Genomic DNA, 72089 nt, shown 5'->3' on the forward strand with positions numbered 1-72089 from the left:
ATCCCTGAATAATCCAAAGGATGAAGATAGTAAGGATGTGATAAATCAACCACTCCACTCATAACTGAAGTTGCATGCACATTAGGATTGTCTGTGGAAATGGATGACGCAAGTGAATCTAGGGTCTGAGCAGTGGTACCCATAACTTGAAGAAAGAAGAAAGCAAAAATAAAAATAAATGAAGCAAAAAGGATTGTGAAAAGGAAGAGCAAATTATTCATGCTCTAATACCATGAAGAGAATGAAAGAAATGATTTTGGAAAATTTTTTGTGTTTATTTCTCTGTACAGTGTAACGTATAAATACAATAGAATGAAATCTAGTCTAAACAAACTTTGTCAGCTGGCAGTATTTTACTTGTCTACTCCTAACATCTATTGTAACTAATTAAGGAATATTTACAAAAGAATAATTTTATTATCTTCTGGGTCCTTCTAGAATGGGTCAATAAAAATAGCTGAAGCTTTAAGGCCCAATTGTTGAAAGCTAAATCCAAAGTAAAACAAGCCCAATCACAGTGGAGTCCAATATGTCTTGACCCATTTTTGTAAGATATACACCTCTCTTCGGACACAAAGTAACATAAGTAAAACCTAGTCGCCTTTGTCTCTCTCCATACCACCACCAAAAGGTTCGAGAAGACGGCCATTTTTATTTCTAACACCAACAATAAACAACATGTTAATCCGTTAATTGATTTCAATTTAAAGAAACAATTGTATCAACTAACAAGCTATAGTGGCAAGTGATAACCACAATACAATCGATCCTAAATTTAAACTATTTAAGACCAGAAAATAGAAACTAAGAGGTATGGAAAAGATTGAGGCTCTACCATAAGTCGAGGCTCACGATTAATAGCTAAAAATCAGTTTGATCACTAACTGTCCAACAAACTACTAATCAATACAAACAAAGATAACTAATCAATATTGTACTAACTAAAAACTCTAATTAACAGTGCTTGATCAAACCAAAAAATAAAAATAAAAAATTAACCTACTGCTATTAAAAGCCAGAAGTTAAACAAAGGGATGATGGTAATACCTAACGAGCATGCTCGAAGAAAATTCAAGTAGCGAGAAGATGCCGGAAATATCGAGCAGGGGTTGTCCTACATTGAAGCGCACATTTTCTTTTAGCAGGCGCCAAAACAAACAAGTTTCGACTTCGTGATAGAAAGAAACACGTGCCTTTAGGTTGAGATAAGGCTAGAGCGGAGGAGCAGTGGTGGTAGTGGCGATGCTGAATTGACATTAGGGGTAGTTGGACGGCAGTGGTGGTGCCTTTCAGGGGTGAAACTAAAAGGGAAGTGTAGATGTCTAGGAGATCTACTGTTTATGTGAGGTTTGTGTGGTGGGGCGGTCGGATTCGAAGCGAATTTGAGAATGAAAGAAAGAAAATTCTGGCGGCTAGGGTCTCGGATTTGGCCGAATTTGTGGAGTTTGAGAGGGAGTTTGAGGATTCGGGTTGGAGATATAGAAAGGGGAAGGGGGGATAAGGAGATGGTGAAAATATGGGGCCGATTGGAGGCCGTTTATTGTTGGAGGGTGATTTCCGATGGCGGTGCACGGTGGGGAAATGTGGCAGCGCAGAGAGAGGGTGAGAGTGAGAAGAGAGGGAGAAGAAAGTGAGACTAATAGGGGAAATGAGGGGCAAAATTTTAGGATTTTGGGGATTAAATACCATGGGTGATGAGGGCCTCAGAACTATTGGATCAAAATATCTTAAACGACTAAGATTTGATCTATGGATCACTAGACGAACCGGCATAGTTTTGTCATAAAACTACGATGTTTAGATTGCAACACGGGCTAGCCTTGATCTAGATTGGGTCAATCGAATTGGGCCACTGATTTGGGCCAATATTTGGCCAAATTTCTTTAAAATTCAACTAGCACAATCACTACCCCATTTATCAAACTATTAATCAACTCTTTAAACCTACACATACACAAATAAGCATAAACACACACACACACACACACACACACACACACACACACACACACATACATACACACACACACACACACACACACACACACACACACTATATATATATATATATATATATATATATATATATATATATATATATATTGTAGAACAAAAAGAAAGAGCAAAAAATAGGTATTTACACTAATTGTTGGTTGAAAATTTGATGAATTCTTGTGTCTTCTTGCCTTAGTGGCTTCTCAAATCTTTCGTAGGTCAAACATTTCTTAAAAATTATATTTTTGATGTATTTATACCATATAGAAACGGCTCTGGACGGCTCTTTCCAAGCCAAAACGGGAAATCACTCTCACAAAAGTGCACATGCGCGACACATGGCACGGTTCCCCATGCGCATCGCGCCAGTGGAGAACTTAGGGCCGATTTTTACACTCTGCAGAAAAATTGTACTACCACCTTACGCCCCGCGGCGTGGTAGTGCATTTTTCTCAGGGTAATCTTTTATTCTCACTTTTTGACATCCAAACTTGGTCCTTGACTCCCGAACGTGATCCCGGCTTAATTTCTTGAGCTTTTACTCAGACTTCAAAGCTCCAACTTGTTCGATTTAACTCCAAATTATCTTAATAGCCCGGAATCATTTTGTACAAGGTATAAAACACGTAATAAGTGCAAATCACCATCATTTAAGATCAAACACAAGTAAAATGCACTGATTAGAGTGTAATATACGACTAAAATATGGGTTTCTAGCCTACTATCAATACCCGACACTTAAACCATTGCTCGTCCTCGAGCAATCAAACTACATTTCAAATAGAGACGACATTTTCAAGCAACTCTCCTAACTCATCCTGGCAAGAATAATTAAAGTTGTCCAAGCACCATACCGTAACATTCTAGTCTCAAGATTTAACTCATAAGCACCATGTATTTTTCAAAACCTACTCACTTACACTAATACAAAGGTCAATGAAGTTACCTTTCCATCACAAGTCATGTGCCCTCACACAAACAATAGAGAGTTGTTCCACACACAATAAGGTTCAAGAACAATTAGGAACTCAAGATAGAAAGAATTTACTCGCTCTCAGAATTAAGATTCCTATGCCACAGAAGACGTACCATAGGCTTGCCCGTAGTGTAATAATCTACTAATTTGAGCTCATTCAGTCAAAGATCAAGTAAGGCTTTAATTGGTTGTAATGTAGGTTGCGGGATGGGTAGGATATATTTGGATATAGTGACTACACCTCCCTAAGTACTTTAATATAAATACATTAACAATTCAAACCCCACATTTATGTTGAACCAAATCCCAACCTTCACAGCCTAATAACATGAAGCTCCTAATTTCTTTAAGCACAAACAATATGACAACTACCACTAGCAAGGAATCAAATTTATTTTCTCTAATATATACACAAACTTTTTTGCCCTCGTCTTTTTCTTTCTTTATTTCTAAGTTTTGATTATTTTTCCAATTCCCTACAAGTGGCTCTCATAAATTTTTCAAATAGTGCCCCTTCTTCTTTTCTATAGTTCTACTCAAAAACTCAACCATACATCCACTTAGCTTGTAACAAGATCATAAATATTTCAAATGCTCATGAGAGAAAAAATGTTCAAGCAAATGGTCAATTCAACAAAGGGGTCAGACTTGTAGTGTGGTTGTCAAAGAAATAGGATTACAAGATCAATGGGGCTAACAAAGATACACAATAATTAGGTGGGTAAAAGTATATATTTAGCTCAATAAAGAAATGCCTATATCACTTCCAAGATTAAACAAGACTTCTATTTTGCAATGCAAACATACAGGGCAAGTTCTAGATATCAACTAACATACACAAAATATCGACAAAATTCTCACACACACATTGGCACATAACTCACTTAGGATCGGATATATCCTGACTCTCTAGTCAAAGCAGTTAAGCAAAGATAAAATTACACAATTCAAGGCACTATAATACATAAGACAAGAATTGATCCTAGGCGTCACAACTAAGGCACCCACTACTCTCAAGGCACAACAAAGTCAAAAAATGCCAGCTCCATTTAACACCATAGCATAAGAATTCTCTATTCATGACAAAATAAAAACTAACTACACTCGTTTCAAGCAAAATCCTTGAAAAAGAACTGCGGCACAAAGAAAAACCAAGAGGGAATTATTACCCTACCTTAGGAAAAAAAACTTTTTTTTTCCGACTTTGATCCCTCAAAAATTGTGGCATGTCTATATGACACACAAATAAAAAGCAAGAGGTAAAGAAAAGTCCCCTTAATCATCTAATATGGGTTTGAATCGAAATCGGGATCCCATTTGCACGCCCGACCCAGTGCACACATCCATGATGAAAGTTTGTTTTCTGCTTTCTTTGGGTACACCCCACACTTGTCATGCTTACTCTCTCCAGCTCGCTCTTTTAGGCCCTTGTCTTGAATTCAGAATGTGCAGTTATCTCATCAATAGGTGCTCCCATTGCTTCCTCTATCTTGAAAATCACCCTTTGTTCCCCCGCTCTCAGCATGAGCTGCCTTTCTTGAATGTCCAGAATACATTTGCTAGTTGCCAAGAAGGGTCTACCTAAAATCAGAGGTACCTCCCTATTCTCTTCCATATTCACCATAATGGAGCCCACATGGAACAAAAATTTATCCATACGAACTATCACATCTTCCACTATTCCTTTAGATATGATTGTGGTCTGATCCGCCGGCTGCAAAGATACAAGTATAGATCTGATTTCTCAAATCTCTCCTTCCAATTTCCTGTAAATAGACAAAGGCATAAGATTAATAGAAGTACCTGAATCACACAAATATTTTTCAAACTTAGTACTTCCTAAAGATCAAGGTATAGTAAAACTTCCCGGATCTCCACACTTTTGAGAGAGCTTATTTTGCAAAATGGCACTACAATGCTCTGTGAGCTAGACAATCGATGCCCTTTTAACCTTACGCTTATTGGACAATATCTCCTTTCATGAACTTAGCATAGGCTGGCGCATCTGAGAGAGAACCTCTATGAAAGGTAGATTAACATGCACCTGCTTAAGCACTTATAGAAAAAACTCAAATTGTTTGTCCAACTTCTCTCTTCTTTGATTTTGGGAAAAGTTAAGGCAGGTATGTATTTGCTTTCCTCCTTCTCCTCATTCTTTGAATTCTCATCCTTCTTCTTTTTTATAGCTCTAGTTCTTCATTTCTTCTTCAGACCATCATATGGATCTACCCTCACTTCACCTTATTGATTGTTGCTCTTTTTCTGCTCATGTTTAATTTCTTCTTGTCTTTCAATCAACTCACCCTTTTGTTTTGCTATGGGGTCCTTTAATACTTGCCCACTTCTCAATGACACTGCATTTATTGTCTCTTTTGGATTTCTTTCAGTATCAGTAGGGAGAGTTCCTGGAACCCTCTCAGACAATATATTAGCAAGTTGACCCACCTGTTTTTCCAAGTTTCGAATAGTTGTTCCATGAGTTTCAAGCCTCTCATTTGTCTTAATAATAAAGGTCTTCATCAGATCTTTCATGCTAGACTAATTCGACTATGGAGGATGGTATTGATGTCTCTACTAATTGAGAAAACTAGGAGCTCCTTGTACCTGGGGTCTGGAGTTATTCTGTTGCCATGTATTTGTACTACCAACTGGTGAACTCCAAGAAAAACCTATGTGCCTCTGCCCCATGGAATTAAAATTACTGCCACTATGGTAGTTTCCTCTGTTAAATCCCCCCACAAGATTTACCACTTCATCTATTGTCGAGGATTGACACACATGCGTTGGATGACCCATTCCACAAAAGTCACAAGCTGATGATGACTGGCTATGGACCTTGGCAAAGGTCAACTTTCTTATCTCTCTGCCCATGGTGTCTAGTTGGGCTTGCACTGATGTGTTAGAGTCTACCTGGTGAACTCCAACTGATTTTCTTCTATCATTACTCTCAGTGGGTCATTGGTTATCAACTTCAGAGAGCTCATCAAGAATCGCAACAATCTCCTCAGGAGTTTTCTTCATTAAAGGGCCTCCAACTGCAGTACTCAGAGTTCGTCGTGAGGAAGGTGCCAGTCCATCCCAAAGGTCGGAGTTGCATCCACAATCTGATTCCATTATGCTGACACTTTCTCACTATCTCCTTGTATCTTTCCCAAGCTTCAAACACCGTTTCAATGTCCTTCTAGCATAAGTTGTGGATTTCCCTTCTGAATTTCACTATTTTTGCAGCTGAGAATTACTTGTCAAGGAATATTTTAGTCATATCTTCCATGTCCTGATCGACCCAGATGGTAAGCTTCAAAGCCAGTGCTTCGCGTCATCCTTCAATAAAAAGGGGAATTCCCTTAAGTAGACCGTAGTTTTTGATAATCCATTATACTAGAAGGTGTTCATGATTTCATCAAGTAAGTGTTAGGATCTTCATTGGCCTTCCCTCTAACTACATAGTTGTTCTTGATGGTTTGAAGCAAGCCTTGCTTCAACTCATAATAATTTGTTGCTATGGGTGGAGGTCACACACTTGACAGTCTTGATTGTATACTGGTCTAGCATAATTACCTAATGCTCTTCCAGGCATGAAAGCCATATTTTTGAACTGGTCTTCATCCAAGGGTCAATTTAGATTGAATCTTTGACTCCCATCATCTTTGATAGTCTCATCAGCAACTCAAAGGGCTACTTCAGTTGCCATTTGTGCAGCTTGATCTCTTTGTTGTGTTGCCTCTATTGTGGCTAAGTCTACCCCATCATCACTTTTATTATCCATGTGTACTTGGGTTGAAGGTTTTCACAAAAATTTTCTGGTGAGTTCTTTCTCTTTCCTCAACTATCGCAGATGCTTTTCCACCTCTGGATTGTATGGAATCACTTCTTTTGAAGAAGATCGAGTCATACACCAGAGAAGTTAAACATGTTGCTTGCACACAAGTGAGATTTGAACACTATTGATTGCCAATCCCCGGCAACGACGCCAAAATTTGAAGAGCGCAAAATACAACACTAAATTATTGCTCGCTAGTCTAAGATAGTATAGTTAATTTATCGTCTCCACAAGGATTTAATTTAAAGAGTGTTCGAATAATCTTTAGTTAATTACTATCTAGGAAAAGTATCTCTTGATTGAATGATTATCAACTACGATTAACAACTGATCGCGGAAGATAACATATGAGCAACAAAGAAATATCAATGAGAGAAATAAGGGCAATTGACTAGACATGTGCAAGACAATTGACTCGGGATCTAATTGAATTAGTTCACTCTATAATACTGTTGATTCTCACGAATTCAACAGATAATTATATTATATTTGAAGTTAATGCTCCTCTTTTGACTAAACGTTAATGTTAGTAATTAATCCAACTGAAGCACGGTGAATAATTGCAACGAATAAAATGATGGTTTTAGTCTAAAGGGTAACTTCTCACAAATATTTCTCTATTTTCTAGTTCGATTAATAATTCAAGAGACTCTTTCGATTACCTAGTTGAATCACGAATTTAAACTAGAGCGTATGATGTAAAGAAATTCAATATCAAGCCCATCTTTCGATTAATCAAAATAAAAAATAACTTCACAGTACGAATTAAAACTCCATCAATTAATTCAAACAATTGTTAAGAATCGAATTCCTAATCAAGTTATTAATACACCATATATGTCAACACCCTAAGGGGAATTACTCCATAATAATGGAAAAAGTCATCTCAATAATGCTTAAAACATTAAAAAAAACAAACATTAATGGTAATGATTCGATACAAACTCCTCTATTGCACTTATTGTTGGTTGAAATCTTGATGAATTCCTGTATCTTCTTGGCTTAGTTGCTTTTCAAATCTTTCGTAGATCAAAAGTTGCCTCATTGGCACAGTTTGGAATTGGAGGCATTATATCTCCGTAGACAATGGCACATCAGCTCCAATAAAATAAAGCATCATTGAAAAAATGTCAATGCCTTTTAGATCTTTGTAGTAGAGAGTCAACCCAAATGATGAGTTGTCAACCCACGGTTCTACTTCAATGGATTCTCTCACCAATATTTCAAGTTAGTTGTAGAATGGTGTAGGAAGGAAAGTATTAGTAATTTCTGAGTCAATCACAATATTCTCCTCTTGAAAAATAGTGGAGGATCAATAACAAAGTTCTAACTTTTGTTCACCAACTGATATTCCTAAGAGGATCAATAGTATACATTGAAAAGTTTAACAACAACTGAAGTGAAAATTGCCACGACCCAAAATTTCAAGTGTCGTGATGACACCTATCGTAATACTAGGCAAGCCGAAAACTCACACATACCATCATCTTGAAATTTAAATTATACGAAATAAACTCAAGTAAGTAAAAGTCTCATAAAACTAAATGAAAACATCACAGCTCAATACAAAATATCCCAAAACCCGTGTGTCATCACGGAGTACATGAGCATCTATACAAATACATAGTCTGATACATTATCTAAGAAAGTAGAACTGAATAAGTAAAACTGAGGGATATGGGAGGAGAGTCAAGGTCAGCGGACGCCAAGGCAGTTGCCTCGATAATCTCCGAACGGCAGAAAACTCTGAGATCAACAACCACCATACCCGAAAACACCTGGATCTGCACACAAAGTGCATGGTGTAGCGTGAGTACAACCAACTCAATAAGTAACAAGTCTAACCTTTGGGCTGAAGCAGTGACGAGTCTAAACAATACGGTCCAAACACATAATTAAACGGTACGGAATTTTAAAGAACATATGACAGTAATGTCTTAGATAAACTCATAATCTGCAGGTACCAGTACAAGAATGTATACATGCTTCCAAGTTTAACAATTAAACTCAGAACAGATAAAATATGTCAAGTCTGAATGATATGAGTAGTATGACATCTCTATATCTACATGCCAATATGCATATCGTATATGATGCAACATAATGAAAGCCTCGCTTACTCACACTCTGGGAGTACTCAACCTGACCGTCTCAATTCTCACTCATCACACTCAATCACTCAGCACTGTACATGGAAGATCCAGACCAGGCGAGAACCAGCCCAAATGCAAATAAATCTAGGGCAGATCCAACCCAAATGCAAATGAATCGATAACAATTGTGCTCATTGTGGGTGTGCAGACTCCGGAGGGGCAGATTCAGCCTAAACGCTATAATAAGCCAATCATGGCGTAAATCAATAAAGCATGTTGCGATGTGCAGCCCGATCCCATAAATATCACTCAGAAATAGGACCCTCGGCCTCACTCAGTCATAAATATTCCCAGTCTTTCGGGATCACAACACTCATGCTAAGTAGCCAAAATCAATAATGTGTGATGTGACAATGTATGATAATAGAGATTGCGATATGGTATGCAATGATGAATGCGACTGAGTACATAACTGAAATTAAGCAAATAATCACAGCAAAGAATGACTAATGTGGGTCCCAATAGCACCAACACATAGCCTAAACATGATTTCTAACATAAACCACAGCTCAAGTTCTCTAACACATAGGGTACAACAAAATTATTCAGATATGACAACTATACAGTTCTACGAATTTAACTGAATCACAATTACTACGGTGCACGCCCACACGCCCGTCATCTAGCATGTGCGTCACCTCAACACCAATCACATAGCACGTAATTTCAGGTATTCATACCCTCAGAACCAAGTTTAGAAGTATTACTTACCTCAAACATGCAAATCTATACTCCAACAAGCCCTTGCCTCGCGAACCGGGCTCTGAATACCTCGAATCTTGCCACAAACAATTCTATATGAACAACTCAAGCTATAGGAATCAATTCCATATGAAATTACTAAGTTCTTAATCAAAAGTCAAAAAGTTAACTAAAAATTTAACCGCGGGGTCTACGTCTCGGAATCCAATAAAAGTTACAAAATTCAAAAGCACATTCAACCATGAGTCCAACCATACCAAATTTACCAAATTCCGACACCAAATCGTCACTCAAATCCCCAAACTTAACTCTCCAATCCCTAGCCTAAAACTTCCAAAATTCCACCTCAAAAACACACAAATTGGGTGGGAAATTCAATGAGGAAATAATATTATTGAATAAAAATGATCACAAGTGACTTACCTCAAGAAACCCCTCGAAATTCCTCTCAGAAATCGCCTTATTCCGAGTTTGCAAAGTCCAAAATGATAAAAAAAAATAACAAAAACTCTTAAATATTTATTCTGCTCAGTGCTTTTCCACTTTTCTATGCTTCTGCGATATCGCTTCTGCGGTCAAGTCTCTGTATCTGCGGAACTTAATTAAACTCTGCTCCATCGATTTGCGGCCCCCAATCCCGCATATGCTAGCTCGCTCTTGCGCAACAAGGTTCGCTTTTGCGAACTACCATTTCCAGCTCACCCTCCGCTTCTGCGGAGCCACACACGCATTAGCGGGCTGGCAGATGCAGCATTACCCTCGCACCTGCCACCCATCAGCAGCCCGGTCAAACTCTCTTTTGCGACGCCATCCCCGCACCTACGACCATGACCCTCACATATGCGATCACACCAATCCTGCAACCATCAACATTTTCTCAAGTCCAAAATTCTTTCTGCTAACCCTCCGAAATCCACCTGATACCCCCGTAACCTCAACCAATTATACCAATAAGTCCTAAAACATGATACGAACTTAGGTGAGGCCTCGAATCACATAAAACAACATTAAAAATACAAATCACACCCCAATTCAAGCCTAATGAAAACTAAGAAATTCCAACTTCTACAATCGATGTCGAAACCTATCAAATCACGTCCGATTGACCTCAATGTTTTTCACACAAGTCATAAATGACACAACAGACCTACTCCAACTCCCGAAATCAAAATCCGAGTCCGGTAACCACAAAGTCAACTCTCCGTCAAGCTTCTTAATTTCCAAAACTTCTAATTTTCCAACTTTCGCCATTTCACGCCTAAATCAACTACAGACTTCCAAATCACTATCCGGACTCACTCCTAAGTCCAAAATCAACCAACGGAGCTGTCGGAACCATCAAAACTCCAATTCGGAACCATTTACACATAAGTCAACATCCGGTCAATCTTTTCAACTTAAGCTTCCAACCTTGAGACTAAGTGTCTCAACTCATTCTGAAACATCTCCGGAACCGAACCAACTACTCGGCCAAGTCACATAACGACAATTGAGCATAAAATAAGAAGTAAATGGGGTACAAGGCTACAACACTCAAAACAACCGGCCAAGTCGTTATATCTTACCCCTCTTAAACAAACGTTCGTCCTCGAACGGGTCTAGAAACATACCTGGAGTCTCAAATAGGCGTGGATATATGCTCCGCATCTCCCGCTCAGTCGCCCAAGTAGCCTCCTCGACTGGTTGACCTCTCCACTGCACCTTTACTGAAGCTATGTTCTTTGACCTCAACTTTCGAACTTGTCGATCCAAAATGGCCATCGGCTCCACATCATAAGTCAAATCACCATCCAATTGAGTCGTGCTGGAGTCCAAAACATGAGACGGATCGCTGACATACTTGGGGAGCATAGAAACATGAAACACTAGATAAACACTCGATAAACTAGGAGGCAAGGCAAGCTTGTAAACCATATGTTCAATCCTATGAAGCACCTCAAACGGACCAATGTACCGAGGGCCCAACTTGCCCTTCTTGCCGAACCTCAAAACATCATTCATAGGCGAAAATCTGAGTAGTACCTTCTCCTTAACCATGTAAGCAACATCACGAACCTTCCGATCGGCGTAGCTCTTCTTCATCCTCTTCCACCAATAGTGCTGCCTCAAGTCCTGGTACATCTTTGCGACACATGGATGAATGGAATACCACAAAATGTGGGCCTCATCAAGGATCAACTAGCATAGACCATCTATATTAGGCACACAAATCCAACCCTGCCCAATAGTAACATTCTTCGCATCACCATGCTAAACTGTGTCCTGAAGGACAAGCAAATGTGGATCATCATATTGGAGCTCTCTGATGCGATCATATAAGGAAGACCGAGAAACCCCACAAGCTAGAACCCGATTAGGCTTCGAAACATCTAATCTCACAATCTGGTTGGCCAAAGCCTGAACATCAACTGCAAGCAGTCTTTCACCAATAGGAACAAATGCAAGGCTACCCATACTCACCACCTTTCTACTCAGCGCATCGGCCACCATATTGGCCTTCTCGGGATGATATAGAATGGTAATATCATAGTCCATTAGCAGCTCCAACCATCTATGTTGCCTCAAATTTAGATCTTTTTGTTTGAACAAGTGCTGGAGACTCCGATGATCCGTAAATACCTCACAAGATACACCGTAGATATAATGCCTCCAAATCTTCAATGCATGAAAGATGGTTGCCAACTTCAGTCATGAACAGGGTAGTTCTTCCCATGGTGATTCAACTAGCATGAAGCATAAGCAATCACTCTACCCTCATGTATCAAGACACACCCGATATCGATCCGAGATGCATCACAATACTTTGTATAAGATCTTGACGCTGAAGGCAAAACTAGAACTGGAGTTGTGGTTAAGGCAGTCTTGAGCTTTTGAAAGCTCTCCTTACACTCATCAGACCACCTAAATGGAGCACCCTTTTGGGTCAATTTAGTCAAAGGCACTGCAATAGACGAGAAGCCCTCCACGAAGCGACGATAATAACCGGCCAAGCCGAGAAAGCTCTGATCTCTGTAGTTGAGGACGGTCTGGTCCAACTCTGATCTGCCTATATCTTCTTTGGATCCATCTTAATCCCCTCACTAGACACCACGTGCCCCAAGAACGCCACCGAACTAAGCCAAAACTCACACTTGAAAAACTTGGCATAAAGTTTCTCCTCCCTCAGCCTCTGTAGTACAATCCTCAAATATTGTGCATATGGGTGGGCATAAAATTTGAAAAACCAAATGCCGAATTGAACCAAATTAATTTTTTTTTTCGGTATCCGGTTTTTTAGTTTTTCGGTATAGATTTTTCGGTATTTTGGTATTTTGGTTCGGTACTCGGTATTGATTTTTGATATTTAGGTATACCGAAATACCGAAATATATTAAGTCCGCCCACATCTATTTCTGTTTTCCAAACCAATAAAGAATAAACCTAAGCCCAACACCCCGAATCCCTTAGGCCTTAGTTAGTCCCTTAGGCCTTAGAGAGCATACGACAAAACCTAGCTTCTGCTTACCCCTTCCCTTTGCTATTTTCTAACCCTAATTTCTCTCAAAAACATTGCTTGACTGTTTCTATAATTCACGACAACATTAGCAGAGACGACGAAGTAGACTTCACGACCTCAGAGACGATGACTCCTCTCCTCGGCGACTGCTTGTTTGCTCATTGTTGACCTTTATTCTTCAATCTTCAAGTCTTCAACATGTTCACAACTTCTTCATTCTTCAAGTTTTATGTTAGTTTCAACTTGTCCATATTCATCACTTTTTTCAGATTTATATGCAAGAAATTAGAATTTTTGTAAAACTTTCCAAAATTGAAAGATTAAGATTTGAAGGTCCATTTGACATCGGAATTTGGTAATTTTTGTATGGTTGGACTCGTCTCGGAACGAGTGTTCGGATTTCGTAAGTTTTTTTGAGATTCGAGACGTGGGCCCCACTGTTGATTTTTTAGATGAATTTTAGATTTTAATCCAGAAAATTAGCAAATTCATATGGAATTAATCCCTACGATTTATATTGAGTATATTGAATTGTTTATGAATATATTTGAGGATTTCAAACACGAATTCGCGAGGCAAAAGTTTATTGGATTCTTGAATTTGGTTGTAAAGCGAGGTAAGTGTCGTGGTTAACCTTGACTTGAAGGAGTATGACTTATTTGTTTATTTGCTACATGATTTAATATGCGGGTACAACGTATATGTGAGGTGACGAGTATTTATGCATTGTGGTTGAGTCAAAGCATGCGAGTGGAATTTGTTTATTGTGAATAATTGTCTATTTAATTAAGATATTCCTGCTTAAGTTTATTATTGATTATTTGATCATTATTCGTGAAATTATTATTCATTTAATTTTTGAATATTTTGGAAGGTGAAGTCGGTATGTTGGTATTGAATTGATTGATAAGTGTATATCCCCGCATTTGAATAATCTTCCGAATTTATATTATTATTTTCATGGTAAGGAAGAAAGTAAAAGCACGAAGGGTGTTGTCATGCCATTTGTGAGTGTAAAAGCACGAAGGGTATTGCCGTGCCTTTTGTGAGTGTAAAAGCACGAAGGGTGGTGCCGTGTCATTTTCAAATGAGAGTAAAAGCACGAAGGGTGATACCGTGCCATTTTCATATTATCATTTGCTCATTTTATTGTTGATGAATTAATTGACAACTAAGTGATACATCTCCTACTGAAATTATTATATCTTTCCCCTTCACATGTTCCCTCCCAATTTATAAATTATTATTTATTGTATTATTGTTTCTTCGTATTGTATATACTTGTAGAGGTTGTTTATGTACGTGTCTTGTCATAGCCTCGTCAATACTTCGTTGAGGTTAGGCTTGGCACTTACCAGTACATGAGGTATGTTGTACTGATACTGCACTTTGCACTTCTTGTGCAGATTTCGTAATTGGTCCCAATGCCGTATAGTAGTTTTGCCCGGATACAACTACCAGTGGAGACTTGAGGTATAATTGCACAACGTTCGCAGTTCAGAAGTCCCCTTCTATCTTATCTCAGTTGTGTATTATATTTCAAACAACTTGAATTTTATTTAGACCTTTATTTGTATTATTGTAGAAGCTCGTGCACTTGTGACTCCAGTTCTGGGATGGCATTTAGATTTCGCGATTATTATGGTTTACTCACTTTATTTCAGCATTTGTTTCCTTGTTATCAATAAATTTAAAATTTAGTTAAAATAGCTAATTATATTCTAATGTTGGCTTGCCTAGCAAGTGAAATGTAAGGCGCCATCACGGTCCCAAAGGTGGGAATTTTGGGTCATGACAGTAGTACCTTCTCCCTAACCATGTAAGCAACATCACGAACCTTCTGATCGGCGTAGCTCTTCTTCATCCTCCTCCACCAATAGTGTTGCCTCAAGTCCCGGTACATCTTTGCGTCACCCGGATGAATGGAATACCGCTAAATATGGGACTTCTCAAGGATCAACTCACATAGCCCATCTACATTAGGCACACAAATCCGACTCTGCATCCTCAACACCCCATCATCCCTAATAGTAACATTCTTCGCATCACCATACTAAACTGTGTCCTTAAGGACAAGAAAATGGGGATAATCATATTGGAGCTCTCTGATGCGATAATATAAGGAAGACCGAGAAACCACATAAGCTAGAACCTGATTGGGCTCCGAAATATCTAATCTCACAATCTGGTTGGCCAAGACCAGAACATTAACTGCAAGCGATCTCTCACCAATAGGAATAAATGCAAGGCTACCTATACACACCGCCTTTCTACTCAGGGCATCGGCCACCATATTGGCCTTCCCGGGATGATACAGAAAGGTAATATCATAGTCCTTTAGCAGCTCCAACCATCTCTACTGCCTCAAGTTTAGATCATTTTGTTTGAACGAGTGCTAGAAACTCTGATGATCCGTAAATACCTCACAAGACACACCGTAGATATAATTCCTCCAAATCTTCAATGCATGAATGATGTCTACCAACTCCAAATCACGAACAGGGTAGTTCTTCCCATGGGGCTTCAACTAGCGCGAAGTATAAGCAATCACTCTACCATCTTGCATCAAGACACACCCGATACCGATCCGAGATGCATCACAATACACTGTATAAGATCTTGACGCTGAAGGCATAACTAGAACTGGAGTTGTGGTTAAGGCAGTCTTGAGCATTTGAAAGATCTCTTCACACTCATCCGACCACCTAAATGGAGCACCTTTCTGGGTCAATTTGGTCAAAGGCATTGCAATAGACGAGAAGCCCTCCACAAAGCGACGATAATAACCGGCCAAGCCGAGAAAGCTCTGAATCTCTGTAGATGAGGAACTGCCTATATCTTCTTTGGATCCACCTTAATCCCTTCACTAGACACCACGTGCCCCAAGAACGCCACCGAACTAAGCCAAAACTCACACTTGGAGAACTTGGCATAAAGTTTCTCCTCATCCAGCCTCTGTAGTACAATCCTCATATGTTGTGCATAGGGGTGGGCATAAAATTTGAAAAATCAAATTCTGAATTGAACCAAATTAATTTTGTATTTTGGTATCCGGTTTTTCAGTTCTTCGGTATTATTCGATATAGATTTTCGGTATTTCGGTTCAGTACTCGGTATTGAATTTTTGATATTTCGGTATACCAAAATACCAAAATATATTAAGTCCAAGCCCATATCTATTTCTATTTTTCAGCCCAATAAAGAATAAACCTAAGCCCAACACCCCTAATCCCTTTGGCCTTAGTTAGTCCCTTAGGGCTTAGAGACTTAGAGAGCATACGGGCAAAACTTAACTTCTGCTTACCCCTTCCCTTTTCTATTTTCTAACCCTAATTTCTCTCAAAAACATTGCTTGACTGTTGTTGTAATTCACGACTACAATAGCAGAGATGGCGACGGAGACTTCCTGACCTCGGCAGTGGCGACTCCTCTCCTCGGCGACTGCTTGTTTGCTCATTGTTGACCTTTATTCTTTAATCTTCAAGTCTTCAACAGGTTCACGACTTCTTCATTCTTCAGGTTTTATGTTAGTTTCAACTTGTTATATTTCATTAAGTTTCTTATGTTGAATAATCAGTTTTTGAGCATTTAAAGCATAATTATTTTAGGGGGTTTAGCTAGTGAAAAGATCTGAGTTACGTACTTGAACTTGTATGGAGTTAAGAATATAAGAATCATTATTTTTGCCAAACTCAGTCTTAATTTTTCTTTTCTAAGAAACTGCCGTCAAAGAGCACTGAGGTTGCCAGCTGAGAAGGACTACATTAAAATAAAATCAAGAAGCTCGAGTCGCTAGATTTTTCAAACATTACATTCCTTTAGAAAGCTTTGCCATATTCCCTTAGGCTACTGACAAAAGAACAATATCATCTTAGAGTACAAGAGTAAGAAAGAAAGAACAATATCATCTTAGAGCATAAATCTCCTGCTGTCTATTTGCAATGTTCACATTTTCTTTTCAGGATCCACTGTTGCAATTGTTAAATCTAGGTCACTGCACTCTAGGAATTATTTTTTACTCTATGTAATTATCAAGATTCTATTTTCTAAGTTTGCCTTTGAGTGGTTGAATTCTCAGCAGAAGTCAGAAGAGATGTTAGGTAATAGGCATAGCATAATCTTGGGAGATTTGAAAGACATTGATATGATACCGAAACTGTACCGAACCAAATAAGAAAATACTGAACCGTACCGAACTACTTTAGTACGGTATTTGGTATGCACATTTGATATACCGAATATCGAAGTACCGAACCGTAGTTAATAAATATCGTATCGAAGTATCGAACGTTCACCCCTAGTTGTGCATGCTCCTCCTAGCTACGTGAGTAAACCAGGATATCATCAATGAAAACTATGACAAACGAGTCAAGATATGGCTGAAATACACTGTTCATCAGATGCATGAATGTTGATGGGGCATTGGTCAGCCCAAAAGACATCACAAGGAACTCATAGTGACCGTAGCAACTCCTGAATTCCATTTTCAGAATATTCGAGTCCCAAATCTTCAAATGGTGATACCTAGAAGTCAAGTCAATCTTAGAGAACAACATCGCTCCCTGAAGCTAGTCAAATAGATCATCAATGTGCGACAAAGGATACTTGTTCTTGATTGTAACTTTATTCAAATGCCTATAGTCAATGCACATCAGCATAGTACCATCCTACTTCTTCACAAACAGAACTGGTGCACCCCAAGGCGACGCACTAGGCCTAATAAATCCCTTATCAAGAAGTTCCTGAAGCTGCTCTTTCAATTCTTTCAACTTAGCTGATGCCATACGATATGGAGGAATAGAAATGGGTTGAGTGCTCGGCACCAAGTCAATACCAAAATCAATATCCTTGTTGGGTGGCATGCCCGTCATGTCTGCAGGAAACACATCCGGAAAGTATTGTACTACCGATACAGAATCAATAGTAGGAGTATCAGCATTAACATCCTTCACTAAGGCCAAATATGAAAGACACCCCTTCCCAACCATCTATTGGGAACATAATCTAGAGAACCTCTCCACTCGATCCCTGGCAACCCTGGCATAGCTAATGTCACGGTCTTAGCGTGACAATCCAGAATAGCATGAAACAAATACAACCAATCCATACCCAAAATCACATCGAAATCGACCATACTAAGCAATAAGAGAACAAGTCTAGTCTCCAATCACCCAATAGTCACTACACACGATCGATATACATGATCCACAATAATAGTATCGCCCACTAGCGTAGATACATGAACATATGAAACTAAGGACTCATGGGGCATATCTAGATAACGAGAAAAATATGATGATACATATGAGTAAATGAAACCAGGGTCAAATAATATAGAAGCATCCATGTGGCATACTGAGACAATACATATGATTACTGTGTCTGAAGCAACGATCTCTGGACTGGCAGGAATAGCGTAGAATCGAGCATGATCGCCACCTGATCGGCCTCCCCTCTAAGGTGCCTGAGCCCGACCCCGACCCCGAGCTGGCTGAGAGGGTAGTGAAGTAACTGGTGCGGAAGTCGCAGCCTGACTTCTCTGCTGAACTGGACCTCCCGAAAGGCGAGGACAATGCCTCTTCATATGACCCAACTCTCCACACTCAAAATATCCCCTCTCAGAAAATGGTGGCAAATACTGAGGCGGACCCTGAGAATCAGAATAACTACCAGAAGAACCTATTACAAATGAACCTTGAACTGAAGGAGCACGAGATGAACTCTGAGTTGGGAGTGCACTGAGAGATGACTGATCCGGTCGAGTACTGTATGAACCACGGTTAGCTGATGCGCCATGATGAACTGGGCGAGCCATCTGAGCAGGCCTATAAGGGCGACCCCTGTTGTGGTGGAACTGACCTTAGAGGGAACACCGCTGAAACCACCCGAACCACGAGGCCTCTTGGCCTCCCTCTCCTCATGCTCCTGGATATGGACTAACTCTAGTCATCGAGCAATATCAACCACCTCGTTAAACCTAGCACCGGATACACTCTCCCGAGTCATAACAAAACGCAACTGATAGGTGAATCAATGAATCTCTTAATCCTCTCTCTCTCAATGGGAACCAACCAAACTGTGTGACGAGACAACTCTCAAAACCTCATCTCATAGTGGGTCACAGATAGGGGTGGGAATTCAGTATTTCGGTTCGGTATTTAAGAATTTCGGTTCGGTATTTCGATATTCGGTTTATCAATTGTGTATACCAAATACCATACCAAATTATTTTGGTACGGTTCGGTATTTCTTATTTTGGTTCGGTACAGTTTCAGTTTAATAATGCTAAATAAGCAACACTAATGGGTGACAACAATGCACAACGATTAACAAGTGCACAATTCTGTGCAACAGTGCACTGTGCACAACGATTAAGGACTAAGGAGTGCAACATCTTCGCAGTGTACAATTCAAACTTCAAAGTTGTCAATTCAAAGTGCACATTGCACAATTCACAATTCTACTTAACTCACACATTGCACAACGATTAAGGACTAAGGAGTACAGCATCTTCACAGTACACATTGCACAATTAATAATTCTGCCTAACTCACACAGTGTAGCAGAATTAAACATAAAACAAAGACTCTAACAGTGCAACAGTAGCAGAAGAATTAACTTAGTCTTAACAGTGCAACAGTAGCAGCATAATTAAACACAGTGCAACAAAAACAAAGATTGCATCCCTCAATTCAAGTTTACACTAATAGTCTCGAATCAACTTAGTCTTAATTCTTAAATATGGATTTCAGGAAGACGCTCAAGACAACACCTAATATGCTTCCTTAAACAATATGTGCCATCCATTCTTGGATGAACATTACAGACTCGACCACAATACTTGCACTCTACTTTGCGAACTTCTCCGTTATCTTCTTTCACCTCAAAGTGTTCCCAAATATGAGAGCGTACTTTAGGAACACGGGGCATGATTGCACTTGAAGACTAAAAAAAGATAAATAAGTGACGATACAAGCAGAAACGAATTAAATGAAACAGAAAAACTAGACAGGACTTAATCCTAAATTATACCCAAAAATTCAACACTACATTTACATCAAAATTCATACCCCAAAAACATTCCTTCTCCAACAGTACAACTATTATTATAAAAAAAACAAATTGAAGATTGAAGAATGAAAAGTTATGAACCTGTTAAAGAGTTGAAGATTGAAGAATGAAGGTAAAAAAATGAGGAAACCAATAGTAGAGTCGCCAGCGCCGAGGTTGTGAAGTCATTTTGGCGTCATATGACTAATCTATATCGCGCCGAGGTTCTCACTTCTCTGAGTTCTCTCTCACAGTCACAACAGCCGATCTCTATTCTCTTAGGTTAGGTTTCTCCGTTTCTGTTTCTCCCTTTATAATTCCTTAATCCCTATAGTGAAAGACTAAAGAGGTTTCTGTTGGGCCTTATTGGGTTGGGCTGGGGCGTTAGGCACTAAGGCAGTATAGAGAATTAGATATACAACATATTGGGTTAGGCTGGGCAGTATAGGTCCAACATAAAATTCTTTAAAAATTCGGTATTTCTGTATACTGAAACTTCAAGATCCTAATACCGAGGGCCGTACCATTATACTGAAATACTGAAAAATGTAATACTGAATTATACCGAAAAAACTAAAATCGAAATACTGAATTAATTTAGTTCGGTTCGGAATTCGGTTTTTCAGAATTTATGCCCACCCCTAGTCACATACATGCCCTCCTAACGTAGCTGCTCGAACTGCTTGCACAACTCCTCCCTGCGAGTCTGTAGCACAAACTTCTCCGAGAAGAGAACAGAGAACTCATGCCATAAAAGTGGTGCAGCACTGACTGGTCTGATCCTCTCATAGGCTTCCCACCACCTGAAGGTAGCCCTGATAGCTGAAAAGTAGTAAAGGAGACTCCACTAGTCTCCAGAAAACCCGACGTGCGAAGAATCCGCTGGCACCTATCCAAGAAGTCCTGATCATTCTCTGACTTAGCCCCACTGAGGTTGGAGCCTCCCAAACCTCTCTAGTCTATTCTGCTTCTCGTCAGTTATAACGGGACCCATATGGGCATGAGCAACTGCAACCGACTGGGCTGGTAGTACCCCCAGTATCTGAAGTCCCTGCACCACCTGCTCTGGAGTATGGGCGGTGGGAGTCTGAGTACCTCCCCCGGCCTGAGAAGTGGTTGGCGCGGTCTAAACAGAAACCGCATGAGTAAGGCTAGTGCAAACACTCAATATCTGAGCCAAAGCCTCTTGAAGGCCTGGAATCACAATGGGCACAGTTTGTGCCTGAGCTTAGGGCTGCTTATCGAGTGGATCGGGCGGTTATTTACTCTTAACGGTTCAGCTTATCGGTTATCTACTTTTAAATGCATTAATTCGCTAGCCATCAGATAAGATATCAGGCAGATTGATATCGGTTTAGCTATTATCAGGGGTTTTATCGGCCTATTTGAATCAGTATTATAGAGGCCTATTTTGGTCCTTCGTGTTACTAGTAAATACCAGCAAAAAGCCAGTTTACTTGTGCATTTATTCATTCTTTAGTTGTCTCTCAAGGCACCTAGTTCTAGTGATTGGATTATCTACATTACTTTATTTTGGCTTGTGCATTTTGTAGGTTGCCTTCAAAACCAAAGTATTCCACCCAAACATCAACAATAATGGTAGTATTTGTCTTGACATCCTAAAAGAACAATGGAGCACCGCCCTTACTATATCCAAGGTAAATTATTGCATATGGATAAATGGAAGGAATATTTAACGGGTTAACGGTTTATCCAATAATAAAATTAAATAATCCGCCCCCAAATCGATAAGTCATTAATAATAAAATCTCAATTCGTTCACCACCCGATACCAATAAGCAATTAAGTTATTTTTGCGGTTCGGTTTTCGATTTCGGTTTAATTTTGAGCACCCCTACCTAAGATGGCCCCACTGGCTCGACCACATCAGGAACCTGCTCCTGAGCTGGAGAAACTGGTGGATCTTCAGGTGTTGCTCTTAGGGCTATGCATAATTTGGTAAATACTGAATTACCATACCGAAACTGAAATTTTTGGTATTTGATATTTGGTTTAAATTTTTAAAAAATTGGTATTAGGTATGGTATTTGGTATTTTTTTTAAATACCAAAATATTGATACCGTACCAAAATATATATTGGATTAATTTAAATATCAGGTCATCCTTACAGCCCGCAATTACTAGAGAGCTTATGGAGAATGTTTCTAGTTCCATGTTCTTTAGTTAAAGCTTGTGCGCCACCTATTTTTGCCTATGTGGTTAATGGATGTTACCCGAATGATTTCTGTAAACAACACTTGTGAAAAACTTATTTTGGTCACATTTGAGAAGCTTACTGGTGTCTGGTATATTACGGAGATGCAAGTTAAAGCTTTAGACCAGACATACTTACATGTTGATGAAGTTTGTAAATATTATTCTAATCTTATGCTCTTGTTTATAGAAGTCCCATATATGATGTGTAGTGTTGTTGAATTCATAAGATTGATTTTGCTGGATAGTTATAATTTTAATTTTACTGGCTAGTTAAGGTATTATTCTCCCCTAAATATAATGTTCAGAAGCTGCTTTAGAACCGAATAAACCAAAGTTACCGTACCGAATAAACCGAAAGGGAAAAACCGAACCATGCCGAATTTAATTTGGTACGGTATTGGTATAGCATTTTAGGATACCGAATACCGAAAATACCAAACTGAAACATCTAAATACCGTACTGTACTGACCAACAAACACCCATAGCTGCTCTAGCTGTTGTGCGAGCTGCACCCCAACCTCTACCGCGACCTCGACCTCTCGTGGCCCTAGCTGTTGGTACTGTGGTCGTTAGACTGATACGGTAGCACATGTCCTCACCATCTATGAAAGAATAGAATAACAGAATTTTAGTTCCCGGAATCTATAAATTCTCACGAAAAGAATACAAGAAAGTGAAGTTTTCCTAAGGGTTCGGCAACCTCTCGAAGATAAGTGCAGACATTTCCGTACCGATCCGCAAGACTCTACTAACCCTACTCATGACTCATGAGACCTATGTAACCTAGGCTCTGATGCCAACTTATCACGACTCAAAATCCCAAGTGTTGTGATGGCGCATATCATGATACTAGGCAAGTTGACAACTCACACATACCATCATCTTGAAATTTAAATTATACGAAAATAAACTTAAGTAAGTAAAAGTCTCATAAAACTGAATGAAAATATCGCAACTCAATAAAAAATATCCCAAAACCCGGGTGTCACTAAGTACATGAACATCTATACAAATAAATAGTCTGATACACTATCTAAGAAAGTAGAACTGAATAAGTAAAATTGGGGGATATGGGAGGAGAGTCAAGGTCTAAGGACTCCAAGGTAGCTACCTCGATAATCTCCGAACGGCAGAAAACTCTAAGATCAACAACCACCGTACCCGAAAATACCTGGATCTATACACGAAGTATAGGGTGTAGCGTGAGTACAACCAACTTTATAAGTAACAAGTCTAACCTTTGTAGTGAAGCAGTGACGAGTCCCAATAATACGGTCCAAATACATAATTAAACGGTACAGAATTTTACAGAACATATCACAGTAATGTCTCAGAAAAACTCATAATCTGCAGGTACCAGTACAGGAATGTAGACATGCTTCCAGGTTTAACAGTTAAACTCAGAACAGATAAAATATGTCAAGTCTGAATGATATGAGTAATATGACAGGTCTACATGCCAATATGCATATCGTATGTGATGCAACACAATGAAAGCCTTGCATACTCACACTCTCGGAGTACTCAACCTGGCTGTCTCAATTGTCACTCATCACACTTAATCACTCAGGACTGTATAGGGAAGATCCAACCCAAATGCAAATAAATCCAGGATAGATCCAGCCTAAATGCAAATAAATCGATAGCAACTGCGCTCACTGTTGGTGTGCAGACTCCGGAGGGGCAGATCTAGCCCATGCGCTATAATAAGCCAATCATGGCATAAATCAATAAAGCATGTTGCAGTGTGTAGCCCGATCCCATAAATATCACTCACAAATAGGCCCTCGGCCTCATTCAGTCATCAATCTTCCCAGGCTTTCGGGATCACAACACTCATGCTAAGTAGCCCAAATCAATAATGCGTGATGTGACAATGTATGACAATAGAGACTGAGATATGATATGCAATGATGAATGCGACTGAGTACATAACTGCAATTAAGCAAATAACTCCACATCAAAGAACGACCAATGCGGGTCCCAATAACACCAGCACATAGCCTAAACATGATTTCTAGCATAAACCACAACTCAAGTGCTCTAACACATAGGGTTCAACAAAATTATTCTGATATGACAGCTATACAGTTCCACATAATTGACTGAATCACAATTACTATGGTGCACACCCGCATGTCTGTCACTTAGCATGCGCGTCACCTCAACACCCAATCATATGGCACGTAATTTCAAGGATTCATATCTTCAGAACCAAGTTTAGAAGCGTTACTTACCTCAAACCATGAAAATCTTTACTCCAACAAGCCCTTGCTTCACGAACCGGTCTCCGAATGCCTCCAATCTAGCTCAAGCTATAGGAATCAATTCCATATAAAATTACTAAGTTCTTAATAAAAAGTCAAAAAGTCAACTCAAAAGTCAACCCCGGGGCCCACATCTCGGAATCCAATAAAAGTTACAAAATCCGAATGCCCATTCAACCACTAGTCCAACCATACTAAATTCCGACACTAAATCGTCACTCAAATCCCCAAACTTAACTCTCCAATCCCTAGCCTAAAACTCCCAAAATTCCACCTCAAAAACACACAAACTAGGTGGGAAATTCAATGGGGAAACAATATTATTGAATAAAAATAATCACAAGTGACTTACCTCAATAAAAACCCCTCAAAATCCCTCTCACAAATCGCCTTAGTCCGAGTTTGCAAAGTCTAAAATGATAAAATCACGAAAACCCTTAAACCTTTATTTTGCCCCGTGCTTTTCGCACCTATGCCCTTTTTCTACGCTTCTGCGATATCGCTTTTGCGGTCAAGTCTCCGCATCTGCAAAACTCACTTAAACTCCGCTCCATCTCTTCTGCGTCCCCCAATCCCGCATCTGCAGGCTCACTTTTGCGCAACAAGGTTCGCTTCTGCGAACTACCATTTCCAGCTCACCCTCCGCTTCTGCGGAGCCACACACGTATCTGCGGGCTCGCAGATGCGGCACTAACCATCAGTAGCCCAGTCAAAGTCGCTTCTGTGACGCCATCCCCGCACCTGAAACCATGACCCTCGCAGGTGCGATCACACCATTCCATCACCCATCAACATTTTCTTAAGTCCAAAAATCGATTCGCTAACCCTCCGAAATCCACCCGAGGCCCCCGGAACCTCAATCAATTATACCAACAAGTCCTAAAACATGATACGAACTTAGTCGAGGCCTCAAATCACATCAAACACCATCAAAAAAATGAATCACACCCCAATTCAAGCCTAATAGAAACTAAAAAATTTCAACTTCTACAATCGATGCCGAAACCTATCAAATCACATCTGATTGACCTCAAATTATTCACACAAGTCATAAATGAAATTCTAGGACCTACTCTAACTCCTAGAACCAAAATTCGAGTCTGATAACCACAAAGTCAACTCTCGGCCAAACTTCTAAATTTCCAAGACTTCTAATTTTCCAACTTTCGCCATTTCAAGCCCAAATCAACTACGGACCTCCAAATCACTATCCAGACTCACTCTTAAGTCCAAAATCACCTAACGGAGCTATCGGAACTATCAAAACTCCATTCCGGAGCCATTTATATATAAGTCAATATACAGTCAACCTTTTTAACTTAAGCTTCCAACCTTGAGACTAAGTGTCTCAACTCATTCCTAAACATCTCCGGAACTGAATCAACTACCCCGGCAAGCCACATAACGACAATTGAGCATAAAATAAGCAGTAAATGGGAGAACAGGACTACAACACTCAAAATGACCGCCCAAATAGTTACAAAAATACTCCATGTCCCAAGCATTGTCATCGATGGAAAGTTTGCTAGAGAGATCTACTTATGAAGAGGGCACAAAATAGTAAGAAATTTTTTGTTCCATAGATGATACAGACTGAAGTCGACATATACATAACAAAGTAGAAATAAAAGACCAAAGAAGTCTATAGTTAATTAAATAAATCGGGCCAACTTGGTGCAATCAGTAGCCCTCAGGATACGATCATTTTATCAAAATCTTATCCGACAAGAAGTTTGATTGGGCCACATTGCCGAATAAATGCTAATCTTTCGCTGGTTTAAAGGCTAGGCACTGAAGTCCGCTACTATTTGAAATTGGAGGCATTATATTCTCCGTAGATAATGGCACATCAGCTCCAATAAAATGAAGCGTCATCAGAGGAATATCAGTGCCTTCAAGATCTTTGTAGCACATAGAATATACTATTCCTTCGTATTACTCCTTCGTTTCAAATTATTTGACGTGATTTCTAAAATAGTTGTCTCAAATTATTTATCATTTTAGAAATTCAAGACAAAATTAGTTTTTTTTTTTCTTTTCATTTTACCATTGTAGTAATTATTGTTGAAGACTACAAAGACCTCAATTATGGGGTGATATTATGATTGCTCAAATACCAATAAGACATGTATAAGAGTAAAATAAGTAAAACTATTATAATTAATATTTTTTAAGGGATGTGTAAAAGAAACACATGACAAATAATTTGAGACGGATGGAGTAATTGATTTCACTTTAAACATGAAAAGAATTGCAATTCCGTTTAATTAGTGTTTTTATTCCAAATTGTACCTAAGCTCAAGCTTGGTAGTTGGTTTGAATTGTGTTTACTAACTCTAATTGGAACTTTGTATTAACATTATAGCTCCCGTTTGATCATAGATTTTAGCTTCATTTTTTTAAAAAAAGATTGAAAACATTATTTATTTTTTTTATGAAATATGATCATGTTTTGGGGGGAAAATTTTAAAAATTTTCAAGTTCCCAAAAACTGCGCTAAACCAGTTTTGGGGGGAATTTTTTTTTTTCACTCACAAAACTTCAATTTTTCTTCAAATAAAATGCATGTCCAAACACAACTTCAACTTTCAAAAAATTATTTTTCAATCCAACTTCAAAAACTCTTTTTTAAATTTCAGTCAAATCTATGTCCAAATGTTGCCATACAGTTACAACTTAATACTATATGTTTTAACACATTTAATGAAGGGGTGAAATGGACAAGATTTCAGACATCGAGGATTAAACTGGATTTTCAAAAACAAATGATTTCCGCTAAAACACGCCCCAAAACCCAAACAAAACACTCAAAAGGAACAAGAAGTAGCCTATTCACAACGTCAGAAGTGAAAGTAGGAAAGCTCTAAAAATGCTATTCAAGGTAGTTGGCTTCAATCTTTCAAGATTTCAAGGGTACGAAACACCCTTTTCTCTCTTTATTCCATTTCTGTTGTTTGTACAATCTCTTCAATTCTGAAAATGGAAATTAAGTACATTTTTTTGGCAGCTCATGGACATGGAGATATGCGTTGTCACGATCATGCTCAAGCTCAACCAACAAAACGACGCTGTTTAACAGAAGTTACCCCAGTGGGTTTGATCTAAAAAAACGAATTTTGAAGGTGGTTTCATCAGATGTGAACACGACGAGGAGTGTGCTTCAGAATTGGGTGGACGAAGGCCGTAAAGTTTCTGTACCCGAGCTCAGGATTATTACCCGGCAGCTGGTGAAACGACGTCGTTTCAAACCCGCTCTGGAGGTCCTTTTTTAATTAAACAAAACTTGTAGAATTTCATATGCTTGGTGCGTGAATATGTGATGATTTAGTGAGGTTACTTAAGTTAATAATGTTAGTAACCATATACTCTCGAGAGTCAAACTTCAATTTGGACATAGAATCTTTAAGCTTTTGGAAATAAAAATTATACATTTGGAGACTAGATATATTTGGACATAGAATGTATTTTGAATGCTAATACATTTAAAGTATCTCTTTCTGAAAAAAAAATTAGGAACTTTTTCCTTATGGGTGCTTGATTAATACTGTAATAAGGTTTTTTAAGTCGATAAAATGAATCAATTGTTTCCTTTCTGAGATGGTGGTAGAAATATCTTCTTCTTTTTTGTTGTAAAATTGAGGGGTTAAAAGTGGGTGCTTGATTATGTGATTTCTATACTACTATTTAGTCAAATATTATTGATATTGTGCTACTAGTTTTCTTTTCTTCTTATGAAGGTAAAAATTATTATTGATGTGGTGGGAAACCCCGGATACCATGTGTGACATAAAGTAGAGAATCATACATAAAGACATGACTTTCTCGAAAGAGCATTCTACTAATATGTACAAAAGAATTTTCTACTTGTTTGCTTATAATTTTATATACAATTATATAATGCTAATATTTGCTTTGTATACTTGATAGAGGAGTGCTGGTAAGGATTTGGCGTTAACTGTTAATTGTGAAACCTTTTCTTAATTGCGAAACCTTTTCTTTTGAAATCTCTCCTCCTTTTATCCGAGTGTGCATGTAATGAAGCAAGATACATTAAGACGATAATGTATATCTTTATTTTTCTTCATTTGCAGATACTTAAGTGGATGGAAACTCAACACAGATCTCACATGTTAGCTTCCGATTACGCCATGAGATTGGAATTAACTGTTAAAGACCATGGTAGCACAGAAGCTGAAAGATATTTTGACAGTTTAACAAGCACTTTTATACGGAAAGCTGCTTCCGTCCCTCTTCTTCGTTGTTATGTTAAAGAAAGGTCCGCTGAGAAGGCTGAAGCTTTCATGCTAAAGATAAACAGGTTGGGACTTGCTCTGAGCCCTCATCTGTTTAATGAAATGATGAAGCTTTATATGGCTACATCTCAGTACCAGAAAGTATTATCTGTCATTTTGCAAATGAAGCAAAACCGAATATCCTTAAATGTTCTCTCCTATAATTTCTGGATGGACGCATGTGGGAAGCTCTCTGGGGTCGAATCAGCAGAGATGGTATACAAAGAAATGCAGAGCAACCAAAATGTAGAAGTGGGATGGACCTCTTTATCTACATTAGCGAATATTTATATGAAAGCAGGACTGACGGATAAGGCCTTTTTGGCCCTAAAAATTGCTGAAAAGAAAATATCCAAAAGTACTCACCGGCCTTACTTCTTTCTCATTACACAGTATGCTTCCTTGAATAACAAAGATGGAGTACTTCGGGTCTGGGAAGCTTCTAAAGCAGTAAATTCTCAAATGACTTGTGCTAATTACATGTGTATCTTGTCATCTTTGGTGAAGCTTGGCGACATGAGAGAAGCCGAGAGAATTTTTGCAGAATGGGAGTCTCAATGCAGAACATATGACATTAGGGTCTGCAACATACTTCTTGGTGGATACATGAGAAATGGATCAGTGGAAAAAGCTGAATCATTACATTATCGCACGTTGGAGAAAGGTGGATGTCCAAATTCTAAAACCTGGGAGATACTGGTGGAGGGCTGGATAAGAAGTCAACAAATGGTTAAAGCTATTGATGCCTTGAAAAGTGGTCTTGCTGCTCTAAAACGTTATGATTGGAGGCCTTCACCAAGTATTGTTGTTGCCATTGCAGAATATTTCGAAGAAACTAGAAATTTTGAGAATGCTATGGAGTTTCTTAAGACTCTTAGACATTTTCGTCTTGCTAATTTGCAAGTGTACAAGTCATTGCTTAGAATGCAAACCTCAAGAGAAGAAAGTCCACAGGGCATCCTTGATATGATGCAGAAGGATGGAATTGAAGTGGATGATGAGACCTCTGTTATCTGTTCAGGCATTTTGCATTGAGTCTGAAGGTCGCAGATATATCTACTTCGTGAGAACTGAAAACTCATAGTGGTACTTTAATTATTCTTTAGAAGTTGACTCTTAGACCTGGGCAATAGATAGGTTACTACGTTGCATTGTAAGAGAACTTGTTACTATTCCCAATTTATGCGACACTCTTTCCTTTTTAGTCAATCCCAAAAAAATTACACCTTTATATATTTAGTAACAATTCAACTTCAAATTTTCATTTTTATCCTTAGTGAGATGATTTCTAGACATACAAATTTATATGGAATTGAAGGTGCAAAGCTCCCTGACAATTTAAGGAGTTGAAGTTTGCTTATGATATCATAATCATAGATGCTTAGGCCCTTATTTCCCTACAAAATTATATTTGATAAGCAAAATCTCAAATGTCATACAAACTCATCTAAAAGATTACATATCATATAATCATATGTAGTAACATCTTCGACCATGTGATCAAATTTTAGTTTTCAAGGTGACGCTGAAGCAACCAACATCTTGTAAAATCCTTTGTTATGTTCTAACAATTTGTCTTTGGGTGGTGTACACTCTTTCAGAATGGGAGCAGCTTCGAGGATATTCTGAAACCATACAACAAGTGAAGGCATTTCCTCTGCATCAATAAGTTTGATATCAATAATCTCCTCAACAATCTGAGCCCAACAAATGATCCAAGCAGATGCAACATCAATGAAGCCTATCCTCGTATCTCCAAAAAAGCGTTTCTTGTCTAGTTCGCCCTCTAAAAGTTTCAAGTTCTCACGAGCTTCTTTTACTATCTTCTGCTGCTCCTCTCCGACCTTGGAGAAAGTAGCAAAGATTCCTGGCACACACTGGAAAGAAGGAAAGAGCATGAAAATTTCAGTGAGTGATTTGCTGCAAGATGATAAACTAGTGACAAGAATCGATTCTTTCATATCTGAACATCAGTTATTACCTGCCTTATCATCAACAAATTTTGCCCAGAATCGCGCTTTGGCTCTTTCATAAGGATCTTCAGGGAGGAGGGGATTTTGCTTCCAAGTCTCGTCGATGTATTCAAGTATGACTAATGATTCTGCAATAGGTTTCCCATTATGAACCAGAACCGGAATCTTTTTATGAACTGGATTATACTGCAAGAGCAAAGGACTTTTGTTTGGGAGATCTTCTTCTTGGTAATCATATTCAACCCCTTTAAGTTTCAGAGCCCAATGAACCCTTAGAGCATAAGGGCTTGCCCAGTATCCAAGCAATTTCACTCCCTCACCTGCCATTTGCTGATTCTTGCTTTGCAGAGGCTACTGAACTCTCTTGTTATATAGAGGTACAATTCTTGCTATGCAACCCAAAAGGGGCCAAGGCTGCTGCCAAATGTTGATATATTACAAGTCTTTGAGGTAATTATGTGTGAAATAGTGAAGTGATCTTGATAATTATACATTTTTATTGCTGCCGGGTCAAGGTATACCAGCAAGATGATTGGTTCTTTGACTTTTAATATTAAGAACTTTCCTTGGCCTTTATTAATCTTATCGGAAAATGACAATTTCTACAATCATAATCATGTAGTTTTGTGATTATTCCACCTGGCACAATCTATTGTTCTCTTCTTATTTTTATCTTCGGAATGTCCAAGAAAATACATTAGAGTTTTCATTTGAAAAATAAGAAATCATTTTTCTTATATTACCCCCTATTAGATGTTTTTGGCACAAGACGTAAATGTTTGACATCAAAGCCGAATAAAGAAAGTTGAAGGCTGCTCTCTATATGTTCTTTTTAGTCAAGTGAGACAAGTCAAAGCACGCCACCATCACAATTTCGTTACTTTTGAAGAGTTAACGGTAGCATAGTGCAGTGATTTTTCCGTATTCCCTCCATGTGTATAAAACGCTAGACAGCTAAGAGCAAACATCAAAACTATACTATCTTAAAGCATTTTCTGGAAGCATTTACAAGTCAAAAGGTGACACTTGGAGAAATACTATTGTCTGCCAACTATTGAGTTACCCGATACATCTCACATTCACGCAAGGTCCAGAAAGAGTTGTACACTACCACATTCAAACATTAGTGGTTGATTCCACAGCTCGAATACATAACTTATAAGTCACACGTAAATAACTTTACCGTTGCTCCAATCTCAGATCTCAAGAATGCCTATAAAGATAACTCAAATCTCAAGGATAATTGGAAAAAAAAAACAGGGATAATGAAAATCCAAAACTCTAGAAGTTCTAGATAAAACAATTATTTATTTATTTTTGCAATTTAAACCAATTTCCACCATTTTGTAAGATTTCTTGATTTACTAGAAGCATAAGATTGAACCCTTCTAACAGTCATGCTTCTCTTATTCTACCTTTTGGAATTTGAGAGTCGGAATTTCACTTCACGCAAAGTATACAAGTAACTGAGATCCACTGAATAAGGTTATTAGCATACAATTGTTGAGACCATCACTCAAAAAGTGTTCAGAAATAAACTAGCAAGCAGATTTGCGCACCGCAGAGCTATGAGTTTACTTACATTGCCTGTCCCAAGCCCAGATAAAACGGGTGGGATGCAGATAAAACTTGTCAATTTATGAACCCCAACTTACTTGGGACTGATGCATAAGTCTGTCATATGTGCGTCACATAGCATTACAACATTGACTAACTTCCTCGATATCAAGCTTACATTACAATCCTTCAAATTATATGGAAGATACAGTTCTTCAAATTATTCCCAAATGTCCCAGCAGAACATATTAGTTCCACCTCATAAACCTTGTACAAGATGTTTCCTATTTGATGCTATTTTACTGCAAAGATGACAAAGCCTGTGAAACGTTTCTCGAGATTCGATCATGAACTGGCTCCTGCATGAAGAACAAGTTTCAGTAAACTGCTGTATTCATCCAATAAATAATTGTTTTCTACTCAGCTTTACCTTTGTCCCAGGCATCTCGAATCTTGAATTTGTTATCGTCTCGAACAGGAAAATGTATCTGTTAGTAAGGTGGAAATCAGCACTAATAACTGAAACATTGAATAATGATAATCGCAAGACACCTTTGTTACAAGTAGATCACAGCCAAGTGAAGTTTCAGGGCTTTATTAGCTAAAAAGGAATGGAGGCATTGCCTCTACAGTGATAACATGAAAAGACATGGAACCATACCGCCAAGCTAATTCAGAGACAAGTTCTTCTGGAGCATCAGGTAAGACCTAAGCAGGAAAATTGATTTTTTTGGATTAGTGCAGTTCGAATACGAGTGTTATCTGAATACCAAGGAAACGAGAGGAAATAAAATGCCCATTTCCTACAGATTACCTCATCCTCGTATGGGTTGCAATGATTTTTGAACCACAGCCTCAAGAATTCCTAGTCAAATATTGTAGTAAATGTCAGCATCTTGGAAGAGACAACATACTCGAAACTCATAAGCTAACTGGGAACATCAAAGAATAAGTATAATTATATTTTCTACTTTCCTAATCCAGTAAAGATTAATGCATGAGCATGTATGCAAGAGATACTGATTAAGTTTCAATCATGTAAGAAACCTTGTCAATATTTTCAGGCTCAAGACCACTCTGAAAGCGTTCCTGATAAGAATGAGCAATCCAATATCTGCTTGAGTCAGGTGTATGCACCTAAAAGTAGGAAGCAGATGATGAGGCCTTAACTGAGAAAAGTAGAATCATTGTCAAAGAGGCACAAGGAAACTATCGCTTACCTCATCAATCAAATAAATTTTACCATCAGCTCCCTTTCCAAATTCATATTTGGTGTCCACCAATATCAGACCATGATCTAATGCTACACGCTGCAATGTGAAGGTTAGTGAAGACAACTGAACAGCAAGGCATATTTATGCCTATAATATTGTCTAACTGCATTCTACAGCTAAGACAATATATACATCAGAAACTCTAACCATTAGTGTTTTAAAAGGTTAAGGAGCAGGGCAGGTATTTTGCCTATCATGATATGGGCGTTAGCCCAACGAACTTTTTAAGTTTCAATACTTTTAAAAATAAGAAGAATATTCCAAAATAGATTAAAATATAAAAACTTATGGGAAATAGATTAAAACTTGTGAAAAGTTCCAAAGCAAATTATGTATGAGAATTGATTTAACTATCTATGTATAATAATAAATGTCGACTATGGGGCATGCCACATTTTTTTATAATAACAAAGAGGCATGCTACTTCTTTGTCCATACAGAATGGAACTTCGAAATTCCAAGATCGTCACTGTGGAAAATTAACTAAGAAAAAAGGAAGAAAAGCTTTGGTCTCCACAATCATTAACCTATTGCACAGCACAAACTAAAGCCATTTGATAAGAAACATCATGAAAGCTTGAAATTAAGGAACAGGGATGATATTGAAGTGAGATCATGCCATTATTGGTTCAGCGAATTTGAGTGAAAGAGACTGGTATTAACAAAAAGAAGCATGGTAAGAATACCAAGTAAAATAATTGATAAACATAATATAAACTGATTACCTGGCCAAACTCAAATAAGCTAATCGCCTTCCTACTCACTTCGTCATAATCAGCTTGAGTCATAAGCCCACGTTGAACTATCTGCAGTTTAAATTGCTCAGGACACTTAAGCCATCTTTGCTTACAACAAAGTTCAGCAATTTGGTAAAGACAACAAATGTGCAACAAGAGAAAAATCTAGTAGTATTATCATCTATTGTCTACTATAAGTTTTAGCTTGTCGGCCAAATATATTGCAGATAAAGTGTCATTCTCACTTCCAAATCAACATTTATTCTGTGTTATGACAGATATCAAAATCCCCAGGCTTTGGCATGAAAATGCTCAAAAAGCTAGAAAATCTGCCTATAATACCAAAGCGACCAACCAGATTCTGACAAATACCACCAAAATACCAAGATGCAAAACAGAAAGATGGAAATATAATCTTTCAAGAACGCGTCCAGCTAGTCATTTTTTCATAATTCATCCATTATATCTTATGCTAATTCTCATCAACTTTTAAGAAATTAGCTCATTCTTTTATAAAATAGTAAATAGAAATAAAGAAAGACTGGTAGAGAAGTAAGAAGTAAAAGAAAAAAGGAGAGTTAAAATACAGACCTCGTCTGGTGTTACAGGAACATCATGATCTGCTGCTTTAGTCGTTGGAGTGAGTATATTTTCTTGAAGCTTTTGATTTTTCACCAAGCCTGTAAAACACGTTCATCTTGACCATAAGAACAAAAATCAAGGAAACAAATAAAAAGAAGAAGACAAAAAGCTAAATGAAAATGGTGGCATTCATGCATTTATACAAACCACACCATCTGGAAGGCTGTTGCCGCAATAATTCCGAAGCCCTTTATTGTAGACTGTCCAGAGTGATGTATCAGTGCTTCCAGTAACATACCCTCTTACTAGAAAAAGAAGATAATGTTAATATCTGAAGTCACGGCTTTGTTGATGTACAATAACAAGACAGTCACCAACAAACATAAACTAACATGAGAAGTAGATGCAAGGACCTAGTAACCTAATACAAAAAGCTTTGAGAAGTTATCGTTTATTTTTAATTCCACTAAAAGACACATTTGAAAACTTGAAAGCATACTTGTCAAAAATAAAATGGAAGCATAAAAATCAGATGCTTATTAGGAGGTTTTGAGCTTACATATTTAAAATGACATCTAAAAGATTTTCAATGGCATTAATTACTAAGAAGTAGCACGGGAAAAGAATATTACTGATGTATATTCACAATATAATACAAGAAGTCTTATTTATAACTATACTCTACATAGTACATATTACTCCTATTCCATGTGGGACTAGACATACTTATATATATATATATATATATATATATATATATAACTATTACTTATATATATATAACTATCTAATAAATACAAAGACTCACCATTGATTAGGTCCCTTCCAAGCGCTAAGGATGCTTCAAATTGACATCTAAAAGAATTTCAATTGCACAAATTGCAAAGACTTACCTTCAGTTAGCACCCTTCCTCCCAAAGAGGAGAAAGGAAATGCTGAGGATGGTAGGATAGCTATAGTAGTGGCTCATATGTGATCCAGAGCGAGATTCAAACACGTAGCTAGTCCTTCAGCATTTTCCTCACAGTGAGAAATCATATGATAGTCCAACTATTATGTTCTCTAAACTATGTCAAATTTGTTCTTTGTTTTACCTCTTTTCTCCTTATTGGGAGGTGCGGGTCAAAGGCAAATCCAGGATTTGAACTTTATAGATTCGAGTATGGAATTCTAACACAACATTTGATTTAATAGGTTCGAAATCAATATATTGCACTTATTTAGTAAATTTTCTAACACATACAAAGTTCGAGCAAAAGCTATTTGAACCCATACCTTAACCTCTACATCCTCCCCCCGGTGGGGGTGGGGTGGGGGTGGGAGTTCGGTAAACCATGTTAAGCTTGTAAAGCCATAAAAGGAGAATTTTGCGACTAAACATATAAGCATCATAGAGCAAGAAGTGCCCAGATTGAGAATAACAAAGAGAGTTAACTTCCATTGTTTCTAAACATGCAGGTCCAGAAAATATAACACAAACTGATAATTTGGCTGACTTCAACAATTGCCTCACTACATGTAGTAGTGAGGAACCTAACCACACATAAAGCTCATTATATATTGGTCGAACAGTGAACTAATTTTGCAGATAATAACACTATAAGGTAGAAACTCACCAACAAACTCAACAGGGAAAACCGAACACTTCCTCGCAATAGTTACATTCCGATCAGGCACCGATACCACTGCATTAGGAGTAATATGTTGAGTCTTATTAAACCACCATAAACTTGTCTCATTAAGGACCTGCATACCCAGAGTGTAACTACGTTAAATATTGAAGATAGTGATCATATTATACTTATTACTAATTGAATAATATCAATACATTCTTCACATAAGCTACCTTGTAACGGGAATAATAAAAAAACTTTACCTGGCCTTTGAAGGGGATGGAAGCAAGAATTCTGTCAAATGCACTTTGCCTATCTGTTGTCACCATTACAAGGTAATCCCCTCCATCATATATATCTCTAACCTTCAAAGCGCATGAAATTTGTCATATGTGCATTCGAAAAAAAATCACATTTCACTACTATGAACATATATTTTTTGATGAAGTCCCATTAAGAAAATAAAATCCCTTTTAGCAAAACTATGCATTAACACTTCGGGACAATGTTCCAGCATCCCACATATTTATCTGTCACACGCTGCTAGCTAACAGAGAAAAAACATTAAATAGAAACACTAAAAGATAATCCCTCCATCATATACATCTATAATGTTCATACACACATGCAATTTGTCATATATACATCCGTGAATAAAACATACTCCCTTCAAAACTACGCATATAAATTTGGGATAAAGTCGTCGACGTTTCATCAAGAAGATAAAATCCATTTATCAAAACTATGCATTTAAACTTTTGGACAAAGTTCCAGCACCCTACATATTTATCTGTTACATTCTTCTAACTAAAAGAGAAAAATACAAGTATTAATATTTATTACCTTGCCTCTGATTTTGGACTTGAGTGCAGGTACAGTTAAATCAAGATGGGTTTCAGAGAGGCAATTAGATATTGAAGTTTTGATAGCGTTCATGACTTCTTCCTTGTGGTCATTGTCGGTTAACGCTATATGGGGTAGTGGGTTTTGCTGTTGGCTGGACATAGTGGATGAAGTGACTGATGGGTATTTCTTGAATTTCAAAAATTTTCGAGATGCTGTTTGTGAGAATGAGAAGATTGGTTTACTGATAGAGTGAAGGTTAGGGTTTAGGGTTTTGGGAGGGTTTAAGGCTGGCAAATGATGTGCCATCGTTTTTCCCCTTCTTTCCTTTCTCCTTTCTGGGTTTTGTGCTGTGAGGGTTTAAACTTTAAAGACAAGAAAAGGGAAGAAGGAAAAAAGAGAAGAAATAATATACGGAGGGTTGGTTTTCCTCAATTCCCTATTGAAAATAAGTAGTAACTCAATTTATTAGCTATTTGAGTTTTACTTTGTGAGTGATGACTTTATAATTCTTCTTCTTTTTTCTTCCCCTATCCATATATATAATAATATACTTAAAAAATACATAAAGGCCTGTTATCAGTTTTTATTATTGTTATATCACACTAAATATATATAAAAAAATATTTTCAATAAAAATTTAATGAAACTGTAGTAGAAGCCAAGTATATTAGATGGCATCTTTCTTGTCATGTGATTGACTCATTAGCAACATTTATTCTATTATTAATTAGTTGGGGAAAAAATACAGCAAATTCTAGGTGATTTGGAAAATTTTAACAGCGAAAGCTGCAGTACAATTAGGGGTCCTTATTTTCTATAGATCCTTCTTCTAAATGGTCTCCATGTTATGCCTTACATTATCTTTAGAAAACAATTCACTGTAAAATCTTTGATACATCAGTCCCTATTTAAATCATGTTGTACTAAGTAAAACTCAAAAGCACTATATTTTGTTATGTTAAAAATCAAAGAAATAAGGTAGAGTTAGATATTACGTATAGTAGTTAGGAGATGAAACTTAAAATCACTTGAAAACTACAAACTTTCTTGGAATAGTTCTTTTTCAAAAATAAGAAGCATCTCTCGCGAAATTTACTGCAAGCAAGTTATCTACTTTTTACGTATGATACGAGAATTTTGATGGGTTGGTTTTGTCATATTGATTGCTTATTTGCTCCTTTTGTTTTTTTTTCTTGGTTTCCTCTTCATTCATTCTTTTATGTTAGATTTTCTTTCGATTGGTTTTTCTTTGTTTAGATAGGCGAGTACTGGGGTATAGGGACTAGGGATGTAGTAAGTTGTCAAAGAATAGGAATATAGAAAGGACATATTCTTGTAGAAATTAGTTGATTGTCACTTTCATTTTCACTAGTATTAACACTCACGCGGATTCGCGGACACTAATCATGTCAAATATTGAAGTTATTTGGATTATATATAAATAATCTTAAATTTTAAACTTTCTCGGTAAATATAGATAGTCATTGGATATTAATAAAAAACACTACATGAAAAAAATTAACCATTTCTTCTAAATGTGACTCATTAATTTGAGTAAGCAATCATGAGGTCCTCATGCCTCACATTTTGTTGTAAGTGTTGTGAAAATTCAAATGAGGTGGTGGTTAATATGAGATTAATTGATGACACTGGAATTAATTATGAACAGCTTTTAAAACCAGAGATGTGGTGTTGAGCATCCATATGATGTGCTTCATGTCCTGATATCATTATGATAATGCAATGCTTGTAATGCTGAGATTGGTGTTATTGATATATACTTTGTGGTATTGTGTTGGGTTGTTGAAGTGTTGGTAGGAGTTGTTTTGGTGTTACTCTGGCAGGTGGATAGGCCCAATTACAGGGGAGACTCTGCCGAAATTTTTTGAAAAATTTGGGAGTTAGTAAAATTTAGAGGATTGAGATTTGCAAAGGAAGAGATAAGTTATATTATGTGTTTGAGGGCGAATGATCCTAAGCGGGGAGAATGTAACACCCCAGAAAATTTTTGAAGTACTTCAACACTATCAAGAAAATTTATGTGTGCGTAGGTGTCACGACCCCAAATTCCCTCCGTAGGATGTCGTGATGGCACCTAATCTCTAAAACTAGGTAAGCCTAACAATGCAGAATAATAATAAATATCTTAAATAAATAAACTACAATTCAAACAATTTCAACTCCCAAAACTCGGTAGAAATAAATCACAAGCTTATAAGAATTTATTCTCAATGTCTCTATATATCAAGGTCTAAATAAAATATAAGGAAGTAACATAAAATGATAGAAGGGAACTCCAGAGTCTGCGGACGCTGGCAGATATACCTCGAAGTCTCCGTACACAGGTAACTCACTGACGTCTAGGCTGGTAAGATGTAACTGGAATTTGCACAAAAAAATGTGCAGAAGCATAGTATGAGTATACCACAGCAGTACCCAGTAAGTGTCAAGCCTAACCTCGGTAGAGTAGTGACGAGGTCAGGTGAGGCACTACTGGAATATAATAATGGAATGGTAAAATGTTTAACAATATAGTAAAATAAAATGACACTGGAATGAATCAAATAGTATGTCCCATTTAATGACACCAAATAATTGCAAATAATATCTCGTGGAATCAAAACAGAATTTCCTTCAACTTTATGAAAATCACAACAATTAATCGAAGGCAACTATGGCTATAAATCAATATTAACAAGGGCACTACCGAGGTACCGCCTCGTAGTCCCAAATTATAAATAATTTCACAATATCTCATTTCCTTATATCACCGCGGGAGCCTTCACAATTTATTTAAAGAAAATATTTTTTTTCGGGAAATAGCATCCCGTGTTTTAGCCACCCTTATCACACCGCATGACTTCTAGTAGTCACCCCTACTAGCCACGCGTATCAAGCCACCCTTATCTCACCGCATGCGTATCAATATCACAATATATCACAATTTGCACCTCAAATGCCCAATATTTCAATTTTCCACGAAAACAAATCTCACGAAAATATTTAAGAATAAATAATTCAGGAAAATAATATTCCAAATTTTTAATACGTTGCTTCAATATCAAAATTAAAAATGTCAAATACTTTATATTAATAATTTTTAATTAAAAAAAATCAACCTTCAAATAATGCACAGTATGAAAGAAATCAAATTTTAATTAAACAGGTAAAACAATTAGCAGGAAAAAGGCAAACAAATTTAAAATATATATCACAGATCAATGATGAAGAATATAACTAAGATAAAATAATTTAATAAATGCGCAACAATGATCTACACAATTTAAAAATATAATCTTTTATATTTAGCCCGTGTACACACTCGTCACCTCGTGTACACGACTTTCAACACATTTCAATAATCACATTAATATCAATTCTATGAAAAATTTCTCCCACACAAGGTTAGACAAGTCACTTACCTCGACTTGCTCCAATTTAACCAAGTATTATGTTTTTTCCTCGATTTTCCGACTCCGATCGACTCGTATCTAGTTATAATTAATTCGATACAGTCAACAAAAATTATAGTAATCAATTTCATAAGAAAATATTATATTTTTATTAAAATTCGAAATTAACTCAAAATTTGCCTGTGGGGCCCACATCTCGGAATCCGGCGAAACTTATAAAATTCGATAACCCATTCAATTACGAGTCCACCCATACTAATTTTACCAAAATACGATAACAACTCGACCTCCAAATCTTAAATTTTTATTTTTGGAAGATTTTACAAAAATCTTAATTTTTCTTCCATAAATTCACGGATTCATAATGTAAATGAGTATGGAATCATGAAATATAATCAATATAGGATAAGGAACACTTACCCCAATGTTTTTCCGTGAAAATTGCCCAAAAATCGTCCAAGAACCGTGCTCCAAAAATCCAAAACGAAATGAATGAAATGACCATTTTTGGTCCTTAAGTTTCTGTCAATCCGTCACTAAAAGTCCATTTTCCGTCACTAAAAGTCCACCAGAAACTGCTCTATTAGCCTTCCTTCAATTGATCATAACTTTATGTACAAATGTCCAAATGATAAATTGTATAACTTTCTGGAAACTAGAATCTACCGACTACAATTTTCATGTTTTGCAACTTTTCTGATTCCTTATGAATTGCAAAATATAAGCTTCCAAAGTCTGCTCCATGCATCAGAATTTCTGGCGAAACTGCTCTACCAGTCTTTATTCAATCTATCATAACTTTCTGTACAAATGTCCAAATAATTAATGGTTTAACTTTCTGGAAACGAGAAACAAACGACTACAACTTTCGTGTTTTGACAATTTTTCGATTCCTTATGAATTATGAGATATAAGCTTCCAAAATTGGCTCCACACACCAAAAATTTCTGGCGAAATTTCTGCAATTTTCTGGCGAAATTTCTGCAAATTTCCAGCAACCTTCTTTGTCCGAAATCCATTCCGTTTACCTTCCGAATTCCACTCGAGACCTTCGGGACCTTAACTAACTATTCCAACATGTTCCAAAATACAATACAAACTTAGTCGAGGCTTCAAATCACATCAAACAACATTAAAATGACTAATCGCACCTCAAATCAAAATCTATGAACTTTGAACTTTCAATTTCTACAAACAATATCGGAACCTACCAAATCCAGTCTAATTGACCTTAAATTTTGTACGCAAGTCATAAATGACATAACGGAGCTATGAAAATTTTCAGAATCGGATTTCAACCCCGATATCAAAAAGTCAATCCCTCGGTCAAACTTCCCAAAAATTCAACTTTCGGCATTTCAAGCCTAATTCCACTACGGACTTTCAAATAAAATTCCGATCATGCTCCTAAGTCCAAAATTACCATACGGAGCTGTTGGAATCATCAAAATTCTATTCCGGGGTCATTTGCACATAATTCGATATCCGGTCACTATTTGAACTTAAACTTTAAATTTTTCATCAAAATTCTATATCTCGGGCTAGGAACCTTGGAATTTGATTCCGGGCATACGCCCAAGTCCCAATTCACGATACGGACCTACCAGAACTGTCAAAACACTAATCCAAGTCCGTTTGCTCAAAATATTGATCAAAGTCAACTCAGTTATGTTTTAAACATCTAATTCACGTTTTAATTTATTTTTCACCTGAAAACTTTTCGGAATATTTTTACGGACTGCACACGCAAGTCGAGTAATGGTAAATAGTGCTTAGATCACATAATTAATCATTAAATTTAAAGATGATATTTTGGGTCATCATAGTATAGGCACGAGTTGTTATAGCCAATTGAGACTAATACCGTGCGTTGTTGTAAAAATCAGGCCTTTTGAAAATATTTGAAGTGTAAGAAATTGATCTTAAAGTTTACAAATATGGATAAAAGAAATAATCTCAAATGAGATGATGTTGTCGGGCTTATCTCAAATACGGTAACGGGAGATCAACCGTGAGTATATGTGTAAAAGTAAAATCATTAATTTGGTAATATCAGAATAGTTCTTAGAATGTTCGAGGACAAACGTTTGTTTAAGAGGTGGAGAGTTTAACGACCCGACTTGTCGTTTTAAGAATTTACGCCACGTTCAGTGGATTAAGGTCTCGAGAAGTTTCGTAATATGTATTATGACTCGTGGGTGTGGTCGAGTTTGATTTTCGGAATTTAATTAAAAGAACAATTCTTATTTAGAAGCTTAAATGGAAAGAGTTGACCGGAGAGTTGACTTTTGAGCAAACGACCCTGGAATGGAATTTCGATAATGGAAATAGCTTCGAATGGTGATTTCGGACTTAGGCGTATGTTCGGATTTGGATTTAGAAGTCCGTAGGATAATTCGACGCATTTTGGCGAAAGTTGGAAAATATAAGATTTTGGAAAAGTCCGACCGAAGGGTGAATTTTTGATAACGAGGTCAGATTTTGATTCCGGAAATGGGAATAGCTCCCTTACATCAATTATGATTTGTGTGCAAAATTTGAAGTCATTCCAGATTGATTTGACGTTTCGGCGCAAAATATAGAAGTTGAAATATTTGAAAACTTATAATTCGATTTGATCGCGATTCGTAATTCCGGCGTTGTTTGACGTGGTTTGAAGCCTCGACTAAGTTCGTATTGCATGTTAGGACATTTTGGTATAATTGGTTGAGGTCTCGGGGGCCTCGGGCGAGTTTCGAATGGTTAAACGGATCAAATTTTGACTTGAAGGAACTGCTGAAAATCTGCCGCTGGTGTCATCGCATCTGCGATGAAATTGATCGCAAATGCGCAATCGCATATGCGAGATTTAAGTCGCAGAAGTGAAAGGAAAAGGCCTAGGCAGTGGTCGCAGGTGCGAAAAATATCCTGCACCTGCGTGATCGCAGAAGCGGGCAGAGAAAGCGCAGAAGCGGAGGGGCATCACAGGTGCGCGTGAGGCATCGCGGAAGCGATTCACACAGAAGCGGAAAAGATTCCGCAAATGCGATGGTCAACTAGGCAGTGCACTTCTGCAGAAACGGGTTTTTACTCGCAAAAGCGAACTCGCAGGTGCGACTAAAAGGTCCGCAGGTGCGAAACTGTGAAGAAACATAAAGATGAAACTTGGCCATTTTTGGCATTTCGTTTTAGAATTTTTGGAGCTCGGATTTGGGCGATTCTGGAGGGATTCTTCACAAGCTTAGTTGGGGTAAGTGTTCTATATCCTAAAGTAATTATATTTCATGAATCTATGATTATATTCAGCATTTAGTTCGGATTTAAATGGAAGAAATCAAGATTTTTACAAAATCTTCCAAAAATGAAAATTTAAGATTTGGAGGTCGAGTTGTTATTGGAATTCAATAAAATTGGTATGGTTGAACTTGTATCGGAATGGGTGTTCGGGTTTCATGAAAATTATGTCGGGTTCCGAGAGGCAAGTCCCACGTTGACTTTTATTGACTTTTTGGAATAAATTTTTAAGTCGACGTATTATTATCCGGAATTGATTCCGATAAATTTTAATGAAGTTATACAATTAATTTGGATAGATTTGAGATGTTAGGAGGTCAATTCAAGCAAGAAAGCAATTTTGGAATATCGACATAGCTTCAAAGAGGTAAGTGTCTTGCTTAACCTCGAGTGGTAGAATTTTCCCTTAGACATTGAGTCTTATGTGCAATTTGTGTAATTGAAAATCATATACGCGAGGTGACGAGTACGTACTTGGTTTATATGTGTAAATTTTATTGAGTTAAAGTCTTGAGCATATTGTGTAGTAAATTGGATAATTGTTGGCATATATTTAATCATCTACTTGTCGTGCCTAAATCCTTGTTGTTGACTTTATTGTTATATGACAATTTGATGTGATTGTTATTTGATTATTTATGAAATTTTGTGAATTTGCTGGTTTGATAATTATTGGAATTTAATTTCATTTTGGATTTTCTCCTCTGCAAACAATTAATTAAATGAGCTTAAGAAGAGGTGTTTATATAATTATTAGAAATTTAATTTTTATGAAGACTTTGCTTTATGTTGAGTAATTTCTATCTCTATTGATTATTTTTGGGTGTTGTACACATTGTGTGGAGCTTTTGGCTATTTGTTGTGAAATTGATTGACTTGGTTGTAGCTTTGGATTTTGGTTGTGGCCATTGAAAAAATTGTGATATGAATTGATTTTTTATTATGTTGCTGTGATAATTTTCCGTGTAAATTGTTGTGTTGTGTGAGTTATTATTTTGGGGAGATAAGGGTGGCATTTCACCGTTCATATTATGTGGTTATAAGGGTGACATTTCACTGTTGTTGTGTTTGTTGAAATATTGTCTAGGCGGAGCGATAAGAGTGGCAATAAGAGCGATAAGGGTGGCTATTGATATTATCTGGGTGGAGCAATAAGGGTGGTTATAGGAGTGATAAGGGCGGCAATAGGAGCGTGGGGTTGTGGTGTTGATAATTTTTATGTGATGTTGTGATTTTATTGTGTTTACTTTTATACCTTGTGCAATTTGTCTTATTATTGGTAAATTGATAACAATATAATTTATGTTGAAATTGAGAGCCGATGGCTATTGCCAGGCGGATTATAAATTGAAATGTGGGCATGAGATGTCGTGAGTAAATAATGAGGATATTTGGCACGTGAATTGTCTGTGCAGTTGTGATATGAAATGTGGGCACGAGGTGCTGTGATGAAATGATAATGATATTTGGCACGTGAATTGTCCGTGCTGTTGTGAGATGAAATGAGGGCACGAGGTGCCGGGAAAATATGATGATTTAATTATGGGCACGAGGTGCCGTGAAAATATGAAAATGGGCTGAGACCCGTGTTTAAAAAAAATATGAAAATTGACTGAGACCCGCATTTTTTTTATGATTATGAAATGAGATGTCACATAGTGACTTTTTAATTGAAAGAATTATATTCAAAATGTTTAATTGAAATGATTTTTACTTAGAAAGTATTATATGAAAGAATTGTATTTGAAATATATTTATTTGAGGAAATTATATTTGAAAAGATTTATTGAAAGAATTATATTTGAAAAATAATTATTTCAGAAAATTATATTTAAAAGAGAGTTATCTGGAAAAAAAATTATGCGAAAGACATTTATTTGAAGGACTTGATTTAATTGGGTGTAATTGTGTTTATTAATTTTTGAGTGATAATAATGGTATTCTTGTTATCTGTTGTGCATATAACTGGTTGTTTTATCCTGCCCTTATTATTATTTGTTTCCTATTATTTTGTATATTATATTACACAGGTTATTAGACTAGTGAGTGTCTTGACTGTACATCGTCTCTACTCTATTGAGGTTAGTCTTGATACTTATTGGGTACCGACCGTAGCTTACTCATACTACATTTCTGCATATTTTTGTGCAGAGTCAGGTATTGGAGACATCGGACTTGAGAAGAGTTAAAGCGGGATCGTAAGGATTCAAGATAGAGTTGCTTGGTCGTCGCAGTCCCTTGGAGTCTTTTCATTTCATTGTACTGTTAATTTTAATCAAACAGTATTGTATATTCGGTCCTCGTGATCATTCCATGTATTCAGTTAGAGTTCGTGACTCAGTACTACCAATCTTGGGAGGTTGTACATTCATATTTGTTCCGTTGTTAGTTTTAGTTACTTATTTAATAAAATAAAAAAAATGGCTCCAAAAATGTAATTGAAATCAGCTTACCTAGTCTTATAGACTAGGTACCATCACGGCGCATGTGGTGGTATTTTTGGGTCGTGACATAATGTAAGTGAAAATATTATCCTTAATTCAAAACTCATCTCAATTGGCTATCTAAAAATTTAAAAAATTCTTTAGCTAGTGAATTGTTTTCCAGTATGACTCTATTTTGATATTTGACATTAACCATGTTAAATATCTGAGTTATTTGAATTATATGTTAATAACCTTAAAATTTGAACCTTCTAAATAATTATAAATAATCGTTAGATATTAATTAAGAAACACTACATGAAAAAAGACTAACATTTTCTCAAATCTCGCAGTGATAATTTTATTTTTACACTATTCTCATTGGCGTTATCGGAACCTAAAAATAGCCACAAAGCGAAATAATAACTCATATTTATGGAAAAGCACAAAGGTTGACACAATATAAACGATTCTTTGATTACGACGTGACTCTTTTACTACGACTTGAACTCTTATTTGATATGATATTATCTTGCAAAAAAAATTTCTATTTTGAAATATATTTGGTATGATATATATATCAATAATGATTATCTTTATAATGATGTAAGTGAAGATATTATTCTTAATTTAAAATTTACTTTAATCGGCTATCTAAAAATTTAAATGATTCTTTTGTCGAAAAAACTTTATTTCAGTATGACTCCATTTTAAGTTTATCGATATTTCTAGCCACAAAATTTAAATTTTTAATACCCTATATATACAAAAATTTTGTTCTTTGAATTATTAAGTGTTAAATTAGTTGATTGTTATTATATAACACTGCATATATTGTCTTAAAATTGCTAAGTAGTTTATTTTTCGACACCATACTTGGCTTAACCTCAATACAAACTACTCAAATTGCATTTAAATTCAAATTCGAATATCATATAAGTTTGTTAGTAATAGTGATTTTTTAAAAATGGCACACAATGTAAATATAAAAAAAAATATTCTAAGATACCCTTATCTTATAATCTATGTATTTGAGTTGAAAAAAATATTTGAAATCGATGAGATTAACTTCCAAAATTTTTATATTCAGCAAAGATGAAACATAAGAAGAAATTCGTTGTCATCTCTTATTTCTGATTTTTAGATCTTTCATACACGCTTTTCAATATTTATTTTTTTTATCTTATTTTCTATGTCATTATTTCTTTTGTTACAATAAAATAATTTATTTCACTATAAAAAGATGAGTTTTAATAGAAATTACCTACATAAGAACTTTATTTATATATTTAGTCTTTGGTTGAAATTCTTTCATATTTTTCTTTTGGCTTTATCTAATCAGCCTAAATAGGTGCTCACCTGACTAATTAAATTAAAAAATTAAAGGATGTGTAATTTATATATAATCCATATATAATGTGTGTATAATCGTGTGTTGTCGGTATCTCATCTATTTATATTAGCTATAAAAAGTAAAGAATAAATCTGGGTGGATATTTATGTAAATATTCCATAAGATTTCGGTTTTTTGAGTTTATCCATGATATGACTTCTATTATAATAATTTTAAAAACTCTCTACTAATTTTTAAAAATATCTTATCTTTTTATTATCTTTGAAGTAGAAAAAAGTAAGGAATTTTTTCAAAATAATTTGTTTACATTTTTGAAAAAAATCACGCCATACCATTTTTGTTTAAAAAAATATACTCTTTGTTACACTTGAAAATCGCTATAGAAACTATCAATTAGAAACCAATATCTCTCTTGTTGAGTTCGAGAAAAATAAAAGCTTTCACATAATCTAATGATTCAAAACTAATATTCTTCAACGAAAAAAATATTATACCATGCAATATTGGCTTGACTGCAGCTAAATGAAAGAGTTTCAACTTATACCCTTCAATTCATAGAATGTGCTAAATTGAAATTAATGATAGCAATTGTATAGCCAAAGTTTGGTTATTTGTTTGATGTCCATTTATACAAATTGTCTCTTCAAACAAATATTTTTCATAAAAAAAAGAGAAAAACAACTTTTTTTTAATATTGACTAATTTTTGTGATGTTTCTTTCTCCAGAATGTATGTTTACTTCATTATATATGTAAGTAAACTTTTATTTGATTTTTAAACTCTTTTTTTTTTGTTATTTGGATAAACATAGACATGTACCATATATATTACATTTATTTTAAAAGAAATTTGCTTTATTCAAATCTATCTACAGTGTTTTAAAGAACTATAATTATAGGGTTTTAAATGTGAAAGAGTTTTATAGTTATAAGGAGTAGTTTTTTTTGTTTTTGTTTTTACCAGAGGCGAAGTAGTATTTAAATAATTAGAAAAGATAATAAAAGTTTCTAACATGATTGCATATGATCATTAACCGAATTAAGTAACATGATTAAAATAAGATAAAATTTTATTAATTTAAATTTGAATTTTAAAACTTTATCTATAAATTTAAAATTATCTTTTAATTCAAATTCAGTTTTTTATATATATATATATATATATATATATATAGAGAGAGAGAGAGAGAGAGAGAGAGAGAGAGAGAGAGAGAGAGAGAGAGAGAGAGAGAGAGAGAGGTTTTAGTTTTGAAATATAATATCATAATAATAGACAAAATGAGAAGAAAAAACAATTAAACCTTATTTTTGTTTGATGGTCCAAGATTTAGTGCCAATAAAAAAGTGTAATTTTGTTTTTGGCACGCTCAAACACTTTTTAACTTGGATAAATTAATTTCTTATGAGATAAACTCAAATTTTAGATGAGTAGTCTGAATATAAGTTTGTTAAAAATAGGCCAGCTAGACAAATAATTTTGAATCGTATTGACATCATTAATTTAGATTTTTTAAAATAGTGTTTTATAGCTTGGGTGTCCGTAGAGATTGACTTTTTTAAATATATATTTAAATGCTTCCATTGTATGATAATTAGTAGTTATAAAATGAGATTTATATTTAACCCTCTAGGGTTACTCAATTGGTTTGGAGGGAACCATCCATACGGATGACCTGGGATCGATTCCCCTCTCAATGCCTTCTGGGGTTGAAAGCCTAGTACGGTATGTGTAGTTTGCGTACTATTACAAAGAGGGAGGTTTACCCAGTGCACACAGAGTGCTCATCCGAAAGGCAGAGATTGTAGCGGTTGCGGATTTCCCCTCATACCAAAAAAATAAATAAAATGAGATTTATGTAATTTTATTACAAAGATTTTTAGTTTTCTCATGCTCCTTCCGAATCTGGTGAATTAACCTATGAATTAGTGTATGAATTAACTAAATATATGTTGTTATGAATGTTTTCTTTTTTTTCATATATAAAAAAATAATTATTGAATTTTTTATGATTGGTACATTCACTAACTCTTTAATAATAGCGTGATACGCGAACATATTCACTAGTTAATATTATACAACGTGACCTTTATTAGTATATAAGATCTAACGTGTGGTTGACAAATGACACATACAGTCAACTGAACTTCATGACATGTATTAATCATTAAGACTCCAAGTTCAAAGGTTTTGTTTCTGAAAACAACTAATGATTTTATTATGACCACATTAGGTGGCTTAATACGCTTAATCAAATCAGTGGTTTTATTTGGTGGCGACTCTAAATCCTTTTTGGACATACTTAAATTATCGTACTTTTAAACAAACCTATAAAAGTTCTTTTTTCGTTTTCAAAAATTTGAATATTTTTTTCCATGGATACGAATATAGAACATTCTGATAAAGACAACTTATTCAAATGAAAAATTAACTAAAATCAAGTGAAATAATTTAAACTAGCTTGCTTTATGCCAAAAAAAAAAATCCCAAAATTTGTCGAGTTATTTCGATAATTCTAAATTGTGCCTTTTCTCTTGAAGCATATTCACACCAAACTCTAGTAGTGTTTCTGAATTGATTTTATGGTATGATTCCATCTAGTGATAAATTAAACTATGTCGTAAATAGTTATATAAAGAAAATATATAGAGAAAAAACTGTATAGAATTTATTTCTAAAAAATATAGTTATACAATTGGCATAAAGGAGTTCTCCTTTTTTTATTATTTATAGAAGAATAAAATATTCTTCCCAGGAATTAGGGGTGTCAATGGTTCGGTTCAGACAATTATTTTTTAAAATTTGTACCATACTAATTTTTCGGTTATTCTATTATGTATAACTAAAATAAGACTTTTCAAAACCGGTTCGGTTAATTTTCAATATTTTTTTAAAATGTCATGTAAAAATTACTAGTACAAGTAGAATGCAATAACATACGTACTTTTATAGAACTTAACAAAATCTCTAGATATTTTTACTATTTAAAGGGTGATGGATTAAGAAAATACGAAAGATGGCGAGAGTATAGATCCATCAACTATTCTACAACAACGTAAAAGAAACTAAACAAAGACAAAGAAAACATAACCACACGAGTAAAAAGACATTAACCAAACTGAAACTCAAGAATAAAGTCTATAGAAGATTAAATATTCAAAAATATACATCTAAATCATACAAAAGGAAACATATTCAATATATTGTAGTTTGATACTAATCGCTAGAATACCTTATGTCTTGCTAGTGAATATGCTAGAAATATTTTAGTTTCAATAGAAGTAGCATTATATGTTTGGGAATTAGGATTTTGAATTTAATTACTTGTTGGCTTGTAACAGTTTTCACATTTCTAAGGTACAAGGAAAATTTTAATATATTACAATTATTTTAAAACTTAATATGTAAATATATTTTTCACATGTAAATTTATTCGGTACGATTATTTTCTTGATTTATTTTTATAAAATAAAAAGCCTACCCTGATTATCGGTATGATTATATATTTATATAAAAATCTATAGTTTTATTAAAAGAAACATAAAAATTGGTTCGACATGATACGGCTCGGTCGATTTAGTCGTTTTTAAATATACATTGACATCCCTACCAGGAATAATGTGCTCATTTTTGGCAAAAGAAATCAAGCTACCATATAATAATTACTTTTCTTACAAGAAACTTTCCTTTAATAAACCTAACTATACAAGGAATGTATATCCATAAATAAATGTTCATAAAAACCTTATTTTTCCAACATTTTGTTATCAAGTAATACAAGTAATATCTCTCAAAAATAATTCTCTTATCTATTTTTGATCCATTGATAATAAAAGCAATAAAAGTCCAATGACATAAAAAAGGAAACACTTAATTATGATATATTATTATCAGTATCCAATCAGTAACTTTGTGATTATTTAGTTAATCCTTAGAAAATATTATATACGCTTCACAAAAAGATGCTTAGAATCAGGTAAATTCAAATATCTAAATCAGAAATAAATTTAAATATCAGTTCCTAATTTTCTTAAATTTATTTGAAGTATTGAAATATTATTGCGAACTTTCAAACCTTTGGGCTAGGAGTATATTTACATCTTTTTTATATAATATTTTTTTAAATAAAAAATCATACTTTTTTGACTCCTAATAAATATCCTCATTTAAGTAGGACAAGGAGAAATAACCTATTAAGCTCTTATAAATAGATCGAAAATTACTCTCTCTATATCCTTTTCTTTTTGCAGACACTCTCTAGAAACCCAAATCATTTGATCCCCATATTTCCCTCAATTCCGTGTTCTTTTTTCCGGGAAAGCTTTTCAGAGTCACTGGATAAGTGATATGTGAATTGGGTTTAGATTAATTTTGCCCTAATTTGACGTATATATATATGCTGCAATCGATTTATTGATTGATGAGGAAGAAGAGAAAAGGATGTGAAATTCCGTGCCCTTATAAAAAACAGAGAGAAATATGGGATTCAACTTCAACCCATGATTCGATGATATCGAATTTGAAAAAAACCCATTTTTCATTAGAGGAATGTTCTAGAAGGTTGAAAAAGAGGTGCAAGGAAGATGATGCTGTTGGCCTAGGATCTTGTAGTAGAACTAGTATTAGGCTTGCTGCTGCAACTGCTCCGGCGCCAGGTGGCAGTTCGTCGATTAGTTTGTGTACCCGAGGTTTGAAAAGAAAAATAGGATGTATAGATGCAGCCACACAAATGGGTAGGAAGAATAAGATTGAAGATGATTATGTAATGGGGGAAGCATTAGGGAAAGGTAAATTTGGGTCAGTTTTTATGTGTAGGAGTAAGTTGACTGGGGTTGAATTCGCCTGCAAGACGCTGCCTAAAGGCGAAGAGACGGTTCATAGGGAAGTGGAGATAATGCAACACTTATCGGGGCACCCAGGTGTGGTGACATTGCAGTCTGTCTATGAGGATGGGGAAAGTTTTCATTTGGTGATGGAGTTGTGTTCCGGTGGGAGGTTGATTGACCGGATGACGAAGGAGGGTAGGTTTTCGGAACAGAAGGCTGCTAATATATTTAAGGATTTGATGTTGGTGACACAGTATTGTCATGATATGGGAGTTGTACATAGGGATATTAAGCCTGAGAATATCCTTTTAACTGCTTCTGGGAAGATAAAGCTTGCAGATTTCGGCTTGGCTATGAGGATTGCCAATGGTAAAACACTTGCACTTGAACCCAATTATATATGTTAGTCTTGCTTGTTTTGTGTTACTTATTACACTGTCATGTTAACCAGAAGGTTTATTTTTATGGTAAATTTTGCTCGTATTATCTTAGTGGCAATGCCTCTGCCTAGCATTCGGTTTCACATTTCTTCCAACTGCGATTCGTTTCTAATAGTTTATGTTCTAGTTATTTTTTTAACTCAAAAATTCTGTGGTTGGTCTGTGTACTTGTTTGAATCTTGGGATATCTCTTGTGATTATTTCTTTCTTCAAAAGATGTGTCCATTATGCTGATAATTTGGGAATTCTAATCTTTGAAAGTTATTTTGAGATTACCTACATGTGAGCCTTCCCCTAGCTATTCTGTTAATTGGCACAAGTGCTTGGGCTCACAGGGCTTTGGCCTAGTGGTAAGAGAGCATCGCAGGTTAGGCGCGCGTCACGGGTTTGAGCCTTGCTGATTACAAAAACCTGGTATTTAAGTGGAGAAGGGTAGAGGGGCGGGTCCACAATCCACCGAGCTTTGAACCGTACACCACTTGCTGTTGGGAAATTTCTTGGTTATAAAAAAAGGTTCAAGTGCTTGGATGATATCACCTCCTTAATCTGAAATCTACACTGTGTTCCACTATTTGTCACCCATGTCACTGCATAGCAATGGAATTTTCAATGCTTGAATTTTCAGGTGATAGAGAATAGATGGATGGTGGAAAGTGGAAACAGAGAACATCAATGATCTCATGAGTGTATTCCTATGTATTTGATGCTCTTTTCATTCTTTCTCTTTTGTTTTTTCCCAATTTAACTGAAGTCAGGTAAAATTGAAGAAATTGGTTTATCTGGAAAAACAACTTAGCTTGCAGATGTGTTATTGGTTGATTTTTGTTGAAGGACCATTTTTATTGAATACCTTAAGACAGCTGGGTCCTACAATTCCAATACCAACTATCCCTATTTCGGTATTTCCTCATGTATTCTATTGTGAAACTCAATGAATGGCTGGTAACTTGTACTTTCAGATGTGTAGCTCTACTACACATAGATCAGCAGAAACTCCTTTGTGGTTTTCCAATATAGTATTTCTAGATTATGGTTCACTGAGTGTGATATTTTATACATTAACTTTATATTAACCCCATTTTCACGACCATGTAAACCTCTAATATTTTGCGAGGTCGTAGACAACACCTATTCCTTCCCATGCTTTTTATTGTTCGTGTTTGCTGCAGTTTACAAAGCCCCCGGTGCTTTTTGTCAGGCTTGACCCTTACTGTGGCGGTAGACATATTTCCTCGAGGCATGAGGAGCATTTTGGAGCTTATTTTCATAATAAAACATAAATAGGATTAGTATACAGAGAATAGGCTAATCCAAAAAGGAAAAAAAAACTTGGATAGCGGGAATTCACTAACAAAATCAAACCATGATATAATCCTGAAGCTTCTACAGGACACAAAACTCAAACTAAGTCAGAAAAAGGAGGGAGTAATATTTCAGAGCAGCAAGAACCAAGGTATGTAGGACAGAGTTGAAATCGTGGAGTCCGAACAGAGCAGCGAACAGCAAATTAAGAATGGCTGGAGATGTCCAATCAGTGATGTCTATTTGTGTGTTTTTTTTGGGTGGGGTGGGGTGGGGTGGGGGGGGGGGGGAGCGTTACACAAGTCAGGGCTTCACAAAATTTCTCTCTTTCCCTTTGGCGTAGTGAACCAACTCAAATTACATGTGCTATAGATGTTGATTAAATTACCTCTCATTAGTTTAAAAAATAAAAATTAAAGTAAGATATTTTTGAAGTCTAACTTCCTAAAGGGTAAAAAATATTCCCTGATGAAAAAGAAAAAGTTACAGGCAAACACCCCATGGAAAACTGCATACACTTCAAAGGACTTTTGCCTACCCCTGTTGGTAGATGGTGATATAGTAGCACCTCTCTTCAAGGCATACCTCAAATAAACTTTCTAAAGCAATGATCGTGAATATAGTAAAACATCTAATTGAGTTACCCTCTATGCTTGAAGTTTTGAGCAATTCAAATAATTTTTTCCGGCTTGACTGATGAATGTTTGTATAAACCTGGAAAAATCCAAAATATAACTGAAGTAATATCAGATTGTGGTAATATTCTCTTGGATTTGTCAAATCTATATGTTGATGGTGCTGATTCTAGAGAGGACAGTATGGGACCATAGACTTTTTCAGGCAAAAAATGTCTAAGTTTCTTTTCCTTTTATTTTATTCTTTGGTCTTTTTCCGAAGAATGTGGTTATGTCTGTTACTCTGCAAAGTATAGGAGGGGATACATTCCTCCTAACTCTGCTTTCCACCTTTTTATAGATGTTGTTTTTATAATGCAGGTCAGAGTTTAAGTGGGTTGGCTGGAAGTCCTGCTTATGTGGCCCCTGAAGTTCTTACAGGGGATTACGGGAAAAAGACTGATATTTGGAGTGCTGGTGTTCTTTTACATGCTCTACTAGTTGGTGTTCTTCCGTTTCAAGGGGGATCTCTGGATGCTCTTTTTGAGGCAATTAAAAGCATGAAACTTGATTTTCACTCCGAAAAATGGCAATCTGTGTCTAAACCTGCACGAGATCTTCTTGAGCGGATTCTCACAAGGGATGTTGCTGCAAGGATAACTGCAGAAGAAGTACTAAGTAAGCATATTAGTTTACTTGTTATTGACTGCTCCCCTTGCTAATTGCTTCAACAAGTAGGTAACTGGGTTGACAATTCTCAGTTCCTAAGTTTTGATCAAACACGAAATTTTCTACGGAGTAGTATCTGATTAATTAAAGCTATTGACTTGTTAACAATTTTCTGTTACCTTTGACTGGTTCACGGGCAGAACCACCTTTACTTTTTCTGTATCCTTCGTTTGCCTAGTTAAATTTTTCTTGATCAGCTTTATCAAATAATAATCAACACTTTGCTGCTTTAGTTTCCAATTTATGATTAAGATGCATTTCAGGTCATCCATGGATGCTGTTCTACACAGAGCGAACTTTGAAGACAGTGTCTGTCAGGTTGAAGCCAAAGCATTTCTCTGGTACACCAAGCCAAATACCAACAACTACCTCTAGACTAGAATCAGATGGAAAGAAGAGATACAGTAAATCTAACACTGGGGAAACCGAAGATTTAAGGTGTGAAAGTTTGAATAGAGAATCTGGAGAATCTGACGAATCCGACGACTCTGGCTTAGTTGATGTGCTTGCAGCAGCGATATTGCATTGCAGGATATCTGAACCAAAAAGGAGCAGATTGTGTGTGACAAGTAGTCCAATAAGGGAACAATGTTCGTCTAACTTGAAGTCTAGCCTATGCAAGGCTTTTTGATTCCAACCATAGTCCATGTACAGGTTTCTTTACCCTATAATGCTGATGCCTCATTTTCTTGGAGGAGACTAATTAAGTTACCAGCGTGCAATTTTCGACTGTAGAAGCTTGATGCAGATTAACTCGAATAACACCATCATTGTTGGATTTGAAAGGTCTGTCAAAGATTAAGATGAAAGTTGAGGCATTCCTTCACCTGACAGTGGATAACATGTATTGGGGAAAAAACTGATTGCTGTACAGACATGTAAATAGCTGATGGCAGCATAGGATAACTCTTCTCATTACACCATACAATAAGAAACTAACTGGTTTGATATCTCATACTATTATTTGTTTTTCTTTAACTTTTCCTCAACAGTAATTGAAATGTTTTAACCTGTGGATACTCTTTGAGGCGCTGGTTCAGTTATATGTACACATGGAGCATTTTGCTGTAGTTTGCTCATTAACTTCCTTATTGCATCGTATTCTATGGATGAAGTCAAACTTTTGTTCATATATTTACACCTCAATTTCAAATTATATGAAGTCACTAATGATCTTTATGAATATCTGTATGAGTCTATATGGATACTAGACTCATGGCAAGTATTAGACCAGAGAGTTGACTTTTGAGCAAACGACCCCGGAATAGAATTTTGGTGATGTCAATAGCTTCTTATGGTGATTTCGGACTTAGGCGTATGTCCGGATTTGGATTTGAAAGTCCATAGGACAATTCGACGCATTTTGGCGAAAGTTGAAAAATAGACGATTTTCGGAAAGTTCGATCGAAGGTTGAATTTTTGATAACGAGGTCGGAATCCGATTCTGGAAATTGGAATAGGTCTGTTATGTCATTTATGACTTGTGTGCAAAATTTGAGGTGGATTTGATTCGATAGGTTTTAACATCGAATGTACAAGTTGCAAAATTCATAATAGACTAAAGTTTCAAGTGAGTTTGCACAAGATTTAATTTTCAACGAGCATAACTCTCAAGATATAAAGAGTTATATGGTGTACAACCTATCAAATTAAAGCCCTTTGATTCTAGTTTCCAACGCATCAAATCATTCGTCATTTGGATAAGTATACAGAAAGTTATGGCCATTTTACTGGACCTGTGTCATATGCACGCCCAGATGCGCGACCACGCATATTTGAGACTTTCTGCCTCAGGTGCGCGGTCGGATGCACGGCCACTTGCCCAGGTGCACGGCCGCGCACATAGGAGTCCATTAAATAACCCCAAGGACGGGTAGAGAGAGGGGCTAAGTCATTTCTTGAAGACTAGGGCTTTCTCTCTATCACCCATCTGGCCAAGGCTTCCAATACACACCTAAGGCGAGTTTTTAAGTGTTTTTTTTATGATGATTCCACTTCTAGATCACTAGTTACAACAAGGTTTTGTATTGGATTCCATAGGATTTCTTCAAAATCTCAAGAACACCCCAAAAGTTGACTTTCAAGATTTGGTCTTCAAGAGGTAATCTTTCACTCTTAAATCTATAATCATGGATTGTTAGTGAATATATGAGCAAGAAATAAGTATTTGCACTTATTGGATGGTGCTTGGAAGCCATAAATGTTTCAACTAGATTATTGGGTGTTGTAGAGATTTTTGTAATGAATTAATTAGTAACAATTGGGTGGATGCGAGTTCATTGATGATTATAACGATGCTAAGAAGGTAGTTATTGGACAAAGGATGTTGTATTATATCTTGTTGGTGGGAATGGGGGATTGTTGGATGAAGAAACACCCTTAGTAGAGGTAGTAAAATGCAATGTACTCTAGGTGTTTGATAAAATGCCTAAATGACCAAAAATCTGGAAATTTATTATTAATATTGGTGCAATTGTGTTTTATTGTTGTAGATTAAAATTTGTTTAGTGTGGTGGACCATCATAGTATTATTAAGGGGCCAATTTCAGATTTGAGACGTCCGAAGATGGCTTCACTCGCGAAGATCATTTAAAGCATTGATTTAGTTTCGTCGAGGTAAGTATCTTGCCTAACCTCGAGTGGGGGAATTACCCCCTAGGCATTGAGTCTTATGTGAAAATTTGTGTAATTGAAAACAATGTACGCGAGGTGACGAGTACGTACTTGGTTTATATGTACAAATTATATCGGTTGAAATTCGTAGACGCCCTTAAGTATTAAGTTGGAAAATTATTGTAACTTATTAAATCCCTTATTGTCATGCCTCATTCCTTGTTTGCCGAGGTTGTTTTTATATGATAGTTTGGTGTGATTGCCACTTTACTTTTATGTGAGCTCTGTGTTTGTTTGAGTTGCCATTTTTATGGAAAATACTTTCATTATTGATTTTACCTACAAATAATTTAAATAAAATTTTTAGTTAATAAGATGAATAAATCTATTTATTTCCTGAAGTTGTGATTTAAAAGAGGTGTTGTTCCTAGATTAATTACTTGCTAGTTCACGTTGTTGAAAATTTGGTATTGAATTATAAAGGTCGTGAATCATATTGAGGAAAAGTTCCAAATTGTGAAATATTATTCGATTGAGTTGTTCACTCCCGAACATTTTGTTAAGATGTTGTGCACATTATGATCGAGCCGTGGCTCCTTATTGTAGAAAAATAATGTGTTGTAAGAATTGAACACTTGATGTGCAATTTGTGATATGTTGTAAGATTAGAGCACTTGATGTGCAATTTGTGATATGTTGTAAGATTTGAGCACTTGATGTGCAATTTGTGATATGTTGTAAGATTTAAGCACTTGATGTGCAATTTGTGATATGTGGTAAGATTTGAGCACTCGATGTGCAATTTGTGATATGTTGTGATATGTGAGCACTTGAGGTGCAAGTTGTATTATGCTGTGATATTTGGGCACTTGAGGTGCGATTTATGAAATATTGTGATATTGATACGCATGCGGTGAGATAAGGGTGGCTTGAAACGCGTGGCTAGTAGGGGAACTACTAGAAGTCATGCGGTGAGATAAGGATAGATTGAAACGCGTGGCAAGTAGGGGAATTACTAGAAGTCATGCGGTGTGATAAGGGTGGCTAAAACGCGGGATGCTATTTCAGGAAAAATAAATTTTAAAGAATAATATGTGAAGGCTCCCGCGGTGATATAAGGAAAGATTATGAATTTATTTATGATTTGGGACTACGAGGCGGTACCTCGGGAGTGCCCTTTTGTTGATATTTCTCTATGGCTGCACTTGCCTTTGGTTATTTTATTTTTTCGTAATTTATAAATTTTTGTGTTTTCCGTGATGTATTATTTGACTTAATATTAAGTGTTTTGTATTTCTTGATGTATTGTGTTGACCTTGACTTCTTCGTACGTGACTTTGAAAATTTGTATTTTTGGGTTGTACTTGTTTTTGATGATTGAGTTGTTTTAAATAAAAGAAAATTTCTAGTATGTTTTAATTTAATAAATTTTATATCCAAATCAGTAGCTTATCTGATGCTTTATTTTAATGGAAATGTCATTTTTCTTCACTCAAATGATTTCTAAAATAAACTTATCTTTTTGTTGATTTCTTACTTGATTTAAAGATTTTAACCTTACTTTATTGAAAATAAATTGATCCTGCGGATCTTATATACATTGATATTTTGGGACATGAGTTGTCCGTGCAATTATGAAAATAATATGGGCATGAGGTGCTGGAGAAAATATGATGATTTTGTTATTGACACGTGAGTTGTCCGTGTGATTTTGATAGAAATATGGGCACGAGGTGCCGTGAAAAATATGAAAGTGGGCTGAGACCCGTAATTTTTATGATTGTGAAATGAGGTGTCACATGGTGACTTTTACTTAAAAATATATTTATTTGAAAGAAGTATGTTCGAAAGATATTTATTCAAAAAAAAGTATATTTGAAAGATATTTATCTTAAAGAATAATATGTAAAGGATTTATATTTGAAGGACTTAACTTATTGATTGTACTTGTATTCCTTATTCGCCTGAGCAATAATTATGATGTTCTGGTTGCGTTGTTGTTATATCACTAGTTGAGTTTGTTGTTATTATTGCTAGTTGTTTTCCAGTACTATTGTATACTGTTATATTGCAAAGGTTATTTGACTAGTGAGTGCCTTGACTATACTTCGTCTCTACTCCACTGAGGTTAGTCTTGATACTTACTTGGTACCGACCGTGATGTACTCATACTACACTTTCGCATATTTTTGTGCAGAGCCAGGTATTGGAGATATCGGACTTGAGCAGAGTTAAAGCGGGATCGTAAGGATTCAAGGTAGAGCTGTTTGGTCATCGCAGTCTCTTGGAGTCTTTTCATTTTATTGTACTGTTAATTTTTAATCAAACAATATTGTATATTCGGTCCTCGTGATCATTTCATGTATTCAGTTAGAGTTCGTGACTCAGTACTACCGGTCTTGGGAGGTTGTTATATTCATTATTTGTTCCGCTATTGGTTTTGACAGTTGTATTGGAAAAAAAAGGCTTCGAAATGTAATGAAAATCGGCTTACCTAATCTTAGAGACTAGGTGCCATCACGACGCCTGTGGTGGGATTTTGGGTCGTGACGAGTTGGTATCAGATCTCTGGGTTCATAGGTTCTACGAGTCACGAACGAGTTTAGTAGAGTCTTGCGGATCGGTACGGAGACGTCTGTACTTATCTTCGAGAGGCTACAGAGCTAGTAGAAAAAATCTCCACTCTTTCATTCCTTATCGTGCAACATTTATTCAGCTTGAATCACATATCTTATGTTCTTTTGCATCCATTCGTGTATGAAATTGCGCACTCAGTATCAACTATGCACCAACGGTTCGTGATATTACATAGGGGTTATAAGGGAGCCAGGGTTGCTCAACTATTGTTATAACGTGTTGCCCAGATCGAGGATACGGAAGTATTGAGAGATCATTCAGTTGTGCACATGGGGGTGCAACATGTTCTGACATCTGATTGATAAGTATGATATTAAGAAGGTTTAATTAATTGCCTAATCATCACAATTGTGGTAGGGTCATAAGGTGGATATAGATCTGAAATAGTTGGTGGTACTATAGACTATGTAGTTCGTATGGTATTTCTATTTAGCAAAGGGTACATACACAGCCAAGGCACTGGAGGAAGCGAGTTTAACTATCACGAGGATGACATGCGCCAAATAAATGGCTTGAGGTGTCTTATTATCGGTGTCCTACGAGCGATGAAGATTAGTATTGTGGATCATCGGAATGTGTCCTGTGGTTTCGCGCCAAGTGAGAGGAGTCCACTATCAACAATCAGATTGCGGGGTCATGTGCTATATCAGTTGGGACCTGAGATGTATTTATGTGGTATTGAAAGGTTCTCCGAAACTTGTATATGATTAAGAGGTGAGATTTGTATGGGATGATGCTGGGGCATGCGGTATTTCCGTGTCCTTAATAATTCTACATGTTAGTACCGGCGGGGTCACAAAACAATAACAATTTCAGAATATTCGGGGTGCTACAGTAAGTTCTTACAATGAACCACCGGCACGGGATTCCTGTGATAGTTATTCCAGTTATCCGGCACATACTCAGTGTGAGCAACCGAACCCGCGGAGGGGTTGTTATGAGTATGGTGACACTAGGCACATTATGAGAGATTGTCCCAGACTTGGGAGGAGTGGATTTCATCAGAGCACTCCAGCTACAAGCTTTATTCCAGTTAATACTCCACGTGCACATTCAGCTAGAGGTGGAGGACAGGCGGGTAGTGGGCGCCTAAGAGGTGGAGGCCCGACCCGTTGATATAATCACTATGATTTGGCTGAGGCCGATACACCAGATGGTGTCATTACAGGTACGATCCTGATTTTGTTATAAAAGAATATTTTCCTTTAATTTGATTCGGTTCTAAATATTGAGGTGAGTCCTCATATTATGCTCCACTTATGGGTGAGCTTCGTAAATTTGTGACCCACTTATATGTTTATCCCTGTTGGGAGATTTGAAGATGTGAGTCCGTGTTTGTCATTTTATTTTTGTACACCATTGAGGGCTATAAGTCCAAAAGTAATTATTATTATTCATTACAGTGGGTTTAATGTGTTTCGGAATGATTGATTCCAATTTTTATGAATTATATGCCCTACCGGTATGTGGGTTCATTATGTATTGTGAAAACTGTTATGAAATCTATTGAAAAGAAGAAAGAAGGAAATTGAAAATTTAAATTGGCACAATGTGCAAAATACTTGTGATTCGGAGTTGAGGACGGGATCCTCACATGTTATATGATGTGAAATATTTAAACTGGGCTGCGAGCCGCGATGGAAGTTATATAAGGACGAGGTCCTTGTGGTGAAATATTTATGACTTTAAATTCTCCCTTTGTGAAATTTAATTTGTACAATAATATTAATAGGGAGTCATGCCTGTTAGGCTTATTTGATAATTCTTGTATATTTTCTGTGCATATTCAGTCATTTTTGTGCTGTAAACATTGAGTTTTAACCTATGAGATGAGTGCCCAGGTGGCGTTAAATGTGACTCATTGACCCGAGTAAGTAATCATGAGGTTTTCATACCTCGCATTCTGTTGTCAGTGTTGTGAAAATTTGAAATGAGGTGGTGGTTAATATGAGATTAATTGATGATGCTGAAATTAATTATGAACAACTTTTAAGACCAGAGATGTGGTGATGAACATATATATGATGTGCTTCATGTCCAGATATCATTGTGATAGTGCAGTGCTTGTAATGCTGAGATTAGTATTATTGATATATACATTTTGGTATTTTGTGGGGTTGTGGATGTGTTGTTAGGAGTTGTTTTGGTATTACTCTGGCAGGTAGATAGGCCCATTTACAGGGAAGACTCTGCCGAAATTTCTGAAAAATTTGGGAGTATGAAAAATTTGGGAGATTGATATGTGCGGAAGAAAAGAAAAGTTACGTTATGTGTTTGAGGGCAGACTCTATTTCTCATTCAAGGGCGAATGATCCTAAGCGGGGGAGAATGCAACACCCCGAAAAGCTTTTAAAGTACTTCAACAATATCAAGAAAGTTGATGTGGGCGTAGACACGAGTTGCTATAGCCAGTTGAGACTAATACCGTACGTCGAAGTGAAAATCAGGCATTATGGAAATGATTGGAGAGTTAGGGAATTTGTTTTAAAGCTTATAAGTATGGATAAAAAAAATAATCTCAACTGAGATGGTGTTGTCAGACCCATGTTAAATTGCGGAACGTAGAATCACCCACGAGTATGTGTGTAAGAATACACTCAGTAATTTAATGTCCTCAGAAAGATTCTAGGCACGTTCGAGGACGAACGTATGTTTAAGAGGTGGAGAATGTAATGACCCGACTTGTCGTTTTAAGAATTAATGCCCCGTTCAGTGACTTAAAGTCACGAGCAGTTTCGTAATATGTATTATGACCCGCGGGTGTGGTCAAGTTTGATTTTCAGAAGATTCGAAAATAAAATGAAAGAACAATTCTTATTTAGAAGCTTAAATGGAAAGAGTTGACTAGAGAGTTGACTTTTGAGCAAACGACCCCGGAATAGAATTTTGGTGATGTCAATAGCTTCGTATGGTGATTTCGGACTAAGGCGTATGTCCGGATTTGGAAGTTCGTAGGACAATTCGACGCATTTTGGCGTAAGTTGAAAAATAGACGATTTTCGAAAAGTTTGATCAAAGGTTGAATTTTTGATAATGAGGTCGAAATCCGATTCTTAAAATTGGAATAAGTCCGTTATGTCATTTATGACTTGTGTGCAAAATTTGAGGTCAATCGGATTTGATTCGATAGGTTTCAACATCGAATGTAGAGGTTGGAAATTTCATAATAGACTAAAGTTTCAAGTGAGTTTGCATAGGAATTAAATTTCAACGAGCATAACTCTCAAGATATAAAGAGTTATATGATGTGAAATATTTAAACTGGGCTGTGAGCCGCGATGGAAGTTATATAAGGTCGAGGTCCTTGTGGTGAAATATTTATGACTTGAAAAATTCTCCCTTTGTGAAATTTAATTTGTACAATAATATTAATAGGGAGTCAGGCCTGTTAGGCTTATTTGATAATTCTTGTATATTTTCTGTGCATATTCAGTCATTTTCGTGCTGTAAACATTGAGTTTTAACCTATGAGATGAGTGCCCAGGTGGCGTTAAATGTGACTCATTGACCCGAGTAAGTAATCATGAGGTTTTCATACCTCGCATTCTGTTGTCAGTGTTGTGAAAATTCGAAATGAGGTGGTGGTTAATATGAGATTAATTGATGATGCTGAAATTAATTATGAACAGCTTTTAAGACCAGAGATGTGGTGATGAACATATATATGATGTGCTTCATGTCCAGATATCATTGTGATAGTGCAGTGCTTGTAATGCTGAGATTAGTGTTATTGATATATACATTTTGGTATTTTGTGGGGTTGTGGATGTGTTGTTAGGAGTTGTTTTGGTATTACTCTGGCAGGTAGATAGGCCCATTTACAGGGAAGACTCTGCCGAAATTTCTGAAAAATTTGGGAGTATGAAAAATTTGGGAGATTGATATGTGCGGAAGAAAAGAAAAGTTACGTTATGTGTTTGAGGGCAGACTCTATTTCTCATTCAAGGGCGAATGATCCTAAGCGGGGGAGAATGCAACACCCTGAAAAGCTTTTAAAGTACTTCAACAATATTAAGAAAGTTGATGTGGGCGTAGACACGAGTTGCTATAGCCAGTTGAGACTAATACCGTACGTCGAAGTGAAAATCAGGCATTATGGAAATGATTGGAGAGTTAGGGAATTTGCTTTAAAGCTTATAAGTATGGATAAAAAAAATAATCTCAACTGAGATGGTGTTGTCGGACCCATGTTAAATTGCGGAACGTAGAATCACCCACGAGTATGTGTGTAAGAATACACTCAGTAATTTAATGTCCTCAGAAAGATTCTAGGCACGTTCGAGGACGAACGTATGTTTAAGAGGTGGAGAATGTAATGACCCGACTTGTCGTTTTAAGAATTAACGCCCCATTCAGTGACTTAAAGTCACGAGCAGTTTCGTAATATGTATTATGACCCGCGGGTGTGGTCGAGTTTGATTTTCAGAAGATTCAAAAATAAATTGAAAGAACAATTCTTATTTAGAAGCTTAAATGGAAAGAGTTGACTAGAGAGTTGACTTTTGAGCAAACGACCCCGGAATAGAATTTTGGTGATGTCAATAGCTTCGTATGGTGATTTCGGACTAAGGCGTATGTCCGGATTTGGAAGTTCGTAGGACAATTCGACGCATTTTGGCGTAAGTTGGAAAATAGACGATTTTCGAAAAGTTCGATCAAAGGTTGAATTTTTGATAACGAGGTCGAAATCCGATTCTGAAAATTAGAATAAGTCCGTTATGTCATTTATGACTTGTGTGCAAAATTTGAGGTCAATCGGATTTGATTCGATAGGTTTCAACATCGAATGTAGATGTTGGAAATTTCATAATAGACTAAAGTTTCAAGTGAGTTTGCATAGGATTTAAATTTCAACGAGCATAACTCTCAAGATATAAAGAGTTATATGGTGTAACACCTATCAAATTAAAGCCCTTTGATTCTAGTTTCCAACGCATCAAACCGTTCGTCATTTGGATACGTATACAGAAAGTTATGGCCATGTTACAGGACCTGTGTCATATGCACGCCCAGATGCGCGGCCACGCATATTTGAGACTTTCTGCCTCAGGTGCGCGGCCACTTTCCCAGGCGCACGGCCGCGCACGTAGGAGCCCATTAAATAACCCCAAGGACGGGTAGAGAGAGGGGCTAAGTCATTTCTTCAAGACTAGGGCTTTCTCTCCATCACCCATCCGGCCAAGGCTTCCAATACACACCTAAGGTGAGTTTTTAAGTATGTTTTTATGATGATTCCACTTCTAGATCACTAGTTACAACAAGGTTTTGTATTGAATTTCATAGGATTTCTTCAAAACCTCAAGAACACCCCAAAAGTTGATTTTCAAGATTTGGTCTTCAAGAGGTAATCTTTCACTCTTAAACCTATAATCATGGATTGTTAGTGAATATATGAGCAAGAAATAAGTATTTGCACTTATTGGATGGTGCTTGGAAACCATAAATGTTTCAACTAGATTATTGGGTGTTGTAGAGATTTTTGTAATGAATTAGTTAGTAACAATTGGGTGGATGTGAGTTCATTGATGATTATAACGATGCTAAGAAGGTAGTTATTGGACAAAGGATGTAGTATTATATCTTGGTGGTGGGAATGAGGGATTGTTGGATGAAGAAACACCATTAGTTGAGGTAGTAAAATGCTATGTACTCTAGGTGTTTGATAAAATGCCTAAATGACCAAAAATCTGAAAATGTATTATTAATATTGGTGCAATTATGTTTCATTGTTGTAGATTGAAATTTGTTTAGTGTGGTGGACCATCGTAGTATTATTAAGGGGCCAATTTCAGATTTGAGTCGTCCGGAGGTAGCTTCACTCGCGAAGATTATTTAAAGCATTGATTTAGTTTCGTCGGGGTAAGTATCTTACCTAACCTCGAGTGGGGGAATTACCCCTTAGGCATTGAGTCTTATGTGAAAATTTGTGTAATTGAAAACTATGTACGTGAGGTGACGAGTACGTACTTGGTTTATATGTGCAAATTATATCGGTTGAAATCCTAGACGCCAATAAGTATTAAGTTGGAAAATTATTGTAACTTATTAAATCCCTTATTGTCATGCCTCGTTCCTTGTTTGCCGAGGTTGTTTTTATATGATAGTTTGGTGTGATTGCCACTTGACTTTTATGTGAACTCTGTGTTTGTTTGAGTTGCCATTTTTATGGAAAATACTTTCATTATTGATTTTATCTACAGATAATTTAAATGGAAAATTTAGTTAATAAGATGATTAAATCAATTTATTTCTTGAAGTTGTGATTTAAAAGAAGTGTTGTTCCTGGATGAATTACTTTTCAGTTCACGTTGTTGAAAATTTGGTATTGAATTATAAAGGTCGTGAATCATATTGAGGCAAAGTGCCAAATTGTGAAATATTATTTGGTCGAGTTGTTAACTCCCGAACATTTTGTTAAGATGTTGTGCACATTATGATCGAGTCGTGGCTCCTTATTGTGGAAAAATAATGTGTTGTAAGAATTGAATACTTGATGTGCAATTTGTGATATGTTGTAAGATTTGAGCACTTGATGTGCAATTTTTAATATGTTGTAAGATTTGAGCACTTGATGTGCAATTTGTGATATGTTGTAAGATTTGAGCACTTGATGTGCAATTTGAGATATGTGGTAAGATTTGAGCACTCGATGTGTAATTTGTGATATGTTTTGATATGTGAGCACTTGAGGTGCAAGTTATATTATGCTGTGATATTTGGACACTTGAGGTGCGATTTGTGAAATATTGTGATATTGATATGCATGCGGTGAGATAAGGGTGGCTTGAAACGCGTGGCTAGTAGGGAAACTACTAGAAGTCATGCGGTGAGATAAGGGTGGCTTGAAACGCGTGGCTAGTAGGGGAACTACTAGAAGTCATACACTGTGATAAGGGTGGCTAAAACGCGGGATGCTATTTCTGAAAAAATAATTTTTAAAGAATAATATGTGAAGGCTCCCGCGGTGATATAAGGAAAGATTGTGAATTTATTTATGATTTTAGACTACGAGGCGGTACCTCGGGAGTGCCCTTTTGTTAATATTTCTCTATGGCTGCACTTGCCTTTGGTTATTTTATTTTTTCGTAATTTGTAAATTCTTGTGTTTTCCGTGATGTATTATTTGACTTAATATTAAGTGTTTTATATTTCTTGATGTATTGTGTTGACCTTGACTTCTTCGTACGAGACTTTGAAAATTTGTATTTTTGGGTTGTACTTGTTTTTGATGATTGAGTTATTTTAAATAAAAGAAAATTTCTAGCATGTTTTAATCTAATAAATTTTATATCCAAATCAGTAGCTTATCTGATGCTTTATTTTAATGGAAATGTCATTTTTCTTCACTCAAATGATTTCTAAAATAAACTTATCTTTTTGTTGATTTATTACTTGATTTAAAGATTTTAACCTTACTTTATTGAAAATAAATTAATCTTGCGGATCTTATATACATTGATATTTTGGGACGTGAGTTGTCCGTGCAGTTATGAAAATAATATGGGCATGAGGTGCCGGGAAAAATATGATGATTTTGTTATTGACACGTGAGTTGTCCGTGTGATTTTGATAGAAATATGGGCACGAGGTGTAGTGGAAAATATGAAAGTAGACTGAGACCCGTAATTTTTATGATTGTGAAATGAGGTGTCACATGGTGACTTTTTCTTAAAAATATATTTATTTGAAAGAAGTATATTCAAAAGATATTTATTCAAAAAAAAGTATATTTGAAAGATATTTATCTTAAAGAATAATATGTAATGGATTTATATTTGAAGGACTTGACTTATTGATTGTACTTATATTCCTTATTCGCATGAGCAATAATTATGATGTTCTGGTTGCGTTTTTGTTATATCACTAGTTGAGTTTGTTGTTATTATTGCTAGTTATTTTTCAGTACTATTGTATACTGCTATATTGCACAGATTATTTGTCTAGTGAGTGTCTTGACTATACTTCGTCTCTACTCCACTGAGGTTAGTCTTGATACTTACCGGGTACCGACTGTGGTGTACTCATACTACACTTCTGCACATTTTTGTGCAGAGCCAGGTATTGGAGATATCGGACTTGAGCAGAGTTAAAGCGGGATCGTAAGGATTTAAGGTAGAGTTGTTTGGTCGTCGCAGTCCCTTGGAGTTTTTTCATTTCATTGTACTGTTAATTTTTAATCAAACAGTATTGTATATTCGATTCTCGTGATCATTTCATGTATTCAGTTAGAGTTCGTGACTCAGTACTACCAGTCTTAGTAGGTTGTTATATTCATATTTATTCCGCTGTTGGTTTTGACAGTTGTATTGAAAAAAAAAATGGCTTCAAAATGTAATGAAAATCGGCTTACCTAGTCTTAGAGACTAGGTGCCATCATGACGCCTGTGGTGTAATTTTGGGTCGTGACAAGTTGGTATTAGATCTCTGGGTTCATAGCTTCTATGAGTCACGAACGAGTTTAGTAGAGTCTTGCGGATCGATTCGGTTCTAAATATTGAGGTGAGTCCTCCTATTATGATCCGCTTATGGGCGAGCTTCGTAAATTTGTGACCCACTTATATGTTTATCCCTATTGGGAGATTTGAAGATGTGAGCCCGTGTCTGTCATTTTATTTTTATACACCATTGAGGGCTATAAGTCCAAAAGTAATTATTATTATTCATTACAGTGGGTTTAATGTGTTTCGGAATGATTGATTCCAATTTTTATGAATTATATGCCCTACCGGTATGAGGGTTCATTATGTGTTGTGAAAACTGTTATGAAATATATTAAAAAGAAGCAAGAAAGGAAATTAAAAATTTAAATTGGCACAATGTGCAAAATACTTATGATTCGGAGTTGAGGGAGAGATCCTCACATGTTATATGATGTGAAATATTTAAACCGGATTGCGAGCCGCGGTGGAAGTTATATAAGGATGAGGTCCTTGTGGTGAAATATTTATGAGTTTAAAAATTTTTCCTTTGTGAAATTTAATTTGTACAATAATATTAATAGGGAGTCATGCCTGTTAGGCTTATTTGATAATTCTTATATATTTTCTGTGCATATTCAGTCATTTTCGTGCTGTAAATATTGAGTTTTAACCTATGAGATGAGTGCCCAGATGGCGTTAAATGTGACTTATTGACCCAAGTAAGTAATCATGAGGTTTTCATGCCTCACATTCTGTTGTCAGTGTTATGAAAATTCAAAATGAGGTGATGGTTAATATGAGATTAATTGATAATACTGAAATTAATTATGAACAGCTTTTAAGACCAGAGATGTGGTGATGAACATACATATAATGCGCTTCATGTCCGGATATCATTGTGATAGTGCAGTGCTTGTAATGCTGAGATTAGTGTTATTGATATATACATTTTGGTATTTTGTGGGGTTGTGGATGTGTTGTTAGGAGTAGTTTTGGTATTACTCTGGCAGGTAGATAGGCCCATTTACAGGGGAGACTCTACCAAAATTTCTGAAAAATTTGGGAGTATGAAAAATTTGGGAGATTGATATATGCGGAAGAAAAGAAAAGTTACGTTATGTGTTTGAGGGCAGACTCTATTTCTCATTCAAGGGCGAATGATCCTAAGCGGGGGAGAATGCAACACCCCGAAAAGCTTTTAAAGTACTTCAACAATATCAAGAAAGTTGATGTGGGCGTAGGCACGAGTTGCTATAGCCAGTTGAGACTAATACCGTACGTCGAAGTAAAAATCAGGCATTATGGAAATGATTGGAGAGTTAGGGAATTTGCTTTAAAGCTTATAAGTATGGATAAAAGAAATAATCTCAACTGGGATGGTGTTGTCGGACCCATGTTAAATTGCAGAACGTAGAATCACCCACGAGTATGTGTGTAAGAATACACTCAGTAATTTAATGTCCTCAGAAAGATTCTTGGCACGTTCGAGGACGAACGCATGTTTAAGAGGTGGAGAATGTAACGACCCGACTTATCGTTTTAAGAATTAACGCCCCATTCAGTGACTTAAAGTCACGAGCAGTTTCGTAATATGTATTATGACCCGCGGGTGTGGTCGAGTTTGATTTTCGGAAGATTCAGAAATAAATAGAAAGAACAATTCTTATTTAGAAGCTTAAATGGAAAGAGTTGACCATAGAGTTGACTTTTGAGCAAACGACTACGGAATGGAATTTTGGCATGTCAATAGCTTTGTATGATGATTTCGGATTTAGGCATATGTCCGGATTTGGATTTGGAAGTCCGTAGGACAATTCGACGTATTTTGGCGAAAGTTGGAAAATAGACGATTTTCGGAAAGTTCGATCAAAGGTTGAATTTTTGATAACGAGGTTGGAATCCAATTTTGCAAATTGGAATAGGTCTGTTATATCATTTATTACTTGTGTGCAAAATTTGAGGTCAATCGGACTTGATTCGATAGGTTTCAACATCAAATGTAGAAGTTGGAGATTTCATAATAGACTAAAGTTTCAAGTGAGTTTGCACAAGTTTTAACTTTCAACGAGCATAACTCTCAAGATATAAAAAGTTATATGGTGTACAACCTATCAAATTAAAGCCCTTTGATTCTAGTTTCCAACGCATTAAACCGTTCGTCTTTTGGATAAGTACATAGAAAGTTATGGCCATTTTACTGGACCTGTGTCATATGCACGCCCAGATGCGCGACCACGCATATTTGAGACTTTCTCCCTCAGGTGCGCGGCCGGATGCGCGGCCACTTGCCCAGGTGCGTAGGAGCCCATTAAAGAACTCCAAGGACGGGTAGAGAGAGGGGCTATGTCATTTTTCAAGACTAGGGCTTTCTCTCCATCACCCATTCGGCCAAGGCTTCCAATACACACCTAAGGTGAGTTTTTAAGTGTATTTTTATGATGATTCCACTTCTAGATCATTAGTTACAACAAGGTTTTGTATTAGATTTCATAGGAT

The 72089-nt window shown here is 36.3% G+C and overlaps 4 protein-coding genes across 4 annotated transcripts; 2 read left to right on the top strand and 2 right to left on the bottom strand.

Moving 5' to 3' along the window:
* Nucleotides 1–27447: 27447 nt before the first annotated feature.
* Nucleotides 27448–30128, top strand: LOC107764066 (pentatricopeptide repeat-containing protein At5g27460-like). The gene is made up of 3 exons (XM_016582590.2): nt 27448–27591; nt 27686–27938; nt 28770–30128. Exons 1-3 carry the CDS (start codon nt 27548–27550, stop codon nt 30003–30005), a joined length of 1533 nt encoding a protein of 510 aa, XP_016438076.2. The 5' UTR covers nt 27448–27547; the 3' UTR covers nt 30006–30128.
* A 276-nt stretch (nt 30129–30404) lies between these two features.
* Nucleotides 30405–31543, bottom strand: LOC107764067 (glutathione transferase GST 23). The gene is made up of 2 exons (XM_016582591.2): nt 30956–31543; nt 30405–30847 (listed from the first exon to the last, which is right to left on the bottom strand). Exons 1-2 carry the CDS (start codon nt 31268–31270, stop codon nt 30485–30487), a joined length of 678 nt encoding a protein of 225 aa, XP_016438077.1. The 5' UTR covers nt 31271–31543; the 3' UTR covers nt 30405–30484.
* Nucleotides 31544–32469: 926 nt separating this feature from the next.
* LOC107764068 (phosphoribosylaminoimidazole-succinocarboxamide synthase, chloroplastic-like) lies at nt 32470–37890 on the bottom strand (the record flags this gene model as incomplete). The annotated part of the gene is given in 12 exon segments (NM_001324826.1): nt 32470–32859; nt 32931–32988; nt 33162–33208; nt 33315–33365; nt 33548–33637; nt 33721–33810; nt 34500–34580; nt 35103–35191; nt 35306–35398; nt 36710–36839; nt 36970–37071; nt 37550–37890. Coding segments are annotated over 12 exon segments (1200 nt in total).
* Nucleotides 37891–52199: 14309 nt separating this feature from the next.
* Nucleotides 52200–56878, top strand: LOC107764069 (serine/threonine-protein kinase PEPKR2-like). The gene is made up of 3 exons (XM_016582594.2): nt 52200–53207; nt 55576–55872; nt 56187–56878. Exons 1-3 carry the CDS (start codon nt 52433–52435, stop codon nt 56552–56554), a joined length of 1440 nt encoding a protein of 479 aa, XP_016438080.1. The 5' UTR covers nt 52200–52432; the 3' UTR covers nt 56555–56878.
* The last annotated feature ends 15211 nt before the right edge of the window (nt 56879–72089 follow it).

The sequence above is a fragment of the Nicotiana tabacum genome, chromosome 19, assembly GCF_000715075.1.
Source record: "Nicotiana tabacum cultivar K326 chromosome 19, ASM71507v2, whole genome shotgun sequence".
Taxonomy (NCBI): domain Eukaryota; kingdom Viridiplantae; phylum Streptophyta; class Magnoliopsida; order Solanales; family Solanaceae; genus Nicotiana; species Nicotiana tabacum.

Coding starts and splice junctions, on each gene's coding strand:
- LOC107764066 (XM_016582590.2), top strand. CDS start 27,548: ATGCTATTCAAGGTAGTTGGCTTCAATCTTTCAAGATTTCAAGG. Junction 27,592..27,685: donor AATCTTTCAAGATTTCAAGG/GTACGAAACACC, acceptor TTTTTTTGGCAG/CTCATGGACATGGAGATATG. Junction 27,939..28,769: donor GTTTCAAACCCGCTCTGGAG/GTCCTTTTTTAA, acceptor CTTCATTTGCAG/ATACTTAAGTGGATGGAAAC.
- LOC107764067 (XM_016582591.2), bottom strand. CDS start 31,270: ATGGCAGGTGAGGGAGTGAAATTGCTTGGATACTGGGCAAGCCCTTAT. Junction 30,848..30,955: donor CAAAATTTGTTGATGATAAG/GCAGGTAATAAC, acceptor CCTTCTTTCCAG/TGTGTGCCAGGAATCTTTGC.
- LOC107764069 (XM_016582594.2), top strand. CDS start 52,433: ATGAGGAAGAAGAGAAAAGGATGTGAAATTCCGTGCCCTTATAAAAAA. Junction 53,208..55,575: donor GGCTATGAGGATTGCCAATG/GTAAAACACTTG, acceptor TTTATAATGCAG/GTCAGAGTTTAAGTGGGTTG. Junction 55,873..56,186: donor AACTGCAGAAGAAGTACTAA/GTAAGCATATTA, acceptor GATGCATTTCAG/GTCATCCATGGATGCTGTTC.